Source organism: Bufo gargarizans, chromosome 3, assembly GCF_014858855.1.
Source record: "Bufo gargarizans isolate SCDJY-AF-19 chromosome 3, ASM1485885v1, whole genome shotgun sequence".
Lineage (NCBI taxonomy): Eukaryota > Metazoa > Chordata > Amphibia > Anura > Bufonidae > Bufo > Bufo gargarizans.
Window position 1 is genome coordinate 480,678,068 of NC_058082.1, and position 72,089 is coordinate 480,750,156.

Below are 72,089 nucleotides of genomic sequence, written 5' to 3' on the forward strand. Positions count from 1 at the left end.
CTTTTTCTGTGGTTTTTCCACTGTGGATTTGACCCTTTGCAATGCAGAATCCACTCCGTGTGGCCGCACCCTTACAATGGACACTGCTGGTGAATTTACACTTCAGACGTTTTCTTTGGCAGGTGATGACATTTGCTAAAATCTCATCCACTTTGCTAATGCTGTAATACGCTATGAATTTTGCGCACACAATTATGATGTGGAAAATACACAACAGATCTGCCACGTGTAAATATACCGTAAGTTTTACCCTTCTCCACTACACTCTCCATTTTTGTTAAAAGTGGGTGGGGATTGGGTAGGAAGCCGTGACATAAGCTGTCCAACACATTTAGGGCTTATGCACACGAGCATAAGCGTTCAGGGCTCGTATTGCGGTACGTAAACGACTGGTCCACAATAAACAGACACAGGCTGTGTGCACTCCGTGGTGCAGATGAGGACCTATTGACTTGAATGGATCCACAATCTGCAACATAAAACTGAAGATAGGACTTCTATATTTTGCGGAGCGGAGGCACGGATCGGAAGCCCACGGAAGGACTAAGAACCACTTCCTCACCACAAAAAAATATAACATTTTATATTTTTTGGAGGTGCAGAATGTATCTTGCAGATCGCGGACCCATTTAATTCAATGGTTCTGCATCTGCAAATGGTGTGCACTTGGCCGGTACCCGTGGGGTCCGCAGCACGCACATGGGGCACACATGAGCTCTTCCTTTTACCTTTGCAGTTTTCTGCCTCAAGTAATACTTGAAACCTACGTCAGCTCCTAGCTTAATAATTGTGGAGCATCTGACACCATCATGAGCTAGCGTTTTCTGCTAGCAAGTTTTCCTGTTTTTTTTTTCTGCATTTTTTAGAACATGCAGTACAAGCATTTGTGACATTCTTACAAATTTTTGGGTTAGCGGTATTTTTTTCAAAATGCAGCATGCACTGAATGTGGTATTTTCATGTGTTTTGTCAGGTTTCTCTATAGGAATTAAAAAAATGCATGAAAATAACAAAAAAATGAAAAAACACATGAAATCAGTATACTTTTTTATAAACCAAAATAAGACATTGAGGCCTGTACGGCATTTACTACAGGGACGTCCAATTACAATAAAGACAAGCACACAGATATAGGGGGTAAAGGTCTAATTTTATTTACATATAAAGGGGAATTGATTTTAGAATTTTATATGTGTATATGTAAATTATTTATCTCTTATTAAAACCTATTTATGGGCCGTGTTGATCCTGAGGAAGGCAAAAAAAACTGTCCTCATAACAGGGGGCAAAATTCCTTCCTGACCCCAAATCTGGCAATCAGAATAAATCCCAGGACCAAAGGCTGATACTGGACCTGTGTGAGATGGGTATAAATTATACTAATTTTTATGGACTTCTAATCTCATATTAAGGTTTTGTGTTTTTTTTTTATATATTATAGATTTATATGGGAAATTCCTTCCCGACCCCAAATATGGCGATCAGAATAAATCCCAGGAGCAAAGCCAATAACTATGTGTTTACTATGTGTTGGTGTCTATACCTAGCATGTAGTGTGTAGTGTGCCTATACCTAGCATGTAATGTGCCTATACCTAGCATGTAGTGTGCCTATACCTAGCATGTAATGTGTCTATACCTAGCATGTAATGTGCCTATACCTAGCATGTAATGTGCCTATACCTAGCATGTAATGTGCCTATACCTAGCATGTAATGTGCCTATACCTAGCATGTAGTGTGCCTATACCCTGCATGTAGAGTGCCTATACCTAGCATGTAGTGTTCCTATACCTAGCATGTAGTGTCAGTGATATGTGTGTGGTGTGTGTAGTACTTACCCGGCCTGTGCTGAGGGGAGTTCAGGGATAATAGCCGCTCAGCAGCCCCAGGACTACAACATGCGGCTCTTGTCCCTGAACTCACCAGATGGAAACAAAGCACGGGCCGCTCCTGGGGTCATAGAGGATTTTAAGGCTGTAGCGGTGTCAGATGACAGCCTGGGATTGGAGGATGCCAGCTCAAGGGCCTGGGGCTGCAGCAAGATGACAATGGAGAGGCATGATAGTGTTATGGAGAGAGATGATGTTCTAGGGCAGCCAAGGAGACATCATCAGCAGAGATATGAGGCATGGGTCAGGACTCGGGAGGCATAGAGTTCTGGGCATTCGGCACAAGCTGTTTCTGCAAGACATAAGAGGAAGATATCTCAAGTACATCTGTCTACTGAAGCTTCTGTTATCTTAGAGGAATGGTCTTTATAATGAAGCATCCAGCTTTGTAACATCAGATATAATGTCCTGATATAATAATGGGAGTTATGTGTGAATAGTAGTCGCTCACCAGATGGTCGTGGATTCCTTCACAGCCCAGATCTTCTCATCCACCTAAGAAGAAGCAGAGACATAGTAATTGGCACAGACAGAAAGCCAGTGATGATGACCATACTGGATGAGTCATCCCCAAAGGAGGAGGAACTTACCGGGCCCAGCTTGGTGACATATAGCTAAATTGGGCCACGGGGTGAAGGGCTTTTTTATCCTTTGGCCAATGCAGATGTTGTTTCTCCAGAACTGGCTGAAATGGTGGCCGTGCCCTCCTCTCCTTCAGTTCCTGCCAGCCGATGGTGGAAAACAATGGATGCTGTCTGATATTTCCTCGCACACCCAGGCGCTTCTTATGATTCTTGCACAGCAGTTATCTGGTGAGATGTTGCACGCCATCATCAAGCCAAGTTGGAATATCTGGCTCTTTGGTGGTAATGGCTATGCGAGCCATTTTCCGGAAGGGGCCATGGTAAAATGGGTGGAGTCCTGATGCCATCCTGGACACCACAATCCCCAGGCTCCACCAGTCAACTGCTGTGCCTTATCTTTTTCTAAGAAGTATCTCAGGGGCCATGTAATGGAAGGTTCCTGTCACTCAACGGATCTTATTGGAGGCAGTGACACCATCCTGGGCCAGCCCGAGGTCGATGATACGGATGTGGCCATCTGCATCCAACAAGAAATTGAGCGGCTTTAGATCTCTGCAATGAAATAATACAAGAGAATGACAAATCTGAAGGACCAGGGAGAATAGCTGGGTGTATGATTTCTAGCTTATAAAAGAGATAGAAGGGGGAAAGATCTGCTCACCGGTGGACGATGTTGTGTCCATGGAGGAACTGGAGGCCACATACCATCTCTGCTGTGTAGAATCTGAGGGGGAGAACAGCGATTAGTCAATGTCATCAAATCAGACTTTTTCACTTCTGTAATACTATGTTATGATAGATTTTGGGTAGAGGCGCTGTGTATGGTGGTCTGCAGGGGCGCACATAAATCTCATAGGGCCCTAAAGCAAAACTTAGAAATGGGTACCACCCAGTTTCCCAGTAGACATGCAAAAAACCTCTGCAAGGCAACAAGAAAAGCAAAGCAGAAGAACTTTTAATTAAAACTAAAAATTGGAGTAAAAAAGGTTGGCATAAATACATTGATAAACCTCCCCATACAGCTCCATGTCTGCTGTTTTCTTCATACAGTGTATTATAAAGCTGTAAGCCTGAAGCCACCACTAGGTGGAGCTTAGTGCATGGGCCTTTATACAGTTACCAATGACTGCAGTGCAAGCTGCAAATATCGCTTTGCACTTAACTCCCCCTAGTGGCTGCTACATGAAAATGCAGTGTTTTGCATGTTGGGAAAAGAAGAAAGAGTTAGGGTCCCGGTCCCCATCCTCCTTCTGGTCCCCATAATAGTCATGTGGACTGACTTCAAAGAAGGTACCTAACTGCAGCCTTCTGACCTCCAACCTCAGAGAATCTAATATATAAAGCTGAGTGTATGTGTATTTATGTCTGCTAAAGGAATCAGCACCGTCGCATTTACAATCACAAAATGTGACACATAGGAACATCAGGTGTCCGAGAAGGTTTTAGACCAGGTCTCAGTTCTCTAGGACGTAAAGAAAATTTGGGGATTAGTCAGCACATCCAGTGCGCAGGTGCTCGTTGCCATGGCTGAAAGCACAAAGGCAAAAAAAATTATACAATGCAACAGCACTCTGCAAACCAAATAAAGTACAATAATGCCAAAATAATAGAAAGTATTCTGGTGCAAATGCTACGCTAATAAATTTTAGATGCTTGGCAAATCATTTAGTACAAAATTATTTGGGCCCGTCTGCCAAACCTCAAGGTGATCTCAGTAAGACGGGAACCGAACACTAAATAACACATTACCTGGTGCCATACTGGCCTCCATTACATTCAGGGAATGCAGGTTCCACATGCATGCCGAGACCACGTTATATTATGCCTCTTATGGTGCCAAAATGGCCTCCATTATATTCTGGGGATGCAGGCTCCTCATGCATGCCAAACCCAAACTATATAATACCTCTTTGGAACCTGCATTCCCTGAATGTAATAGGATTAGTGCTGGATCTGGCCCCAAGTGTTCTGAAAAAACGGATCCGGTTTTGCGGTCTGCGCATGCGCAGCCCTTTAAAAATGTGAAAAAGACAAATACCGGATCCGTTTTTTCGGGATGACAACCGGAAAGACGGATCCGGTATTGCAATGCATTTGTGAGACGGATCTGCATCCGGATCCATCTACAAATGGTATCTGTTTGCATACAGATTTCCAGATCCAACAACGCAAGTGTGAAAGTACCCTAAGGCCCCTTGCAGACGAGCGTGTCCGGATTAGGTCCGGATGCGTCCCGGTGCATTGCGGCAAACCCGCGCGAGTAGGTACCAAATTGCAGTCAGTTTTGACTGCGATTGCGTTCCAATGTTCAGCAATGTGTTTTGCACGCGCGTGAATAAAAAAACTACTGTGGTACCCAGACCCTAACTTCTTCACAGAAGTTCAGGTTTGGGTTCAAGGTTGTGTAGATTGTATTATTTCACCTTATAACATGGTTATAAGGGAAAATAAAAGCATTCTGAATACAGAATGCATAGTACAATAGGGCTGGAGGGGTTAAAGAAAAATTTAAAAAAATTTAACTCACCTTAATCTACTTGTTCGTGCAGCCGGCATCTCTTCTGTCTTCATCTGTGAGCAATAGGACCTTTGATGACGTCACTGCGTTCATCAAAGGTCCTATTGCTCACAGATGAAGACAGAAGAGATACCGGCTGCGCAAACAAGTGGATTAAGGTAAGTTAAATTATAATTATTATTTTTTTAACCCCTATTGTACTATGCATTCTGTATTCAGAATGTTATTTTCCCTTATAACCATGTTATAAGGGAAAATAATAATGATCGGGTCCCCATCCCGATCGTCACCTAGCAACCGTGCGTGAAAATCGCACTGCATCCGCACTTGCTTGCGGATGCTTGCGATTTTCACGCAACCCCATTCATTTCTATGGGGCCTGCGTTACGTGAAAAACGCACAAGTGATGCGTGAAAATCACCGCTCATGTGCATAGCCCCATAGAAATGAATGGGTCCAGATTCAGTGCAAGTGGAATGCGTTCACCTCACGGATCGCACCCGTGCGGAATACTCACCCGTGTGAAAGGGGCCTAAGAGTAGTCGTATGGAAATTGTAGTCAGTGGGGGAGGGGAGATATAATTAATTGAACCCGCTGCTAATAGGTGAGATAATACAGATATGAGGGGTAAATTTACATTTTTATTTCTGTTGTTCTCCATTATAGGAGCAGAACAATTGATGGAAACCAGTGCCACCTGAAGGAGCCCATTGGCTGTAATGGGATCTAGTTTCCATTAGAAAACCTATGATCACAAACAGTGCAGTATGTGACGGTATTTTCTCTAATATTTTTGGCAGAATCAGCAACAGAGACTCCGATACAGGTGTTAACTCAGTCTAGGATAGACACATATGGTTGTGCGGCCACAGCGGGCTCTAAAACAGCACATCCATTATCAATGTAGACCAACTAAACAGTGCGGACCTGATTAGTGTAATTAGACCCCACTGTGGCGCATACAGGTATGTGGAACTCCACTGCAGAGCGGCCACGGAGCAACCACGACATAAGCACATCGTGTAGTCATACCCTACGTGAAGGGTATCTTTATATTCAGCTGAGTGAGGCCTAAATGGCATTGTGCCTGGTTTATCACTCAATTCATCATGGTTACACACTTTCTTTAACCCCCTTCCCGACATCCACAGTAATAGTATGGTGGACGACGGATCTTTAAAGATGGCGCCTGCTCCAAAGTGGAGCGAGCGCTATAGCTACCGTGTGCCTGCTGTTTCACATGCAGACCGCTACCCTAGTAATACCCATTACAAGCTACAGTAATAATGATAACGACTATCACTAGAGGAATATCTAATGCATTTCTGACAGATGGAATACATTTCCTTCTCTCCATAAAGACATTGGGCCAGATTTATCATTAGCTCAAGTCAGAATAACGGAGTGAAAAAGTCGCAAATTTTTGCGCAATCACTAAAACTGCGCAAAAATTTGCGACTTTTTTCTTCTCTGCACTATGCTCGCCAGTTTTCTGAAAGTGGGCGTGTTTTCTTATGTAAATTAATCTCTAGACAGATTTACTATTGAGACTATTTAAAAAGTCGCAAAAAAGTTGCAAACAATTGCGCAATTTTACTCCAGTGAGGACCATGCTTATCTTATGAGACTTTTTAATAGAACATGCGACTTTTTCGTAAAGACGTGCGACTTTTTCGTAAAGATGTGCGACTTTTGTAAAGCTGCTTACTGACGGATAAACTGCTACCGTCAAACCACATTTATTACAGTCTTAAAGGGATTCTGTCACCTCCCCTCAGCCAAAAAACGATTTTAAAGCAGCCATGCAGCACAGCTTACCTGGATTAGGCTGTGCTCTTTTATCTTGAAATCCGTCCAGCAGTTACTGCAAAAAACGACTTTGATCGATAAGTAAATGTGTCCTGAAGGTGCCCAGAGGGGCGTTTTGTTCTTCTTAGAGAGCCCAGTACCGCCCCTCTTACAGTGCCCAGCCCGCCTTCCTTGCACTGTCTAACCGCCCCCAGCCTGCCACAGCCTCTCCTCCCTCTCCTCCCCCTCCCTCACGCCGAACGAAGTCTCGCACAGGCGCAGTACCCACTGAGGGCTGCGCCTGTGCGATCATCAGGAGACTGAGGGCGGCAGCTTCATCTTCGTCACTGGGCATGCGCCGAGCCCAGTGACGTCCGATGTTAGCTCTTTCCCTCAGTCAGCCTGGTAGGAAGCGCAGAGGATTGCCGATCGGCTGCTGCACCCTGCGCTTTCTCCAGTCTGCCTGCCACAGTGAAGACGGCCAGCGATTTCTTTCCCCACCCTCCCTTCAGGAAAGAAATAAGTATTTGTTGGGGCGAATTAGGTATTATTATATTAAGTAAAGCTTTACTGAATTTATACATTTTCACTGAGCAAAAACAAATACTTATTTCTTTCCTGAAGGGAGGGTGGGGAAAGAAATCGCTGGCCGTCTTCACTGTGGCAGGCAGACTGGAGAAAGCGCAGGGTGCAGCAGCCGATCGGCAATCCTCTGCGCTTCCTACCAGGCTGACTGAGGGAAAGAGATAACATCGGACGTCACTGGGCTCGGCGCATGCCCAGTGACGAAGATGAAGCTGCCGCCCTCAGTCTCCTGATGATCGCACAGGCGCAGCCCTCAGTGGGTACTGCGCCTGTGCAAGACTTCGTTCGGCGTGAGGGAGGGGGAGGAGAGGGAGGAGAGGCTGTGGCAGGCTGGGGGCGGTTAGACAGTGCAAGGAAGGCGGGCTGGCCACTGAAAGAGGGGCGGTACTGGGCTCACTAAGAAGAAAAAAACGCCCCTCTGGGCACCTTCAGGACACATTTACTTATCGATCAAAGTCGTTTTTTGCAGTAACTGCTGGACGGATTTCAAGATAAAAGAGCACAGCTTAATCCAGGTAAGCTGTGCTGCATGGCTGCTTTTAAATCGTTTTTTGGCTTAGGGGAGGTGACAGAATCCCTTTAAAGGGCTGATCATAAATCTGACTTGGCTAAAACTGACTTTAGCCATATGTGAAAGTGGAGTGAGCTGTCAAAATCATGATAAATCTGGCCCATTTTCTCTCACTGATGCCATATACTGTATGATCGTTTTCAAATAGTTTTGCACAACAAACCAATATGACAAACCAGGGCAAACTGGGCTCCTGCATAGGGCTGCAGGGTATGGGGGCAGCAGTGAAATAGGTGGAGGGGGTGTATTTTCCCTGGCTTTGTGATAATTTGCTTCTACATGAGAGCTCATTCACAATGGCTTTAAACAGAAAGTCCAGCATCCAATAAAAGACTTTAGGGGTCATTTATCAAAGTGGTGTAAAGTAGACCTGTCTTAGTTGCCCATAGCAACCAATCAGATTCCACCTTTCTTTTGGACAGCTCTATTGGAAAATGAAAGGTGGAATCTGATTGGTTTACACCACTTTGATAAATGACCCTCTTTATTTTTGCATGTTATAAAAGCCAAAAAGACACACACAACGCCCATGCAGCTGGTATCTAACAACCCCAGATATAGGTGACCCTCTAGTAGCCATATACAGTAGGGATATATGACTCAGCAGTGACATTTCTTCCCCATCAAACTCGTGATGTTACCACAGAGTATGGACCACGTGTAACTAATCACTTCCTGTCGGTGTAAAAGCGTCCATTTTGCTGTAGTCTAGCTCAGTGGTCCCCAACCTTTTTTGCACCAAGGACCGGTTTCATGCAAGACAATGGGGACCGGGGGGAGGGGGTGGATGCTGAGGGGATCTTGTCGGTACTGACTGATTCACGCGCATAACAAAACACAAGGTGCATAATAAAATATATAACACTATGTATGAGGCGGCTGGGACCAAGGTGACATTATACTGTATGGGGCCACAAGGTGACATTATATTGCATGGGGTGGGCCAAATGGTGACATTATACTGCATGGGCAACAATCCCCCCTTCATACAATATCTATTCAATGTCTGCATGGCATAAATAGCTGAGGGCTTGCTGGGCTTTGTTGTGCACTTAAGGCCATCGGTTGCTTCTTTAACTAACTTATTGTATGATGCAAACACAAAGCATCACCTACCTAGTGACAACCCCATGACAGCAGCTAGGGACCGCACAGCACACAGGGTCTGCGCTAAGCCCCGCCCCCAATCCATTTATAGCCAGCCAATCAGCATTTGTCTAACCACTAACCAATCAGTGGGCCTGTTATAGCTGCTCTCACATCAGGTGTACATGAAAGAAGCACTGGGAATGGCTGGGAGCAGCTACCTGAGGGATTCTCATACTGATATGGAGATTGCCGGATTCTGCATTTCTCCTTGTCTGTATTACCGCGGCCCGGCAAAAAATCATCTAGGGCCCGATCCTGGGCCGCGGACCGGTGTTTGGATACTAGCTCACTTCTTAGCAATACTGATTTGTCACATTTCAAGATCACGCCACCATGACTCCTTGGTAGTTGTACAGACCACTGTCCTTACCAGTGATAGGAAATAGCCAACTCCTACAGCAGCTATTTTGCATCACTGGGAAGGATCTTTCGGCCCCCTAGTGGTCAGGTCTGGACAGAGGTAGTATTTAGCCAGTTCACAGTGATTTGGCTAAATTCCACCCTTCAGAAGGGCCTGGCCAGGGCCGTTTCTAGGGGCGGGCGGCCGCCCGGGGCCGCGCCGAGTCCTCTCACTCTTCAGACAGTGCGGGCGGCACTTACTGACGTCACGAGCCTGCTCCTCCCACTAGGCGGCGCAGGCGCGTAACATACAGTGAGTGAGTGAGCGCCGCACTGCCTGCCTGTTACCGCCCGCCCTGAGCCCCTGAGCAGTGCTGATGCCTGCTGTGAGGCGAGTGATGGGGGGGGGAGGGGGGGGGCATTAATTACAATGGGGGGCGGGGGCCACTGTGGGAGACATGAAAATGGGGGCCACTGTCACTGTGGGGGACATTAAGTTTAGTAAGGATCACTATGGACATTATTTAGAATGGAGGCTGCTGTGGGTGTAATTATAACTGTATAATGAATGATAGGCCTAGTCCTGAGCTGAGTTATATTACCCTGCCCATGCCCTGTATAATAATGTACCCATCCCTGATACCCCTTAGTTATATAACTAAGGGGTATCAGGGTACATTATTATACAGGGCAGGGTAATATAACTCAGGACTAGGCCTATCAGACATTATACAGTTATAATGACATCCACAGCAGCCTCCATTCTAAATAATGTCCATAGTGATCCTTATTAAAAATAATGTCCCCCCACAGGCAGGCTCTGCGGGCGGCGGCGCTCACTCACTGTACGTCACGCGCCGCACTGCCTGCTACTGCCCGCCCGGAGCAGTGCTGAGAATGAAGCCTGCTGTGAGTGCGAGCCTGAGTCTGTGGGACAGTGCGTCACTGTGACCGTCTGTGCAATGTGGTTCCACATTTTTTACAATGGGGAGACACTTATTTCATCGAGCAGTTGTGAGGGGGGGAGTTTTTTTGACACTCGCCCTGAGAGAAATTTTACCTAGAAACTGCACTGGGCCTGGCCCTTACTAGTGATGGGAAATAGACCATTCTAAAGAAAGCTGTCTGTTTCCCATCATGTGTAGGGACCATTTTTAGTTATCTGTTCATCAGGTCCTGAACTATAATGGTATTAGCCCATCGCCTATAAGGACTTGCTAGTTATCTAAGTTGCTAAACCTTTTGTGTCCTGGGGTCAGTTACATTTAGTTTTGAGCAATAAAAAGTAGAAAATTGGATTTTTATGCTGTTTGTTACTGCCAAATCTCATGTATATTTTGATGAATAAAAAGTTGCACCATGTACGGAATAAAATCAAAATTCCCATTTGCCAAGAGTTTATTGTGACTTTTTCCCACCTAAGTATACATTCATATTGCAGGACATTCAAGGTAACCTGTGATTTCACCGTCATCGTTAAAGGAAAGCACAACATAGACATAATGGAGGTGCGAATTGGTGATGGGATCTAGCTGACCATTTTCCATAACTCAGATGGGCCTTTTCCATTTCTTAAATACCAAGAAGGTTTTATATTGGTAAGGTCCTTTTCAGTGATGGACTCTAGACAAATCACATAGAAATGACTACTTCCCATACCCCAGAAGGATCTTTTTCATCGGTTACATACTGAGGTTTTAGGCTAGGTCTACACAACGACATTTGTCACGCGAGATAGGGCGCAACATTTGACGTGCGACATTTTGTTGCACCAATGTCGCACGTCAATTTTTATAATGGCAGTCTATGGTGTCGAATCTCGAATGGATTTTCTGCGACTGTTGTGTCGCAGTCGCATGTTGCAGTGCGACACCATAGACTGCCATTATAAAAATTGTCGCGCGACATTAGTGCAACAAAATGTCGCGCGACAAATGTCGTTGTGTAGACCTAGCCTTATACTCAATTTATATTGATGACCTATACTCTGGATAGATTATCAATCAGATTGGGGGGAGAGGAGGGGTGTCTGACATCCAGGACCCCCGCCGATCAGCTGTTGCAACTCTTACTAGGTCATTTACTAGGTCACCGTACATTGGTCACATGGCCTATTTGCAGCTCAGCCCGATTTAAATGAATGGGGCTGAACAGCAATAATAATAATCCTTATTTATATAGCACCAACATTTTCCGCAACGCCTTACAATTCAGGGGTTCATGTACAAACAGTCCTAAATAACATAGCAACAGACAAGTTGATTACTACAACAAGAGGAATGAGGGCCCTGCTCGCAACAGCATACAAACTATGAGGGGATAGGCGTGACACAAAAGGTAGAAGTGCTTGTTATGTACGATAGTCCAGCCATCTTGGGAGAATAGGGGAGCAGATATAAAGCCACATGAGCCGGTCAGCAGCCAATATACGAAGTGCTTCTGGGTGCACTGGGTGGCTCAGCTTCAGGGATAAATGGGCTATGGGAGGTTAGATTATGGGAGGTGATAGGCCACCCTGAAAAGATGTGTTTTTAGCAAACGCTTAAAACTGTGCATGTTGTGATTAAGCCTGATTTCTTGGGGTAGGGCATTCCAGAGAACCGGTGCAGCTCGGGAGAAATCTTGGAGCCGGGAGAGAGCGGTTCGGATTTTTGTGGAAGTCAGTCATAAGTCATTGGCTGAACGGAGAGCACGGGTAGGGTGGTAGACAGAGATGAGGGAAGAGATGTAGGGTGGTACAGCACTGTGGAGGGCTTTGTGGGTGACGACGAGCAGTTTGAATTGGATTCTATAGTGTATGGGTAGCCAGTGCAATGACTGACACAGGGCATCAGAGTAGCGGTTGGACAGATAGGTGACCCTGGCTGCTGCATTAGGAATAGATTGGAAAGGGGAGAGTCTGGTGAGGCCAATTGATAATGAGTTGCATTAATCAAGGCGGGAGTGGATCAGGGCAACAATGAGAGTTTTTGTTGTTTCCATAGTGAGAAAGGGGCAGATACTAGAGATGTTTTTGAGGTGCAGGGGGCATGAGCAGGAGAGAGATTGAATATAAGGGGTGAAAGAAAGATCAGTGTCAAAAGTCACTCCGAGACAGCGGGCGTGCTGCCCAGGTTTAGATACCGTATTTTTCGCCGTATAAGACGCACCGGCGTATAAGACGCACCTAGGTTTTTGGGGAGGAAAATAAGAAAAAAAATATTTTTAACCAAAAGGTGTGCTGTGGGTTTGGAACTAGGTGGTCTGTGGATGGCACTATTACTGGGGATCTGTGGATGACGGACACTGTTATGGGGGGATCTGTGGATGACGGACACTGTTATGGGGGGATCTGTGGATGACGGACACTGTTATGGGGGGATCTGTGGATGACGGACACTGTTATGGGGGGATCTGTGGATGACGGACACTGTTATGGGGGGGATCTGTGGATGACTGACACTGTTATGGGGGGATCTGTAGATGACGGACACTTATGGGGGGGGATCTGTGGATGACGGACACTGTTATGGGGGGAACTGTGGATGACGGACACTGTTATGAGGGAACTGTGGATGACAGACACTGTTATGGGGGGATCTGTGGCTGGCACTGTTACAGGGGGGGGGATCTGTGGATGGCACTGTGAGACATGTGTCATCCACAGACCCTCCCAGCCCATAACTGTGCCATCCACAGATCCCCCGCCGCTCCAGTATACTAATATAATATGTCTTATTCAGTTAATAGTTATTAAATATGCCTCTTTATTCCTAAAAGTACCTTAAATCCTAAGCGCTTCAGTACAATGCCGGCAGGCCGGGCAGCCGGCGCGGCGCGTCACTCACTGACGTCACTTGCCTGCGCCGCCTGCTTCATTCATAAAGTAGGCGGTGCAGGCACGTGACATCAGGGAGTTACGCTGCCGCCCGCCCGGCCTGCATTGTACGGATGCGCTTAGGATTTAAGGTACCATTAGGCATAAAGGGGCATATTTAGTAACCATTAATTGAATATGACATTTTATTAGTACACCGGAGCGGCGGGGCGGGCCTTTAGTACAGTGACTGCACCGCCCCGCCGCTATTGCCGGCCCCAGCTCCTCCTCCCAGTCCCTCCCCGAGTCCCCGCTCGCTTTACATCGCATCCAGCGATGTAAAACTGACTGCATTCGCCGTATAAGACGCAGGGGCATTTCTCCCCCATTTTGGGGGAAGAAAAAGTGCGTCTTATACGGCGAAAAATACGGTAGGTTAGTAGATGGAGAGAACACAGGAAGTTCCGTTTCTGAAAGATTACGTTTCAGATAGAGAGAGGACATAATGTTAGAGACGGCAGAGAGACAGTCGCTGGTGTTCTTTAATACAGCAGGTGTGATGTCAGGGGATGAAGTGTATAGTTGTGTGTCTTCAGCATAGAGATGATACTGGAAACCAAATCGGCTGATGGTCTGTCCAATTGGTGCTATGTACAGGGAGAGGTCCTAGGACTGAACCCTGAGGAACTCCAACAGGGAGAGGTAAGGAAGTGGAGCCAGAAAATGATACACTGAAAGAGCGACCAGAGAGATACGAACAACACCAGGAAAGGGCGGTGTCCTTTAGGCCGATGGATTGGAGCATAGCGAGCAGGAGATAGTGGTCTACAGTGTCAAAAGCTGCAGAGAGGTCAAGGAGAATGAGCAGAGAGTAGTTACCGTTGCATTTTGCGGTCAGGAGGTCATTTGTCACTTTGGTGAGGGCAGTTTCTGTCGAATGCAGGGGGCGGAAACCAGATTGTAGTGGATCGAGGAGTGATCAGAAAGATAGCGGGTAAGGCGAGAGTAGACCAGATGCTCTAGGAGTTTAGAGATAAAGGGAAGATTGGAGACTGGTCTGTAGTTAGTTGTGCAGGATGGGTCGAGAGATGTTTTTTTTTTTTTATTAATGGAGTAATAACAGAGTGTTTGAAAGAGAAGGGGAAGATACCAAAAGAGAGAGAGAGGTTGAAGAATTTTGTTAGGTGAGTGGTGACATCCAGAGAGAGAGACTGGAGAAGGTGTGAGGGAATGGGATCAGAGGCGCAAGTGGTAGGATGAGAAGAAGAGAGGAGCCTGGAGACGACTTCTTCCGTGACTGGGTCAAATGTGGACAGTGAGCTAGAGGAGATGCGGGGGGGGGGGGGGGGGGGGGAATAGCACTTAGTGGCTGGGAGCTGATTTCATGACAGATATGTTCTATTTTCTCTGTGAAGTAGGTGGCTAAGTCTTCAGCAGAGAGGTCTGTGGTGGGTGCCTGAACTTTAGGACTGAGGAGGGATTGGAAAGTGTCAAGTGTGTTACCGTCTTTGTGTGTCTGAGAGTTAGAGAGTTGAGAAAGGCCAAGAGAGGAGGTTGGGGAGAGAAGCTGGGAAGCAGATGGGGAGGTTTATGGGGATGTTGAAGTCTCCCAAGATAAGGGTTGGTATTTCTGAGGACAGGAAGTGTGGCAGCCAGGCAGCAAAGTGGCGGGCTCGGCTGGTGTGGTGTTCGTGCTGTGTTCTGTCAGGCGCTAATCTTGTGTCTGGTTCAGAGTTTGAGTTGGTTGGTAGAAATGGCGTACGCATGCCTCCCAAGTGTCCCTCTTTTGAAGGGACAGTTCCTCTTTTTGACCCAAGTCCCTCTTTGATCCTAAATGTCCCTCTTTTTGACCTGTGGAATTAATGCCCAAATGTTATGTGCATTAATAAATTTACTAAAGTCTCCTTAAACTCTCTGGTTTCTACCTGTATATTAGACCAGAACTTCATTATTTGGTGCAATTTGGACCTTAAAGATTTTTTTTAATCTCAGACAATGGGGGCATATCGCTAGGACGGAGCCCTCCGTTCATTTCTATGGGGCCGCCGAAAAAAGCTGTGCACTGGCTCGGTTATTGCCGTCTGCCCCATAGAAATGAATGGGAGCATGGGCTGCGCATGTGCGGCACGCTCCCATTCACTTCTATGGGAGAGGCGGGGATTAGCGATTGGGCCGGAGTGGTGCCCCTATTGTCTGATAGGTGCAGATATGCCCCTATTGTCTGATAGGTGCGGGTCCCACTGCTGGGACCCGCACCTATATCGAGAACGGAGCGGGGAGCACTGTGGCTGGAGGACCTCAGATTTCCTGGGGTCCGTCCACCACCAATCGCTAATCCCCGCCTCTCCCATAGAAGTGAATGGGAGCGTGCCGCGCATGCGCAGCCCATGCTCCCATTCATTTCTATGGGGCAGACGGCAATAGCCGAGCCAGTGCACAGCTTTTTTCGGCGGCCCCATAGAAATGAATGGAGGGCTCCGTCCTAGCGATATGCCCCCATTGTCTGAGATTAAAAAAAATCTTTAAGGTCCAAATTGCACCAAATAATGAAGTTCTGGTCTAATATACAGGTAGAAACCAGAGAGTTTAAGGAGACTTTAGTAAATTTAATAATGCACATAACATTTGGGCATTAATTCCACAGGTCAAAAAGAGGGACATTTAGGATCAAAGAGGGACTTGGGTCAAAAAGAGGAACTGTCCCTTCAAAAGAGGGACACTTGGGAGGCATGCGTACGCCATTTCTACCAACCAACTCAAACTCTGAACCAGACACCAGATTAGCGCCTGACAGAACACAGCACGAACACCACACCAGCAGCCGAGCCCGAGCCCGAGCCCGAGCCCGCCATAGCTGCTGCTGCTGCTCCTGCGTCCGAGTCACGTGCCAAGAGAACGTCACGTCAGAAGGTCCTTACCACAGCAGGAGTTTGGACACTGGCCATCGTGGCTAAAGAAGACTACATATCCCGTGATGCACTGCAGCAACGTGACACGTTCTCTCGCGAGGTTTCAGCTTCCCAGCCCGTGCTAAAATTGCCTGTGAAACCCCTCGCCTTTCCTTTTCCCCAAGATGGCTCCTAAGGCGAAGAAGGAAGGTGAGAGCTGCGGGCCTTGTCTGCATGTTATGCGGGGCTGACGTGCTGGTACCCGGCTGCTGAGCCTAGTGAAGTGCGGCTGCCGCAGGCAGGGACCGTAGTGTGGAGATATAACCGGATAGAGGCCAGGGCTGACCTCTGCGTGGTTTCCCCCGGGTGAGGCCTGGCGCATGTGCTGCACATGGGAGCGCCCAGCAGATCCCCTGAGCTCTAGTCCCGGGGACGAGGCCTGGTACATGTGATGTCTTATAGCGATCAAAGTATGAGCACTGTGATTCCAGCTCTATGTACTGATGTACCGGCCTGTGCCACATGTACCCGGGGCCCGGCCTGCCACTCCCTGGGGGCCACATCACTGGCAGGACGTGTTTATACTGGGGGGTCACCATATATCATATAAGTATAGTGGGGTGTCACTAGTGGTGTATGTATATACTCTGTATACTGGGAGCTTGCTGGTATGTATAGTGGGGTGTCACTAGTAGTTTATGTGTATACTGGGAGCTTGCTGGTATGTATAGTGGGGTGTCACTAGTAGTGTATACTGGGATGTCAGTGGTGTAGCTATCACTAGTCGGTGTATATCCCCTGGGTATATTAGGGCCTCACTAGTAGTGTATATATTAGTGTTGAGCGAACTTGTGTTTTAAGTTCGGGTATTGAAGAATCGCGTTATGGATTCTAAATTCCACTGTGGTCCGTGGTGGCAGAATCCATAACGGAGTCTTCGATGATGCCGAACTTAAAACACAAGTTCGCTGTGTCCCTCTTTTTGGCTACTTTCTCACTCTCTTTATTAATTCCGGTATTCAGATCCGGCAGAGGATGTCAATACCAGAATTAAATGACTTTGCTCATCAGGATGCGTCCGTTCTGTTAGGATGTGGTTGTGTGACATCAAAACGGCTCCGTCACTTCGTCCATTGAGAATTGGTGGCTTTTTTTTTAGGCTCCTAAAAAAACAGAGTCTGTCACCATCGTTTTCAGTGCTGGATCAGTTTGACTGGACACAAAACCACAGCGTGCAGCGGTTTCGTGTCTGGTCACAAAACACAATTCTGCTGGAACGGAAGATGTCCTGATGCCTCCTGAATGGATCTCTTTCCTTTCGGGGCGCATGAGGACTAAACAGAAACGTCCATCTTCTGCTGGATCTCAATACCGGAAAATGATGCAAGTGTGAAAGCAGCCGTACAGAGGGTGGTTAGCACCAGTAGTGTATGTATGTCACCTGGGCTATCCCTATTATGTGTAGTTATCACTAGTAGCATGTGAATCGCTGAGTATAGTAAAGGTAGCACTTGTAGTGTATATGTATCCCTCTTGGTGTCACAACCCCTCATATACCCACCCAGTTTGGCTGAGGATGCATGTGATCTTATTGGGGAATGAGAGATGCTGCCAGATGCTTCTTACCGGCTTATTTTCTTGAAGAACTAAAGGTTTGGTCGGGCATAGCTCACTATTACTGGGCATCCTTGTAGGTATGACTGCTCATAACGCAGCATGCTGCCAGTGTACTGCCGGTGCATGGGTTACCGGTATCATACCTTCTAATTTAGACTAGGACATTTTACATGTTAAAGGGATTTTCTTGGATTTTGATACTGATGACCTATCCTCAGGATATAGGTCATCAGTATCTGATGGGGGGTCCAACAGCTGATAAGCTGTTTGAGAAGGCACCATAGCCTCTGAGCGCCACGGCCTTCTCACAGCTTACCAAGCACAGCGCCGTACATTGTATAGCAGAGGTCCATGGTATTGTGTTCAGCCTCATAGAAGTGAATGGGGCTGAGCTGCTATACCAAGCGCAGCCAATATATGGTTCTGTGGTTGGTGAACTACGAGAGTGCGCCGGGGGTCCTGGTTGTCGGACCCCCACCGATCAGATAGTGACCTATCCTGAGGATGGGTCATTAGTATCAAGATTCCAAAAATTCCCTTTAAATATTATAACTTATTTATTGGTTTCATTAACCGGACAGAATCTGTTTTTACTGATCAGCTGTCCCTGCCAAGACTGAAGCAAAGTCGAAGGCTCTCAAGGCCAAGAAGGCTGTACTGAAAGGAGTACACAGTCACAAGAAGAAGAAAATCAGGACCTCCCCTACATTCAGGAGGCCCAAGACCCTGAGACTTAGGAGGCAACCCAAGTACCCCAGGAAGAGTGCTCCTACAAGGAACAAGTATGTGGTCTTATGAGCTGAATGCAAGTGGGTTGTCCAATCTGGTGTCAGACACCTCACGTAACACATGGGGGCACAGCAACCAGTACCACCTCATCCTCCCTGGGTTTACTGGACTGCATGCATATCATTATTTTCACACGTCTCCCGCATGGGACATTGACTCTTTTAAATGCAGTAGTGGCACAAATGATGTATCTTATAGCGATCAAAGCCTGAATGTCTGTGATTGCACTTATTTCTGCTGATGTGCCACTAGTGTCTTACAAGCCCAGTCGTGTATTTACATGGGTGGTCATGAGGATTGCTGCTATTTCTCAAGTTGATACTGAATGTCATTTATGGTACCTGGTTTTCTGCATAACGGTAATGTGGCCCATATCACAACAGTTGTGTAATGTGGTTCTTGCAGGGGTATTCCAGGATTTTACTATTGATGGCCTGTCCTCAGGATAGGCCATCAATATCGGATTAGAGAGGTTGAGATCTGCACACCGTGACCAAGATGGGTGCTCATAGAGGACAGGGGTCAATCCAACAATTTGAAAGATTCTATTGCACACCTAATGTTTCTTTTAAGTTGTGATATAAATTTTCAGTTTATTTTGTAGATTTAATTCACATCCACAAATTCCACATATACATCTTTATCAGGCCATATAATGTCCCAACGTTTCGGTTCAAGAAAAGACCTTTGTCAAGGGATCTGTGACCAGGAGTGGAGGGGCATGTTCTGGACAGGACCGCGTAGAATACTTACCACAAATTAAAAGCATCATTAATGGGGTTGTCCGGGATTTGGAGCTGAACCTGGACATACCCAGGCAGCCCCCCATGACTTGAGCATTGGAGCAGTCCATGCTCAGATGTGCTCCCTTGCCCTGCGCTGGATCGCTGGGCTTTTATTTACTATAACACAAGCCTCCGCCCAGCGGTGAGCACAGTGATGGCAGGCTAAGGCAGCGCTGAAGCCGGCCCATCAGTGCTGGTGATGTCACTGGGCTCACTGCTGGGTGGAAGCATCGGAGCATGAACTGCTCCGATGCTCAAGTCACGGGGGCTGCCTCGGTGAAATTCTGGGTATTAACAGACTTGGGTGTGCCATAGAATTTATCTATCAGATTGTCAGGGGGTGGTGACATTCTGCCCCCATGCTGAGCAGCTCCGGCCCAGAACTTCACAGCTCCATCCATAGAGTAGTTGCCAGAGCAGGTACTCCCATTGAAGTGAATGGGAGCAGTGTTGCAGCTCTGTCCACTGCACAATGGATGAAGCTGTGCAGTTCCAGAGCTCCACTGAAACAGCTGAACTGATGGGGTGTTGCCCCGTGTGAGGGGCTTATTTTGCAGGGTGATCTGTAGTTTTGACTTGCACAATTTTTGGAGTGTTTAACATTTTGATCACGTTTCAAAATTTTGGGGGATGGTGAATTGATGAGAACTGCAAACCGTGGATTTGTTCGTTTTTTTTTTTTTCTTTCTGTTATGCCACTCACAGTACAGGATACATATATTTAATTTTTAAAAGTTCAGAGGTGCAAATTATTTTTTTCTATGTAATAAGGGGTAAGGGGGCAATTTTAATTTATTATAGTTAAGTTATTTTTTTTTTTTACTTGAAGCCCCCCCAGCAGAATTGAATGTTAGATCTTCAGATTGCTTTGCCCTTACACTGCAGTGATTTAGTATTGCAGTATGACAGATTCGCTGCCACCATGAGAACCACAGCTGTAATAGCCTGAAACTTTTCAGAGACCCAGGATATTAACCCAAACGAACATCTTCCCTGATTTCTGTGCGGTGAAGTCATTTGGGCCATGGAAGTGCTGCTCCTGCAGAAAGCCGTGTCAGATGCCGTGGCCACAATTGCCCATGGCATCTGAGGTATTAAATGTTTGCGATCAGTGTTATAGCTGATTGCAGAGATTAGCCCGGAGTGTCTGCTGTGTGAAACGGCAGGCACCTGGTGGTTATGGTGCCCACTCAGCCCCTGGGACGGGGCATGTCATCAAGGGGTTAAGGCAAACCACTCTTCATGTTTAGCTGTAAAACTGCAGAATATAACCACATCACAACTGGTGGTAGAGCACAGTTTACCAGCACAACATGGTCTAATACTTGGTTCATATAGAGGTACTATCTGCCAGTCTAATACCGCCTTAAAGGGGTTATCCAAGACTATTAAATGTCACCCATATGCCCGGGCCCCTCACACTGAATCTACTTACCTGGCTCGCCGCTGCTGCTTCTCCCCGTGTGTGGATGAAAACATCCGGGGGAGGGGTTGCCGCTGCAGCCAATGGCAGGTGGTGACGTGGACTAGCCTCCCTAGGGTCACCCGTGATGCTAGGAAGGCTTGTCCCTGCCTGCAATTGGCTGACTTGAGATCTTAGATCCTCCAAGGGTCTGTTCACTCATGGTGGTTTTGACCCATTAGTAAAGTTCTGCAAAGTTAAAATTTGGATTTGTATGTAACTGGCAAAGAGGGAAAGACAAGGTGCTGGGTTTTTATTTCTGCGTTTGAGAGTAAATCTGCCTGGCATACACAATTATACGGCCCTACTTTGGCCAGGGGCTCCTCATGAGAATAAATTTGTTATTGAATAGTTCTCAATGTTCTTCTCTTTTAGGCTTGACCATTATGCCATCATTAAGTTCCCTCTGACCACAGAGTCTGCCATGAAGAAGATTGAAGACAATAACACTCTAGTTTTTATTGTTGATGTCAAAGCCAACAAGCACCAGATCAAGCAGGCCGTGAAGAAACTGTACGACATTGATGTGTCCAAAGTGAACACGCTCATCAGGTGAGCGAGCAAAACTATGAACATGCAGTCTGCTGGTAAATATGCACATGATGGAAATCTTATTCTGGCTGATGTCACCTTGATGTTTCCAAAGGAACCACTGATGCATGAGTAAAGAAGTGAAAGCATGTATGTGTATGACTAGCCTATCTCTAATGTAAAATTTTAAACATTTTTCAGGCCTGATGGTGAGAAGAAGGCATATGTCCGTCTTGCTCCAGACTACGATGCCCTTGATGTTGCCAACAAGGTAAATTTCCTGTTCATGTGTGCTGCTGGTTTAGGCCTCATTCACAGTTGTATTTCAGCTTTGTCACAGAACACTGATAAAACTCTATGCACCCATACTGTACCTCCAATGCCACCGCCTGATGGTTATACCCACTGAGAAATTCCAACCTACTTGTATGGGAGAGGAGGGTGCCTTGTGTAGCGCCGATGTTAATACCTGATCAGTGAGGGTCCAACACCTGAAATCCACACCAATCAGTTGTTTGTTGTAGGGACCGTGCCAGCGTAATTCAGCTTATCTCCTGTTCACTTCAATAGATGAGCTGCAGTAACCCAGTATAACCACTACACTGAGGGGAGCTGTGCTTCCTGTTCCATTCATACTGCTAGAGCCTGTAGGGAACAGCTGATTGGTGTGGGTTTTGGAAGTCAGATCTTCACTGCTAGAATATTAATGACTAGGGATGAGCAAACCCGAACCTTACAGGTTCGACGTTCAGTTGGTGTAGGAATAAGGGTTGTCACCATATGGCTCCATTCACATGTCTGCAATTTCGTTCCGCAAGATTAGGCATTTTCTATTAAGTGCCAGTGGTGTGCGGTCCGCAAAATGCGGCCTGCTCATCGCCGATATCAGTGTTTTGTTGATCTGCAAAACACACACGGACATGTGAATAGACCCTAACAGTGTGATACCACGTGAAAAAAATTAAACTCCAAAAAAGCTGTGTGCATACCGCATTTTATGGAATGTCCCGCCCATAATCGAACAGTCCGATCTAATTTATTTTTGGGGGACAACGTGACAATTTTTTTTTTTAAACTTTTTATTTAATTAGCCCCCTAAGGGGCTAGACCCTGGGATCTTTTAATCCCTTGTCATAGTCACCCTAATAGAGATCTATTAGGTTGAATAGGATCTTACACCCCTGTGCTTTCTGCACACAGGAGCAGGGAGATTACCATGGCAGCCAGGGCTTCAGTAGTGTCCTGGCTGCCATGGTAACCGATCAGAGCCCTGTGATTACACTACTGTGGCTCCAACCAGAAGCTACAACAGCCACCAATGGGGAGGAGGGGACCCTGTGGCCACTGCCACCAGTGACTTTAATACTGGGGGGGTGCAGAATCACATAGCTGGCACCTGCCTCCTGTATTTGTATTAAACGTTGGGTATCTTCATTGGCACAGTGGCCACAGCCCCTCTCATTGGTGGCACAGGGGGAGAGCGAGACTGTCTCCTTCTCCCCTGTGCTGCTGAGGAGAACATGGAGCACGCTGAGAGCAGCATGCACCATATTCTGATACTAGGCTGCGCAGTAGCACAGCCTAGTATTGGTAAAAGACAAATCCGGAATCAAATCAATACCAGTATGAAAGTATCAATAATTCTATACCTGGTGCAACCTTAGGAATTCAGTTTCGGATTCTGCTATAATAGAATATAAAATGGAAGTTTAAGAGGCATTCTGTTTTCAGTAGTCATTGTAGAAGTCCATGGCCAAGCATAACAGATCTGTCTGGTTTTCGTTATGCAGGACTGTTTTCTGGCCTACATAATAGAAACGCTTATCCCTAATAATGACCTGACCTGTGGATAGGTCATCAGTTTCAGGAGCTTGGAAAACCCCTTTAAGGACCCAGTAGAGCCATACATATTACAAGGTCACTCTATTGCTGTTGGAACCATGTAACATGTTACTTACAAGTTCTTCCATGAGTAATGGATTGCTAACATATATTTCTCACAAATGTTTGGCAAAACCTGATATTCTCCAGTAATGCTAACTTGGTGCATATGATGAAAACTTACCCTGTCTGAATACATTGATGTGTTCAAAGGAACCACTGATGCACCATTGACCCAGTGACAAGAAAGTAAATGTTGGCACCATCTTTGCTATGTAACTTTTCTTGTACACATCAGAATTGAATTGATCAGGCACCTTTATGATCAAGATTGTGTGAAATGTGTTCTAATTTTTAATTTTTTTTTTTACAGATTGGCATCATCTAAACGCAACGCCAGATGTTCTGTACAGTAATAAATCCAATAAAAAAAAAAACATTTTGTTTTTCTGTGTCTTTGTGAATGATCTGTAGAATGTACAAGCGGCAAGCTCCTTTTCTGGTGAACGTGTGAAACGCGTGATTTCCAGTCTGTCACGTGTTGTGTATCCATTGAGAGAACTTGATTCATAAAGGGGTTATCCAACATCGCATCAGAGTGGATGAACCTCTGGTGCTTACTGTTCCACTGCTGGCTCTTTATCTCCTTGGTGTGCTGATATCCACATCCTGTTGATGAGGGGCATGTGGCCACTGCAGCCAATAGCTGGCCTTAGCGATGGCCTGCTCCCCTACACATAACAGAAGTGGAGCAGGTAACCGCAGTGGCCAGGTATTGACTACAGTGGTCATGTGTTCCTCTTAAACAGGCTAATCTCAGAAAACCAGGGAGGTGATGAGCCAGCTGTGGAGCGTTGGGGACCTGGTAAATATGATCACCACCACCCTGTGTTGACCACTTCGTGAGGTAAGATGTAATGTAATCATTAGACTGCGTGCTGCAAAATTTAAGCCACAGATGGCAGTTTTTTTTTTTTTGGGCCTCTTTAGAGGTCTTGAATAGAGATGAGCTTCGGATGCTACATTTGTTACAATACTGTTCGGAGATTAGTCTCTGTGCAATACTAGAATGTATGGGCTGTTGAATAACGTTAGTAGTTGATCATTACAGTGGAAAACAACTTCAAAACTTTAAACCAAACTTAGCTTTGGTTCCGCGTGGTACCTTGGAACCGAAGCAGAGTTTGGTTCCAAGGTTTTCCACTGTAATGATCAAAGTTATTCAACTTCAGCTCACTGTCTCCTATAAATTTTAATACTGTACAGAGACTAATGTAGCGTCTGAAGTTGCTTCGCTCGTCTCTAGTCTTGAAACATGCTTTCTGAGTTGCTTGTACCATAGACGCCAATAAAATACTTTTGCTGCCTGTCAAGCTCTGCCACTGGCACACCTTAGCAGGCAGATTAGTATAACAGGCCTGGGAGCCTTCACAATGCACCATGCTATCATAGCAAGGGATCCAAGCCTCATGACTTTCCCATGGGGCTCTGACTGGAGGACAGGCTGTCCACTCCCTTTGACTGCTTAGATCATTATGCCCAACCTGCGCCCCTTTAGCTGTTGCAAAACTACAACTCCCAGCTTGCCTGGACAACCTACAGCTATCACGTCATGCTGGGAGTTGTAGTTTTGTAACAGATGGAGTGCCACAGGTTGAGCTTATTTGAAGCAGTTGTTACTTATTGTGGCAACTAAGGAGTTAAATGACGGAGATTGGACTCATCTCTGATCCTGTGACCAGCTGTCGGCTGCATTATACAGCCAGCACCTGCATTGTATGGAGTGGGCTCCATACATCACAATGATACAGTATATGTTTGCCATTAAGTGGTTAAAATGGAACAGTCACAGGGGGGCATGGCTAGCGGCACATGAAGGCAGACATGTGAACCCTGAGCATTCAGCCTTACATGGGCTCCAAAGTGGTTAAGTGCCCCAATTATTTGGCCGCCTGGTGACCGACCGACAACCGGAGGACTTTGAAATGGATAGAATCCACAGGGCGCTACGCCCAGCACCGAAACCGCAAGACCCTCCGAGAGATGTTATCTGTCGACTTAGTAAATTTGCTGTTAAGGAGGACATTTTGTCTGCGGCCCGCAACAATAGAACTGTCGAGATAGAGGGAGCCACAGTGTCCTTATTTCATGATTTGTCGCCGATGACCCTCAGGAAACGGAGGCACCTAAAACCCTTTTTGGACATTCTTGTTCAGAAAAAGTTGACCTATCGATGGCTCCATCCGTTTGGCCTATTGATTAATACGCCGCTGCGCAAACAAGTTATAAGGAGCCATGCCGATTTTGTGAGAGTTTGTGAAGTTCTGGACATACAAGGATTGGACATCCCCGACTGGTGCCCGGCGCAGATTATGTCGAACTTACCTGACCTGCCGGTACAGGATTCATGGCAAGCCGTCGTGCCGAAGAAGCAGCGTCCCCAGAGATCCAGAAGACTTCCCACCTGAAGGAAAACATAATAGTCATGGACTTTGCGTAAACTACGAACGAGTAATATGATGTTCCTCTTCATTAGTAGTACTGTCCAATACTCACCCTGCGATAAGTGCTTTTCCTTTCTCTTTTTCTTTTTCTTCTTCTGTTTCTAGATCCTCTTCTCATATTTCTGGTAGCACCTCTATTAACTATACATCAGGGATTTGTGGTGGTGATACGCCACCTAGTGGGTATATTAATTAATGACCATTAATTTTATTATTACAAGTGTTTCTGGTATACTGTTGTATGGGGGACCAGTTTCTCTGAGATCACTGACGTAGTAGTGTCGAATAGATGTCCCTCCGTGCGGAGTTCCCTCCTTCTAAACTGCATTTATTCTTTACAACCATTTTTTGTTAGATGATTTTACGATTTTCTGATCTATTTGCCAATAACTCCTCTTCTTTCCATTTCCCTCTTTTCTCCCGACTCCCCTCTTTCTCTTTTTCTATGTTTCTTATGTCCAAGATTGCCTCTATAATATTCTCAAAAGTTGACGCAGCCCAACAGCATTGAGCTCAGAGGGTCTACTGGTCATATTTGGTAGACCCTCCTCCTTTGGTTTATACATGTTAAATCTCTGGAGTCTGTCCACTCTATTTCCGTGGATATACATCCTGAGAAGGTGTTCATTTATTGTCTATTTTGTTTCCCTTGTAGTTTGTTACTCTTCCCACCCCTTTTTTCCTGGTCTTTCCCCTGTACCTCCAAGAAAGAAGCAGCCTACTTTGTTGGGACAGGTCCTTCACTTAGCTGGATTGGTAAGTCTTATTCCTTATGACTGAATTACAGGTATGCTCATTTAATGTAAGAGGCCTGAACGTTCCCAGTAAAAGAACTCAAATATGCCACTATCTGCACAAATTGAAAGTACATATAGCGCTATTGCAAGAGACACATTATCGTAAACAACATGTGCCGAGATTATCACACATGCTGTTTAACCAGTGGTTCCATGGTCCATCTATGTCGTCTGCGTCTAGAGGGGTCAGCATCGCAATACATAAAAGCATACCCTTTATTTGTCAAGATTCTTTAGTAGACGATGATGGTAGATACATCTTTATAAAGGGTTTGATTGGGTCCCATGCATTTACGTTTGGGAATGTCTATGCTCCTAACTCAGCTCAGGCAGACTGGTTGGTGGAGACTATTGCAAACTTTAGCAACTATGCAGATGGTACTGTTTTTCTGGGGGGCGACTTTAATGTTGCGTTATCTCCTACCTTGGACTCCTCCTCTGGTCTGTCTGCGCTTACTAGGTTGTCTCTGAACAGGATTAAGTCAGCGATTTCTTCACTAGGATTGGTAGATGCCTGGAGAATGATGCACGCTGTAGAGAAAGATTACACCTATTATTCAGCTGCTCATAAGTCCTACCAGCGTTTAGATTATATATTCCTCGATATAAGATCATTGCAGTATTGTGTCACGTCCACAATTGGAAGTATTCTTTTATCTGATCATGCACCTGTTTTCCTTACTTACAAACTGACGGACCTTCCTAAGGGAGAGTTTAGATGGAGACTGAATGAAACGCTGTTGAATAGTCACACTATTCCCAAAATGGTGGAGAAGTTGGAAGAATACTTTCAATTGAATGACAAGGAAGATATCTCCCCAGTAATCCTTTGGGATGCCCACAAGTCAGTGATACGGGGTCAACTAATAGCACTGGGTTCTCATGTCAAAAAGCAGAAACAGTGTAAGATTGAGGAACTCACAGCAGAGATTGCCAAACTGGAAAAACAACATAAATCGCACTTAAAGGGGGACGTCTTGGCACACCTGGACACCTTGCGTTCAGAGCTAAAGAATATACTGAATACCAAAACGGCCAAATTATTTTTATCCACTCAGAGTAAATACTACGCTCATGGCAACAAAGCGTCAAAATTACTACTATCTCAAGTGAAGAAAAAGAAAGTGAAGTCTTTCATATCTCATATCAAAACTACGACTGCACAGATGGTTAGTAAAACGGACCTGATTGCTGAACAATTTTGTAAGTTTTACAGTAAACTTTACAATCTGCGGGAGGATCAGTCTCCTACACAACGTTCGGACAGAAGTCGTTTGATAGACGATTGGTTAAATAACATACAACTACCGTCTCTCAATGTAGAGCAAGCCGCTGGCTTGAATGCTAGTTTTACTCTGGAAGAATTACAAAAAGCACTTAAAGAATCCCCCCTCCATAAGAGCCCTGGACCGGATGGCTTGCCAGTGAGCTATTATGTAAATTTTAAGGATACTCTGCTACCATATCTGTTGAGAGTCTGCAACGCGGTGAGAGACGGGGCTGACTTTACAAGAGATATGTTATCAGCCCAAGTGACTATTATACCCAAACCTGAAAAGGACCACTCGTTATGTGCAAGTTATAGGCCAATCTCTTTACTCAACAATGATTTAAAATTGTACGCCAAACTACTAGCTAATAGGATGAAAAGGTTTTTACCAGAACTTATATCCCCCGAACAGGTAGGATTCATACCCACTAGGGAAGGAAGGAGCAATGTTATTCGGATTGTTCACCTTATGCAATGGGCGAAAACGCAAAACATCCCCTTAGCGATTCTTAGTATGGACGCGGAAAAGGCATTCGATAGGGTGGACTGGTTGTTTATGACCAAAGCCTTGACGAAATTTGGCATACCGGATTCCTTTATAGCAGCTGTCATGGCAATGTATAACTCGCCCACTGCGAGGATCCTGGTTAATGGTACGCTATCTCCTGTGTTTAGAATATCCAATGGTACGAGACAAGGTTGCCCTCTCTCTCCATTGTTGTTTGTGCTGGTCATTGAGACTCTTCTGCAATCTTTTCGACAACATGAGGAGATAGCTGGACTATCAGTGGGATCATTGGTCCATCAGACGGCGGCCTTTGCTGATGACGTACTGCTGTTGGTATCCAACCCTATAATTGCCTTTCCAGCCATCATGTCGACACTTAAAACTTTTTCTGACTTGTCAAATTTTTCAGTAAACCTGGCCAAGTCAGTGGTACTATATATGTCGGTAGCGCCCGGAGATTTGGAGGTTCTTAAGTCGACCACACCATTTGTATGGATAACAACTCATATTACTTTTTTAGGGATAAAACTCACGCCGGATTTCTCCAGGTTATATCACGAAAACTTGGTACCCCTCCCGAAACGTTTAGAAGACATTATTAGATCATGGGATGTTCCATATGTTTCCTGGTTCGGGCGCAGGACGCTAATCAAAACTATTCTTTTGCCTACTATCTTGTATTATATTCAGACTCTCCCGATACCTATCCCCAAATCATTTTTCAAAAAAATACAAGATATTATGTTGAGATTCCTTTGGGGTGGAGGAAGGGCACGCTTACCTTTTAAACAGATTACACGACACCCTATCCACGGTGGTTTGGGTATTCCAGATGTGTATCACTATCACAAGGCGGTGTTGTGCCTTAGGTGTTTAGAGTGGCTAAGGCCTCTTTCAGATCGGTTGGATCTGATGGTGGAACAAGCCATGTCGTCTGTCCCATTGAGAGCATTCTTATTTATGGATGGTCCCCAAGCTCCCAAAAATATTAGAACCCAAAGTTCAATTACTAAATACGTACTGAACGTGTGGGTGAAGTCTCACTGGAGATCTGCTTTGATGCCTAATTTCCTGATACTGATGCAAATTAGAGACGTCTTTTTTCAAGCATCCGCGGATTTTCTGCACACTCTTCCAGACAGTGTGAAGCGAGGGGTATCTCCGTTGTTGGCCATTTGCCCGGATAATGATATCCCTTCAGCATTCGATCTTTATAAACACCCGCTGATGAAAGATTGTTCCCCGTTTCATATCAACTATTGTATTAGATATTTAAAACAGTATCTAACGCGTCTACCTACGGTAACAGTCCACTCCTCATTCGAGAAGTTAGTTACGCAGATTAAAGATCCCACAGGGAAATTATCTAAACTATATGAGATTTTAATGTCCGCGTCTAAAATAGATAGCCCAACCTTTCTTCAACAATGGGAGTTAGACTTACAAATCAAATTTTCAACTGCTGAGAGGAAACTCGCTTTGCTCTCCCCGACTAGGGTGTCCAGGTGTGTCAAGGTACAAGAAAACAGTTATAAAGTCCTAACTAGGTGGTATTTTACACCCCACAGACTCCATCGTATGTTTCCTACTACTACAAGCCCGTTGTGTTGGAGGTGTAATAGGGAGGTGGGTACTCATGCACACATCTGGTGGTCTTGTGACCAAATAGCGCCCTTTTGGGAAGCAGTTTGTGGAGTATTATCAAAAATGAGTGGGACACTTGTCCCTGTGAATCCAAAACTTTGCCTGTTCGGTTTGTACAATGATATAAAGGGTCCAAAGAATATAAGAATTTTGTGTACGGCTCTGCTGGCCTCTGCTAGACTTCTTATTGCGACATGCTGGAAACAACAGGAAATGCCTCCAATCCAGAAATGGTTTGTCAAATGTGATCAGATATGTAGACTTGAGCAAATAGTACACTGGGACCTTGGATCCCCACTCAAATATGAGGCTATTTGGAACCCCTGGAGAACATATAGGCGCTTTACTCTACAGTGAGTGCCTTGGATTGGGCATCACTAGATATACTTGAATGTCTAGCCCTTGCATGAAGGTGAGCAGTCCAGAATTCATGTGGATAAGACTTACGAGGTACGAGTTTATACCATCTGACTGTCCTTAATATGACAAGGTCCCAAAGTTATTGGGAATTTCTCAGGTATCAACTACTGGTTCTACCTTTCACCCCCCCCCCTCCCCCCGCTACTTTTTCCCTTATTCTACCCCACCCTGCTTACCTGTGTTTGTCCACTACTGCTTGTTATGTATGTGGATGTTATCCGAATGTTCGGTATTTCCGTGCTTATACTTGGATATGTTACTGGAATGTAGTATATGTCCATTATGTTTATTATCTCTGATACGCATTACGACATATGGTATCCGTGTCTCAGTTTTATGTCATGTACATCCGAGTGTCAATGAGTGTGTTCTTATTGATGATAAAACAATAAAAAAAGTTTTAAAACAACAAAGTGGTTAAGTGCCCCAGACTGTGTACCATCTGTACAGGCACCGAGAACAATGCTGAAGCCTGATGGAGCTTGCCAGCTTTTTTCCTACTGCAGATGCGATCCAAGATGGTGCCTCCTGCGCTTCGGACATAGTACCTGCGTCCTATCCTTGGCAGCTCTTCATCCAGTTTCTCCACACTCGAGGTACCTCCTCCCCTACCTCACAGTCCTCAGTGCTTCTGGCAATCCCTGCCCAACATTGCTGTAATAGCACTTCAGGGAAAGGGCAGAGTACGCCAGGAGAAGCTGCCATTAAGGGCTGTTTCACACGATCAGATGCCGTGTGTGTCATCCGCTGCATGAAAGACAGTCAAGCACTGCATTGGACAACAGAGACACAGGGCATTAACATGATTGATAATGCTCCGTGCCTCTGACCGTTTTAATCCAAAATCGGTGCCAACTTTTCCTCACTGATTTTGTAGTAAAAAGATCAGAGGGGCACAGAGCATTATCAATAATGTTAATGCTCTGCTGTCTGTAACGGGGCTTGGCTGTGTTTCACGCAGCTGATTACCCGCACGGCATCTGCACGTGTGAAACAGCCCTGAGGGAGACCTTATGGGTCTAATGCAGGATCTCTTGTGGGTACTTCAGGAGACGCTCCTATTACAGAAGCCACAGTGAGGATATTAACTGCCTAACGCAGGGATGCATCCTGCGGGCGGTCGGTTTGTTCCTCGTAGACGCATCAGAGCGTCATCTCGCAAGATTTCCTGTGAACGCACGCTCACAGGATCTCAAGGTAAACGAGTTGATCTACAGCCTGCGATCATTCGCTGGCAGGCTGTAGATGCGTTTTTTTTTTTAACCCCCAAAAGATATTAGACGCTGTTTTGTTAACAGCATCTAATATACCTGGTCCTCTGGTGGTCCCTTTGCTTGGATTGACCACCAGAGGACACAGGCAGCTCTGTAAGTAGCACCAATCACCACTACAAGCCCATTTATTAACCCCTGATCACCCAATGTAGACTCATTGAAACATAGAATGTGTCGGCAGATAACCATTTGGCCCATCTAGTCTGCCCAATATATCTGAATCCTATGAATAGTCCCTGGCCCTATCTTATATGAAGGATAGCCTTATGCCTATCCCATGCATGCTTAAACTCCTTCACTGTATTTGCAGCTACCACTTCTGCAGGAAGGCTATTCCATGCATCCACTACTCTCTCAGTAAAGTAATACTTCCTTATATTACTTTTAAACCTTTGCCCCTCTAATTTAAAACTGTGTCTTCTTGTGGTAGTTTTTCTTCTTTTAAATATGCTCTCCTCCTTTACCGAGTTGATTCCCTTTATGTATTTAAAAGTTTCTATCATATCCCCTCTGTCTCTTCTTTCTTCCAAGCTATACATATTAAGGTCCTTTAACCTTTCCTGGTAAGTTTTATCCTGCAATCCACGTACTAGTTTAGTAGCTCTTCTCTGAACTCTCTCTAGAGTATCTATATCCTTCTGGAGATGTGAGCAGTACTGGAGGCCATAATACTCCAAATGAGGTCATACCAGTGTTCTGTACAGCGGCATAAGCACTTCACTCTTTCTACTGCTTATACCTCTCCCTATACATCCAAGCATTCTGCTGGCATTTCGTGCTGCTCTATTACATTGTCTTCCCACCTTTTAAGTCTTCTGAAATAATTACTCCTAAATCCCTTTCCTCAGATACTGAGGTCAGGACTGTGTCAAATATTCTATATTCTGCCCTTGGGTTTTTACGCCCCAGGTGCATTATCTTGCACTTATCCACATTAAATTTCAGTTGCCAGAGTTCTGACCATTCTAGTTTTCCTAAATCCTTTTCCATTTGGCGTTTCCCTCCAGGAACATCAACCCTGTTACATATCTTTGTGTCATCAGCAAAAAGACACACCTTACCATCGAGGCCTTTTGCAATATCACTTATGAAGATATTAAACAAAATTGGTCCCAGTACAGATCCCTGTGGAACCCCACTGGTAACATGACCTTGTTTTGAATGTTCTCCATTGACTACAACCCTCTGTTGTCTGTCACTCAGCCACTGCCTAATCCACTCAACAATATGGGAGTCCATGCTCAATGACTGCAGTTTATTGATAAGTCTTCTATGTGGGACAGTGTCAAAAGCCTTACTAAAATCTAGATATGTGATGTCTACTGCACCTCCACCGTCTATTATTTTAGTCACCCAGTCAAAAAAATCTATAAGATTTGTTTGACATGATCTCCCTGAGGTAAACCCATGTTTTTCATCTTGCAATCCATGGGATTTTAGATGTTCCACAATCCTATCCTTTAATAGGGTTTCCATTAATTTGCCTACTATTGATGTCAGACTCACTGGTCTATAGTTGCTCGATTCCTCTCTACTACCTTTCTTGTGAATGGGCACGACATTCCCCCTGATCACCCCCCTGTAAGGCTCCATTCAGACGTCCGTATGTGGTTTGCGGATCTGCAAAACACTGACACCGGCAATGTGCTTTCCGCATTTTACCAGAACTATATAGAAAATGCCTTTTCTTGTCCACAATTGCAGACAAGAATAGGACATGTTCTATAGGCTCTACAAGAAACGCAGTGTTCGCCCGATCAGGCCTGATCTTGTGCGCACACTTGCGTTCAGTCCGCCCCACCGCAGTGACAGATTTATTTATTTTTTCTGATCACTGCAAAAACGCCGTAAAATTGCTGCGGCGCTATAAAGATCACTTTTGAGGGGCATGGCGAGTTCATATTTTATTTTTTGCAGAAATTGATATTTATTTGTTTTTTCTTAGTCTCATATTCCACTAACTTGTGACAAAAAAAAAAAATCTCACATGAACTCACCATAATCCTCGCGGAATCCAAATGCGTAAACCTTTTTAGACCTTTTATATTCCAGACTTCTCACGCTTTAGGGCCCCTAGAATGCCAGGGCAGTATAAATACCCCACATGTGACCACATTTTGGAAAGAAGACACCCCAAGGTATTTTGTGAGGGGGATGGCTAGTTCATGTAAAATTTTATTTTTTGTCACAAGTTAGTGGAATATGAGACTTTGTAAGAGAAAAAAATTAAAATCATTTTCTGCTAACTTGTGCCAAAAAATATTCTAGGAACTCGCCATGACCCTCACAGAATACCTTGGGGTGTCTTTCCAAAATGGGGTTGCTTTTAAGGTATTTATACTGCCCTGGTATTTTAGGGGCCCTAAAGCCTGAGAAGTAGTTTGGAATCCAAATGCGTAAAAAATGCCCTGTGAAATCCTAAAAGTACTCATTGGAATTTTAGCCCCTTTGTGCACCTAGGCTGCAAAAAAGTGTCACACGTAGTATCGCCGTACTCAGGAGAAGTAGGGCAAGGTGTTTTGGGCTGTATTTTTACATATACCCATGCTGGGTGAGAGAAATATCTCATTGACAACTTTGTATAAAGAAATTGAAAAAGTTGTCATTTACAGAGATATTTCTCACACAGTATGGGTATATGTAAAAATACAGCCCAAAACACATTGCCCTACTTCTCCTGAGTACGGCGATACCACATGTGTGACACTTTTTTGCAGCCTAGGTGCACAAAGGGGCCCAAATTCCAATGAGTACTTTTAGGATTTCACAGGGCATTTTAACGCATTTGGATTCCAAACTACTTCTTACACTTTAGGGCCCCTAAAATGCAAGGGCAGTATAAATACCCCACATGTGACCCCATTTTGGAAAGAAGACACTCCAAGGTGTCCCCAATATACTTATTGCATTTTTTTTATCAAAGACATGTAGAACAATACATTTAGAGAAAAACTTATATAGAAATGTAGTTTTATTTGAAACATTTTACAATAAATTTAGAGAAAATTTTATATAGAAAATGAAAAATGTCATGTTTTGAAAAATTTTTGGTCAATTTCGATTGATATAAAAAAAAAAAGTCAATGTCAGCAGCAAATGAAATACCACCAAATGAAAGCTCTATTAGTGAGAAGAAAAGGAGGTAAAATTCATTTGGGGGGTAAGTTGTATGACCGAGCAATAAACTGTGAAAGTAGTGTAGTGCAGAATTGTAAAAAGTGGTCTGGTCATTAAGGGTGTTTAAGCTAGGGAGCTGAGTATATTAATATCTGATCTCCAAGCAGTCTTTCAAAAAAAAAACTGTAAACTGCATTTTACCAACTTCAACAAGAACTTTCATCTCTGGGTTCTAGAACCTCCCATGTGGAATCTAAAATGATCGAACTTACCTCTTCCCACAATGAAATCGTGGACATTACAAATTCTCACGATGAAGAAATAGCAGCTCTTAAGTTAAAATTTGCTGACATGGAGGATTGTTCACGTAGGAACGATCTTCGTTTCTGTGGCATACCTGAATGTCTGTGGCGAGGAACTAATATCCTTATGGACTTTTTTTTTTTATATCCTCATTGATAGTGCACATAGGCTTCCTAAGCCTAAAACATTGCCCGCTACGGGCCCCCCCTGAGACGCCATTGCGTGCATACATTTTTTTCATATCAAGGAACAGATTATGAGTGATCCCTTTCTACCTGATCACTTTAAAGAAATATCCATATATGCCGATTTGTCGGCAGCTACTTTGGCACGCCGCAGGGAATTCGCTTCCAGCACTGCGATAATGCGTGGGAAAGGAATCTCTTACAAGTGGGGCTTCCCTGTTAAGTTGCTCATTACTTACAATGGGACATAATCTCTCCAGATCAGCAGAATACACAGTCGCAATTGTCATCTCCTTGACATGTGGATGGGGAGTGGACAATGGTTGTGCATCGAAAGACTTTGATACAGATGGGTGAGATGTATTACATCTAAAGTTGAGGAGTGCCTCGCTGTTTTTTTTTGTCGCTATTGCACTTGTCTCTACTAGGGACTTATATGTTGCTTTTGTTTTCTTGTGTTAAATTTTTTTCCATTATGGCACGAATAACACTTTCTAGGCTGACCCGAGCTCGCGGTTATGTCTTAGTATTACTATATGCTGCATTTTATGTGTTCTTTATTTGTCCTCACAGAGGTGTTTACCTCAGCTTTTTTCCGTTTTGTTACTATCACAATTTTTTTTTTTTCTGTGCGCTACACCTCCCTTCTTTTTCATTGGCATTTTATGACTCTACTGTAGTCCTATATTTGCTCCTCCTGTGCTGGTATTGCACAACTGTAGCTGTGTTATGTCCACCATCGTCCTCTATCCAATATTATGGTATTTAAGATTGTCTCCCTGAATACGAAGGGGCTTAATTCCCCTTACAAACGTTTACTATTGTGGAAAGATTCTAGACATTTAAAAGCAGACATGGTCTGTGTGCAAGAAACGCATTTATTACCTCAGGATATCTCTAGATTAAAGCACAAAAATTACCTATCTATTCCTCACCTGCGGTGTGACAGAAAAAAAGGGGTGTTTCTATTGCCGTCAGGGACTCCCTTCTTTCATATTGGAAAAAGTTATAGTGGATGATGGTGGCAGATATGTAGTTTTGATTGGTCTGATTAATAATGTTTATTATACATTGGTATCGCTCTACTCCTAATAAGCACTCCACTAATAATACCACCCCTCGTGTCCGCTGACGTCAACCACGTCGAGCTCACGAGACCTGGTATGATCACGGGGTTTACCAAAACGTGAAGTTACGCCCTCCAGAGGAGCACGTAAGGTCAGGCTGGTATAGTTTACACACACACCTCCTGTCCACGCGGGCACAGAGAGGCAACAAGCTGGAAGGGCCTTTTCACTGCCTCAGTGAAAACAGCCCACACTCAGCCCGGGTAACTGCCACCAGCTTCTCGTTTGATATAAGCCCGGTCCGCTAACGGGATTATATAGGGTCAGAAACCAACCCGCGGTAGCTTATAACTAGGCCAAAACACAGACGTGGGGATTCGTGATCGAGATACAAGATAGCACAAGATTCAATTATAGATTTAATCGTTATAAGAGCACACTAGATATAACACACTATACACAGACAATATATATACAGTGGTCTGAGGATACAGATTACAGGGTATATGGTTACAATAGGATTAAGCAGTGTGAAAGTAAGTTACCAAGTATAATGAAAGTTCCTTGGCGATGTCCTGAGCCGGAGGCCACACGAGGGGCTGTGATCTCCTGCTATTTCCTGGGTCCCTCTAAACACATGTGTAGAATGTGACCCCTCTTCAGAGAAAAGACGCCGCCTACTTGCTGGCACCAGGCTTTTAACCTGTAGCTGGTCCATCCCCTCCCTGCCTCAGGGAGGGGTCAACTCCCCCTCTTCTGGGCTGACGGTGAATGACCCACAAAACCCTTTAGGGGTCATAGCTCCAGACCAGAGGGTCACAGGGAGATGGTTCTGGGACTAATGGACCTGCCTGGGTTCCGGCTACAATTAGAGCCCAAACCTGGTACCGGTAGGTGGCTTCTATGGGGAGATATGGGTATCTCCCTACCCCGACTGGGTACGAGTAAACAAAGACCATGGGACCGTACCTCGTGGCCACCGGGACACAAATATGTATCCGGTTTGCGTCTGCGGTGGCCAGGTGATTCATAATTCCTTATGAGAGGTAGGTGCCAATATGTCTAGGAAATCTCATTGAACCAGGCAAAAGCAGATACCCCCTGCTGGGGGGGGGGGGGTTTCCTGCAAGATTCAGCTGGCTCCAAACTGGTGCATGGAGGTGTGAACTTTTCCTTGAAGCAGGGCCCTCCTGTGGAGTTCCTTACCTCTGCAATCTGTCAGCACATGGGGGGTGTAAACTTATTTTGCATGTACCCTGAGTCATGCCAAGAGATGCATAAAATTACAATCAGGGCTGGGGGGCTTTGAAGCAGGGAAATCCCTACCTCTGCTGTCTGTCAGCAAATGGGGGGTGTGAGGACATGGCTGACAGTAAATATTAATCCATATTCCTCACACCTCCCCCTTTTAGAGGGCGCCAGGGGGCAGCACATTCCTGTGCTCCCCCGTGCGCCCATCCGCCCCCTCTCCTTGTCGGGATAGCCCATCGGCGTTCCCGTGGTCACGGCCCCTTTTGTGGCGAATGGTCAAGTGATACTGCTGGAGAGCTAGGCTCCAGCGTAGCAGCCTCCCATTCGTCCCGGATACGGTGTTTAACCAACTGAGGGGGTTGTGGTCGGTCTCCACCGTGAAGCGGCGCCCGTATAAATACGGCTGCAACCGTTGCAGTGCCCAGACAATTGCCAGGCACTCCTTCTCCATTGTGGAGTACGCCACCTCCCTCGGCAGGAGCTTCCGACTCAGGTACAGAACAGGGTGTTCCTGGCCCGTAGTGTCAACCTGGCTGAGTACGGCACCGAGGCCGAAATCACTGGCGTCAGTCTGCACTATAAACGGCAGCGTGAAGTCGGCCGCCTGTAGTACAGGGAAGCTCGAGAGGGCGGCCTTCAGCGCTCGGAAGGCCGTCTCGCAGTCGTTCGTCCAATCGACTGCGGAGGGCAGCTTCTTCTTGGTGAGATCCGTCAAGGGCTTCGCCAGGCTACTATAGTGGGGAACGAACCTCCTATAGTACCCTGCGGTGCCCAGGAAGGACATCACCTGTTTCTTGGTCCTGGGGGTGGGCCAGGATGCGATAGCATCCACTTTCCCGGGCTCTGGCTTAAGGGTCCCCCCGCCTACCCGGTGCCCCAGGTAGTGGACCTCGCTCATGCCCAGCTGGCACTTTTCCGGCTTGATGGTCAAGCCTGCCTGGTGGATCCGCCCCAGCACCTGCGTCAGGTGCTGCAGGTGATCCTCCCAGGTGGGACTGAAGACGGCAATGTCATCCAGGTACGCGGCCGCGTACCTTTCGAGTCCCTTAAGCAGCGTGTTGACCATCCGCTGAAAAGTGGCAGGGGCATTCTTCATGCCGAACGGCATCACTGTGGATTCGTACAATCCAAAGGGGGTGATGAAGGCAGAGCGTTCCCGCGCCTCCGGGGTCAGGGGAATCTGCCAGTACCCCCGGCTCAGATCCATGATGGTCAGGTACTGGGCCCCGGCCAACTGATCGAGCAGGTCATCGATGCGTGGCATAGGGTACGCATCGGTGACCGAGACAGCGTTGAGTCCCCTGTAGTCCACGCAGAACCGGGTGGTCCGGTCCTTCTTTGGGACGAGGACCACAGGCGAGGCCCAAGCGCTGTTGGATGCCTGGATGACCCCCAGCTTCAGCATCTCGTCAATCTCCTGGCGCATGTGCTGCTGCACCTCCAAGGAAACCCGGTATGCTGAACGCCGGATTGGGGGGTGATCCCTAGTGTCCACGTGATGGACAGCCAACTCCGTCCTTCCGGGCTTGTTGCTGAACAATTCCCGGAAGGGGTGAAGGGTGGCCCACAGCTGGGACCGTTGGTCCGTCAAGAGCTGTTGGCCCACCTCCACATCCTCGATGGACCCACCCGCCTTCACCTGGGTGAGCATGTCCAGGAGGGTTTCCTCCTCCCCCTCCTCAGGGAGGTTGCAGACAGGGAGGGCACATTCCCCCCTCTCATGATGGGCCTTTATCATGTTCATGTGGAAGGCCTTCCGCCTTCCTCGGGCGTGGTCCAGGGTGACCAGGTACGTCACGGCATTGAGGCGCTGATGCACGAGGTACGGGCCTTCCCAGGCCGCCTGAAGCTTGTCCTGAGGTACGGGGACCAGTACCCATACCTTCTGACCCACCTGGTAGGTCCTCTCACAAGCGTTCTGGTCATACCATCGCTTCTGGTCGGCCTGGGCCCGCTCCATATTATCGTGCACCAGCTGCGACAAGGCCTGCATCTTGTTCCGGAAGCGCATGACATACTCGACGACCGACACTCCAGGGGTGACTACCTCTCCCTCCCAGGCCTCTTTCACCAGAGCCAGGGGCCCCCGCACACGTCGCCCGTACAGGAGCTCGAAGGGGGAGAACCCCGTGGAGGCCTGTGGGACCTCTCGGTAAGCAAACAGCAGATGTGGGAGGTACCGCTCCCAGTCACGCCCGTGGGAGTCGACCAACATCCTAAGCATCTGCTTTAAGGTGCCATTAAATCGTTCACACAGGCCGTTTGTCTGTGGGTGGTACGGGCTGGTCACCAGATGTTGCACCTGTGTTTGCCTACAGAGGGACTCCATCAATTGCGACATGAACTGGGTCCCCCGGTCGGTGAGCATTTCCTGGGGAAAGCCCACTCTGGAGAAAATCTCCAGCAAAGCAGTAGCCACCTTGTCGGCCCGAATGGATGACAAGGCTACCGCCTCCGGGTACCGGGTGGCATAGTCTACTACCGTCAATATGAAGCGTTTCCCGGAGCTGCTGGGAATGGACAGCGGTCCAATTAGATCCACAGCCACCCTCCTGAAAGGCTCTTCAATTATGGGCAGCGTTACCAGTGGGGCTTTGGGGCGTCGCCCCGCCTTCCCCACCCGCTGGCAGGTGTCACATGAACGGCAGTAGGCAACCACATCAGCCCCCATCTTTGGCCAGTAGAAATGCTGGGCTAATCTGGCCCTTGTCTTAGCGATCCCTAGGTGTCCAGCCATCGGAATCTCATGCGCAACCTGCAACAACTCCTTCCTGAACTGATAGGGTACCACTAGCTGTCGGTCCCTAGGCCACGCCTCCTGTGAGCCCGGCTGGACCGTGACCCGGTACAGCCGTCCTTGGTCCCAGACCATCCGCTCGAGGTCTGAGTCCGAGGGGGGCTGTTCCGCTTGCTCCTTGAGAGCGTTCAGGCTGGCGTCAGCCGCTAACGCTGCCTGAAACTCCTGACTGGATGTGGCCAGAATAGACGAGACTGCCACGTCCCCTGTCAGGTCCCTGGGACCTGTCTCCTGGCCTCCCTCTGACTCGGCAGCCACTTGGTCGGAAGGGGGAAAGCCATCAGACCCCTGAGGGGCCCCTAGGGCCCCAGCACTCCCACTGCGCGTGACAGCAGCTATGGCCGCTGCCACTGCTGGTAGTGCCTGCTTTCCCTCGGCTCCTGACCAAGTCGCCAGTCCAGACGGACTAACCTGGCCTTCTGACATCCCAGTGGGGGAGGAGCCCTGCACTGAGAGTTCACCTGGCAGTCCTACTTCTCCTGGGACAGCCCTGACCTCATTTGCATCCTCCCCCCCTGCAGCTGTCTGCCCCCTGCTTGTCCCCCCAGTCACCACACTGGAGGACAACAGGGTCCAGCAGGCTTGCTGGCTACACCCTGGGGCTTCAGCCCAGCTGACAGGAATTACCCCCTCCCCACTGAGGGGAGAGGCACACATTACATCCCCCACATCCCCATCAACATGCATAATAGGTACATTCACAGTATTATCAGGGGGGGACATTACATCACATTCTGGGGAATCGGACCTTGGGGTGTCAGCGGCCACGTACTTAGACACAAGCCGCCCCAGGTCCGTCCCCAGCAAAACACTGGCAGGGATATTCGCGGATACCCCCACCTCCCTTACTCCTCGACCGGCGCCCCAGTCCAGATAGACCTTGGCGACGGGCAGCGCCGGTTCCACTCCTCCAATCCCGGAGACAGTGAGGGATCTCCCGGGCAGTAAATCATGGGGTGTCACCAGTTCAGGCCGTACCAGTGTCATTTCAGCGCCGGTGTCTCTAAGTCCCATGGCCACGGCCTGGCCCACGGTGACCGGTTGAACATTGTCAAGGGACCTCCCACCACCCCCACCCACACACAACACCGTGGACGGTTTCCGGGTTGATGACTGGGACGGATCCCTCGGGCGCTGGGGACACATGGCTTTGAAGTGTCCTGGCTGCTTACACAGGTGACAAAGTCGGGGTTCCCCCACCGACGTGGAAAGTGCAGCAGGGGCCGGTGCCCACTTGGGCCTAGGGGCAGGGGTAGCAGGTGCAGCGTGCGTCTTACCCCCTCTCCAGCCGACAGGTTTCCGGGCCTCTGAAGTCCTGTTGTTGGTGTATTCATCGGCCAGGGCTGCTGTTGCGGAGGCCCCCTTTGGCTTCCGGTCACGGAGGTACTGCTGGAGATCCTCTGGGCAGTTCCACAAGAACTGTTCTGTGGCGATGAGCTCCTTCAGCTGCTGGACGGTGGAGAGCTCCAATCCTGTGGTCCATTGGTCGACCGCTCTCAGCAAGGCCCGCATGTGATCGGCCCAGCTCTGGGTAGAACCCCGGTGCAAATTCCTGAGCCTTTTCCGGTACGACTCAGGGGTTAAGTTATACTGCCTGACCAGAGCCTGTTTGATGTCCTCATAGCTCAGGATGGTCTCGCTGGGCAGGTACCCGAAGATTTCAAGGGCTTTTCCCCTGAGCCGTGGCGTGAGGAATCTGACCCACTGGTCCTCTGGCAGCTGGTATTGATGGCAGGCTGTCTCAAATGCCAACAAAAAGGTGTCCAGGTCCCCATCTTTGTCCAGTAGGGGAAAGTCCTCCGCCCGCAGTTTGGGAATCCGGACCTCTGGAGACTCACATTGGGCTGGGGATGGCTGCTGGAATTGGAGCTTTAGCTGGAGCATCTGTAGCTGGTGCTCACGCTCGGCCCGCTCGCGACGCTCTGCAGCCTCTGCTCGCTCGCGACGCTCTGCAGCCTCTGCTTGCTCGCGACGCTCTGCAGCCGCCAGTAGGAGCTCAGAGGCTGCCTGGTCTCCAGCCTGGAGACGGTCCATGGCAGCTTGTAGGAGAGCAGCTGAGCCAGCTTGGCTGGGGGGAGGGGCAGGTGGAGTGAGGCCCGCCGCGGACCTCACCTCTGGCGACTGGCTCCTTGGGGAGCTTTGGATTGTGCTCCCCCTCGCCTTCCACCTCCTCTCCGCCCCCATTAAAGCATCGGCCATCTCCTTCGATTTGCTCCTTGTGATACTGGCCGTCATTGCAACGGATGCTCACTGACACCACTGCAACCTGATGCACACACACCTTATTGTATCTGCACTCAGACGGTCTAGTGTTGAACTAATCTTAAGACTCCAGCAGCAAGAGCTACTGCTGGTCGTCTTTAGTGTCTGGAAGTATGGGTCTCACACTCACAAACACTAGTATCTCGATCCCACTTTGCTGCCACCAATATGTGATGAATACCACCCCTCGTGTCCGCTGACGTCAACCACGTCGAGCTCACGAGACCTGGTATGATCACGGGGTTTACCAAAACGTGAAGTTACGCCCTCCAGAGGAGCACGTAAGGTCAGGCTGGTATAGTTTACACACACACCTCCTGTCCACGCGGGCACAGAGAGGCAACAAGCTGGAAGGGCCTTTTCACTGCCGCAGTGAAAACAGCCCACACTCAGCCCGGGTAACTGCCACCAGTTTCTCGTTTGATATAAGCCCGGTCCGCTAACGGGATTATATAGGGTCAGAAACCAACCCGCGGTAGCTTATAACTAGGCCAAAACACAGGACGTGGGGATTCGTGATCGAGATACAAGATAGCACAAGATTAAATTATAGATTTAATCGCTATAAGAGCACACTAGATATAACACACTATACACAGACAATATATATACAGTGGTCTGAGGTTACAGATTACAGGGTATATGGTTACAATAGGATTAAGCAGTGTGAAAGTAAGTTACCAAGTATGATGAAAGTTCCTTGGCGATGTCCTGAGCCGGAGGCCACACGAGGGGCTGTGATCTCCTGCTATTTCCTGGGTCCCTCTAAACACATGTGTAGAATGTGACCCCTCTTCAGAGAAAAGACGCCGCCTACTTGCTGGCACCAGGCTTTTAACCTGTAGCTGGTCCATCCCCTCCCTGCCTCAGGGAGGGGTCAACTCCCCCTCTTCTGGGCTGACGGTGAATGACCCACAAAACCCTTTAGGGGTCATAGCTCCAGACCAGAGGGTCACAGGGAGATGGTTCTGGGACTAATGGACCTGCCTGGGTTCCGGCTACAATTAGAGCCCAAACCTGGTACCGGTAGGTGGCTTCTATGGGGAGATATGGGTATCTCCCTACCCCGACTGGGTACGAGTAAACAAAGACCATGGGACCGTACCTCGTGGCCACCGGGACACAAATATGTATCCGGTTTGCGTCTGCGGTGGCCAGGTGATTCATAATTCCTTATGAGAGGTAGGTGCCAATATGTCTAGGAAATCTCATTGAACCAGGCAAAAGCAGATACCCCCTGCTGGGGGGGGGGGTTTCCTGCAAGATTCAGCTGGCTCCAAACTGGTGCATGGAGGTGTGAACTTTTCCTTGAAGCAGGGCCCTCCTGTGGAGTTCCTTACCTCTGCAATCTGTCAGCACATGGGGGGTGTAAACTTATTTTGCATGTACCCTGAGTCATGCCAAGAGATGCATAAAATTACAATCAGGGCTGGGGGGCTTTGAAGCAGGGAAATCCCTACCTCTGCTGTCTGTCAGCAAATGGGGGGTGTGAGGACATGGCTGACAGTAAATATTAATCCATATTCCTCACACCTACTGAGCGTGATATTTTTATTTTTTTGTGCCCACAAGTTTTATACCCGTATTGACTACTTCTTAGTAGATAGGCAGTTGGCTCTCCCGCGTTGACTCTACGGCCATCCAAACTATCACTTGGTCTGACCATGCACCTATAGTGAATGTAGCGGAGCAATACAATTCATCACCTCACTCCATCTGGAGGCTTAACAATTATATCTAAGACTACTTTCACACTAGCAGCACGGACCCCCGGCAGGCTGTTCCGTCGAGTGAACAGCCTGTCGGATCCGTCCTGCCGCTAGTGAACGTGTGCCCCCAGACTGCTGCTCCGTCCCCATTGACTATAATGTGGAGGCAGCGCACGGCGATATTCTGGCGGAATAAAACTACGACATGTCCGACATTTATTCCAGCAGCCTCTTGCCGTGAGCTGCTCCGCCCCCATTATGTGATAGTAACCTTACAAAGCCCACGGTACTCTCCTCATACTACCCAATGTCTAAACAATTATTTTCAGGACAATAATATTAATCAGACTTTGAATAGTACTCTTTGGCGCGCTATGAAGGCAATGTTGAGTTGCCATTTTCTCAAACAAGCTTCTTATGATAAAAAAAAACTAGGACACAGACTTTGCTCCAACAGCAAACTCAATTAGCAGATCTCCATCGCCTAAACAAAGCCAACTACTCCCCTAGCAGGGCTGCTGAGATCGCATTGATCCGATCTCGCTTACACGAGCTTAAGGGTGGGTTCACATCAGCGTTATACATGGTTATAACGGAATCCGTAAAACAGAAACCTTTTAACCCCTTCCCGACCAGCGCTGTAATAGTATGGCGCTGCAGGACGTGACTTATCGACCGGCACCGTTCTATTAGTGCGCACTGATCGGACGGGTGCAGGAGCTGCGCCCGCCCGATCAGCAGCGGGGTCCGGCAGTCACTGATAGCTGGACCCCTGCTGTATGCGCCGGCATCGGTGAAGACACTGATGCCGGCGCATTAACCCTTGACGTGCCGCAGTCATCGCTGACCACGGCACGTGCGATGTCCGTGTGGGGATCGGAGCAGCCATTGGGTCCCTGTGCTGCTGTGATGGGGACCCGATGGTAGGGAAGGCAGCCCGATGCCTTCCTTAGGCATTGTGACTGCCTTCCGTGACAGCCTGTGAGATCCAGCCCCCTGAATCTCACAGGCAGGAAGCTGTAAACGTATTACTTTCAGTTATACACTTACAGCCAATGCTTTACAATACAGTATTGTAAAGGGGATCAGACCCCCAAAATTTGAAGTCCAAGAGTGGGACAAAAAATAAAGTTTTACAAAAAAATTAAAGTTTTAAGTAAAAGAAAAAAACATCCTTTTCCCAAAATAAAAAAAAGAGGGGAAAAAAAAGAGAAGTAGACATATTAGGTATCAACGCGTCCGTATCGACCAGCTCTATAAAAATATCACATGACCTAACCCTCAAGGTGAACACCGTAAAAAATTTTTTATAAAAACTGTGCTGAAAAAAACATTATTTTGTCACCTTACATCAGTAAAAGTGCAACACCAAGCGATCAAAAAGGCGTATGCCCCCCAAAATCATACCAATCTAACCGTCACCTCATCCCACAAAAAATGAGCCCCTTCCTAAGACAGTCGCCAAAAAAAGAAAAAAAACTATGGCTCTCAGACTATGGAGACTGATTTTTTTCGTTTCAAAAATGCTTTTATTGTGTGACATGTAAAAATGTTTTTCTTTTAAGTAGACATATTAGCTATTGCCGCATCCGTAGCAACCTGCTCCAAAAAATAAAATAAAAACAGTGTTAAAAAAGCGATTTTCTTTGTCCCTTTACATCCCAAAAAGTCATATGCACCCTAAAATAGTACCAATCAAACTGTCATCTCATGCCGCAAAAATTATAACCTACCTAAGACAATCACCCCAAAAATAAAAAATAAATATGGCTATGGAGACACTAAAACATGGTTTTTGTTTCAGAAATTATATTGTTGTATAAAACTTAAATAAAAAAAAGATACATATTGGGTATTGCCACGTCCGTAACAACCTGCTCTATAAAAATACCACAAGACCTAACCCCTCAGGTGAACACCGTAAAAAAATAAAAATAAAAACTGTGCTAACTTTGTCACCTCACATCACTAAAAGTGCAACACTAAGTCATCGAAAAGGCGTATGCCCCCGAAATAGTACCAATCTAACTTTCACCTCATCCCACAAAAAATGAGAACCTACCTAAGACAATTGCCCAAGAAATAAAAAAAAAACTATGGCTCTCAGAATATGCAGACACTAAAGCATGATTTTTTTTCAAAAATGTTTTATGTACTGAAACAAACAACAAAAAAGTATGTATTTGGTATTTTCGTGTCCGTAACAACCTTCTCTATAAAAATAGCACATGATCGAACCTGTCAGATGAACATTGTAAATAACATAAAATAAAAACTGTCCCAAAACAGCAATTTTTTGTTACCTTGCCTCCCAAAAAGTGTAATATAGAGCAGTGTTTCCCAACCAGCGTGCCTCCAGCCAAAGGCTGTCCAGGAATGCTGGGAGTTGTAGTTTTGCAACAGCTGGAGGCACACTGGTTGGGAAACACTGATATAGAGCAACCAAAAACCATATCTACCCTAAAATAGTACCAAAAAAACTGCCTTATCCTGTAGTTTCCAAAATGGGATCTTTTTTTTTTGCAGTTTCTACTCTAGGGGTACATCAGGGGGTCTTCAAATGTGACATGGCAGCTTAATATTATCCCAGTGAAATCTGCCTTCCAAAAACCATAGGGTGTTCCTTTCCTTCTGTGCCCTGAGTTTTGTTTGGCTGTTAACCCTTGCTTTGTTAGTGGATTTTTTTTATTAAAATTGAAAATCTGCCAAAAAAGTGAAATTCTGAAATTTAATCTCCATTTTCCAATAATTCTTGTGGAACACCTAAAGAGTTAGGCCCCTTTCACACGGGCGAGTATTCCGCGCGGGTACGATGCGTGAGTTGAACGCATTGCACCCGCACTGAATCCTGACCCATTCATTTCTATGGGGCTGTTCACATGAGCAGTGATTTTCACGCATCACTTATGGGTTGCGTGAAAATCGCAGCATGTTCTATATTCAGCGTTTTTCACGTAACGCAGGCCCCATAGAAATGAATGGGGTTGCGTGAAAATCGCAAGCATCCGCAAGCAAGTGCGGATGCGGTGCGATTTTCACGCATGGGTTCTAGGTGACAGTCTATTCACTGTATTATTTTCCCTTATAACATGGTTATAAGGGAAAATAATAGCATTCTGAATACAGAATGCTTAGTATAATAGTGCTGGAAGGGTTAAAAAAAATAAAAAAGTTAACTCACCTTCTCCTCTTGATCGCGTAGTTCCCGGTCTCTGCTTTACTAGCTGTGGGCTAAAGGACCTGTGGTGATGTCAGATCACATGCTCCATCACCATGGTGATGGACCATGTGATTGGAGCATGTGATCTGACGTCACCACAGGTCATTTAGCCCACAGCTAGTAAAGCAGAGACCGGGAACTGCGCGATCAAGAGGATAAGGTGAGTTAACTTTTTAATTTTTTTTAACCCTTCCAGCACTATTATGCTCTGCATTCTATATTCAGAATGCTATTATTTTCCCTTATAACCATGTTATAAGGGAAAATAATACAATCTTCAGAACATCGGGTTTGGGTACCAAACATGCGTGATTTTTCTCACGCGAGTGCAAAACGCATTACAATGTTTTGCACTCGCGCGGAAAAATCGCGCATTTTCCCGCAACGCATCCGCCTCTTATCCGGGCAAAAACATGACGCCCGTGTGAAAGAGACCTTGGGGTACTTTCACACTTGCGGCAGGACGGATCCGACAGGCTGTTCACCATGTCGGATCCGTCCGCCGGACTAAAAAGTCGGACATGCAGTACTTTTTAGTCCGGCGGCTTCCGCCATGCTGCGCTGGAGCTCCACCCCGTCCCCATTATAGTCAATAGGGACGAAGCGGCGGCGCGGCGAAATAGCCGCAGGACGGATCCGACAGGGTGAACAGCCTGTCGGATCCGTCCTGCCGCAAGTGTAAAAGTTAACCCTTAACAAAGTTTTTAAAATCAGTTTTGAATACCTTGAGGGGTGTAGTTTCTAAAATGGGGTCATTTTTAGGTGGTTTCTATTATGTAAGCCTCACAATTATGTAAGTTCACAATGAACTGGTCCTTAAAAAGTGGGTTTTGAAAAATTTCAAGATTTGCTTCTAAACTTCTAAGCCTTCTAACGTCCCCAAAAAATAAAATGCCATTCACAAAATGTTCGAAACATGAAGTAGACATATGGGGAACGTACAGTAATAACTATTTTTGGAGTTATTGCTATGTATTATAAAAGAAGAGAAATAGAAATTTGCTAATTTTTCCATTTTTTTGTCAATTTGGTATTTTTTTTTTTTTTTTTATGAATTTTTTTTACTTAATTTTACCACTGTCATGAAGTACAATATGTGACAAGAAAACAATCTCAGAATGGCCTGGATAAGTAAAATCTTTTTAAAGTTATTACCACATAAAGTGACACATGTTGGATTTGCAAAATATGGCCTGGGCAGGAAGGGAAGGGTTAAGAGGCATTCTGTTTTGATCCTTCATAATAGAAGTCTATGGGCAGCAGAATGGATCCATCCTGGTTTCCATTATGCAGGAGTCCAGTCCTGCATAACGGAAACAGGATGGATCTGTTATGGTGCCCGTAGACTTCTATTATGACGGAATGCAAAACGGAAGCCTTTAAAAAAGCATTCCGTTTTTCTTTCCGTCATAATAGAAGTCTATGGGAATCATAACGGATCCGTCTCTTTTCCATTATGCATAACGAAAAAAAAAGTCGACAGGACTTTGTTTTCCATCTTGCATACTGCGAACCAGACAGATCCGTTATGATTCCCATAGACTTATATTATGACGGATCAAAACGGAATGCCCCTTAAAGGCTTCCGTTTTGACTTCCGTCTTATGGATTCTGTTATAACCATGTTATAACGGAATCCATAATGCTGATGTGAACCCACCCTAAATCTTATCTGTATGTTTTAATACTAAGAAGACTCCAACTTCATCATTATTGTCAAGGCAATAAAGGTGGAGCTTTGTTAGCTCATCAAAATCCCCTTTTTGTTACGTTCTGATGGCTCACGGGTGCTGGATCCGCATGGTATCGCGGCGAGTTTGCCAGCTATTATGCATCACTGTACAATCTTTCATCTGACTCATCCACACCTCAACCAACCTTACCTATTATTCAGGCATTTTTAGACCATCTCAGTTTGCCGGTCTCCTCTGCATTTTCTCCGCAAGAGATTACTCTAGCGATTAAAACCCTGAAACTTGGTAAATCCCCAGGTCCTGATGGCCTTACCAATGAATTTTATAAAGCTCATGGTGATTTATTAGCACCATACCTAGCCTGAGTTTTCAATGAAGCATCCTCTTCTGGGACCTTCCCCAAAGAGATGTTGAACGCCCTGATTGTGACACTCCCGAAACCCCGGATACCCCGCCTAACTTTAGACCAATCTTACTTTTATTGTTGAATCTCTTTTTATTGTGAGAAAGGGCTACGCAAGTGATACATAGCCTTATAGACAAAATAAACAGAAATGCTCATTTCCATCTTCGAGCACAAGCATCGGTGATTTGGCAGTAACACAATACAGCATGTTGACACAAAAGAGGGACATAAACCACATGTTACAGGTCCAAAAATTTTGGAGGTAGATGGAACAGGAACTAGTGTCGGGTACCTAATTTACATAATAATGATAAGGCATGAATAAAGCACCAAAAATAGTGCCACTTGGTAAGAAAGAAAAAAAAAACACAAAAAAATCCACAAACAAAGACAAAGAAACAAACAAAAACATGACAAAGACAGACAAAAGACCGGGGGGGGGGATAAAAGGGAAGGGAGGTATCTTGGGAAAGGGGGGAGGGACACCAATCTTACTTTTAAACGCTAATTTAAATCTCTATGCAAATATTATTGCCACTAATTTATCTAACATCCTCCCAACATTGATAAACGCAGACCAGGTTGGATCTGCGAGACATCGTAACAGTAGACGGCACATGTCGCTTCTTAAACATTATGTCGGTAGTGGCTGAAGGTCAAACGCCTTCTCTGCTCCTTTTCCTGGATGCTGAAAAGGCATTCGACAGGATCCACTGGGGATATCTCAGGGCGGTTCTAGACAAATTCGGGCTTCCCCCAAGGCTTCCATCTTCCATCTTGGCCTTTATATACCTGTCCCTTAGCAAAGGTTTTCACCTCCGGGTCCCTTTCCTACTCTTTTGACATCACCAATGGCACCCGCCAAGGATGCCCCCTATCCCCTCTCCTATTTGCGTTACTAATGGAACCATTTTCTCAGCCCATCCGCATGTCACCATCTATCCGAGGTATTTCTGTAGGGGACGCAGAACGTTGAATAGGCCTTTTCGCTGATGACCTTATTATTTCAATTACTGATCCTGTAGTCTCCCTAAAATCTGTAGCGGATATTATTGATTGATTTAGCCAAGTCAGCTACTATAAGGTCAACTCTCATAAATCGCTTATGCTGAGCATGCATTTACCAGACGAACTCAAAAATCAATCTCAATGCAATTTACTTTAAATGGGCTACTGATAGTATCCCCTAACTGGGTATTACACTAACATTTCCCCTTACTAGTCAATTAGGCAACAATAGCTGCAGACGTGGCACGGCAAGATTTTGCCTCTTTAGTCCTTGGAGTGAGTGATTGTGCACATCCCCTCCAACTGACTAAATCATCATCCCTAACAGTGGATGGGAGACTGTGTTTTTAATACCTTAGTAGCATATTTGGTTCTTTGTCTATAACCAATCAAGTTGTGATTCACGTCCACATTCAGCGACGTATTTTTTAAATAAACATTACAATAAAAGTGAAGTTTTAACTTGTACCCGGGCCAAGATAGGTTCTATTGCCTATTTAGGCATTTGTAAATAAAGTTGTTAATTAACCTTGCCCAGGTCAGGTCCTGTATCTATAGATTACCTATTATAGAGCTACTATTCTTGGCCAACTAAAGAGCTGGTGGGTTAATGACACTACAAAACGATGGGTACAAATGGAAGCTAGTCTATTACACACTCCTTCTCTGCAGCACATACTCTGGCAGGGAATTCTCTCGAAGAATTCCCCACGTTCCCCCTCTGTGGTTAGTCAGGCGGGTTTATCATTATGGAACAAATGCCCAGTTATCTCAACTGTCCTTCCATTTAGAATCCTAGATGCCCCATTGTCGGCTTTTAAAGCCTGTTTACCATCTACAAATTTCTCACAATGGGAGTCTAAAGGCATCCTTTCTGTAGCCCATATGACACAAAGCAATAATCTGCTCTCCTTTTCGGAATTAAGGAATTGCTTTCATATACCCAAAGAAGATTTTTACAGCTCCGACACTTATTGTCTTCTATGAACACCAAGCAAGACATATTATCTACCACATATACAGCTTACTTTAAAAACCCTACATTACTTACAAAAGGTATCTCTATGGCATATCAGGAACTACAATCCACTACCACCCTAAAAAAAAGCTTCAGTTTCAAGTTAAGTGGGAAAGGGACTTTTACGACAGCACAATGGTCATTTGTGTTTTCCCTGAGCTCTAGCACTTCTCGATGTGTTAACCACCTAGAGACATCGAGGAAAATACTCTACAGGTGGTATTATACCCCCTATATATTGTCTATTATATACGCCACAGCATCCAGGCTCTGCTAACGATGCTCAGATCTGGTGGCATTGCCCCAACATACTCATATTCTGGCGACACATTAAATCTCTTGTGGAGTCTGTAGTGGGATACGAGATCCCTTGCGGATCAGGGGTGGCCTTATTATCACTGGGACTAGACAAACTAAAATTAGCAGACATAACAATTCTCTCTCATGTCTTAACTGTAACGAGAGTAGCGATAGCTAAAAGATGAAAAAGCAGGAAACTCCCATCAATCCCTGAAATTGTAGCTAAAGTACACTACAACTATGGTATGGAACTACTAATTGCTAAAAGATTGAACCAGCTATCTAGATATCTTGCAAGATGGAATAAATGGTTTACATTCGTAGCTATCAACTTTCCTTCTTTGCCGAAGCCACAACTATAACAAGGAGTCATGTTACTGATGTACAATTTTATTCTTTTTTGAGTGTGGTGTAGCACTTGTTCGGTGTTTTTTTATTTTTATTTTTTAATCTTTGTATAACCTACTGTATTCCAGTGTCATGCCTTATAAGACCCATTTGGGTTGTACTGCTACCTCTTAGACGTCCAATTGCTGTGTATTACATTGTACTGTTTTTGAAATATACTGCAATTCTCAATAAAATATATGTTAAATAAAATGGACCAGTCACCTCTCCTGTGTTTTAGTAACTGTTTACATTCTCATTGTAGTAACAATTCCACATCATCTTTTATTATGACTTGTTTTGCCATTCCTCTGATATTCCTACTAGAATTTTGCCAGCAGTCTGTAATAGTCTAACTGGGTGTGATATTATCCATAGTTCATTAATAAAACTTCTAAAATGAATAATAGGAGTGGCATAACATAAAGTCATAAGAAAAATAAAAGGTCTATAATTGTAATTACATGAAGAATGCAGCTAGTTACTAAAACAGACATGTCAGGATTGGTTACAGTGCCACACACTCAGTGTCCCCATATATAGAAACACTCTGTGTCCCCAGCATATAGTTCCACACAATCTCTGCCCCCTGTATATAGTGCCTCTCCTCTGCTTTGCCCCCTATATACAGTGCACACAAATTGTAAACATACTCACCAGTCCCACAATGTCTTCCAGTAATACAGGCCTCATTCATCAGACATTCAACAGACATCATTGCGCTCCCGGCATGCGATGGGTCAGCGATGCACTATTTTTTTGCGGTCTGCATGCACGCACAGAAAGCTCACAGAAGCGCTGCGTAGTGTTTCCGTTCCACACTGTATTTGGCGGATTTACTTGAATGGGTCCGCATCCGTAGAACAGAGGGCACACGGCCCGTGCCCGTATATTGCGGTCCGCAATATGGGCACGGACCACCTATGGGCGTGTGCATGAGCCCTAAGACAATTGCGAAATCCTGGTAAAACACAGACAGTGCTAGTACAAAACACCATCACAGAGGCCATAGTAACTAAAACATGACTTTTAGTAAAATAATTCCATGAAATTAAAGGGTAACTGTCATATTTTTTTAATTTGCTAGTTTATTAGAGCTAGGCATGTATACCTGAGTTAGTTTGTCAATGATTGTCAAAAGATCTGTAATTACCTTATAATAACAGCTTTCATTAATATCCTCTGTCGCTTTCCACTGCTCCCTTAAAAGACCGTTGCTAGGGTTTGTCTGTCTTCCTTTTAGTATAAACAGAAGACGGAGGGGCGGTCTTCCACACTGCATGCCTGCATTAGGCTTCAGAGTGAGGAGGCGTGTCTCTCAGTAATACAATCTGATTGGCCGCCAGGGAGCAGCTGGCTACAGCAAGTGTGTATGGGAAGTGAGGGAAAGCAGTTTTGGCCTCAGAGAACTGGCAGAGGAGCCATCTTAAGAAGGTCCTCATATTGTAAATGTTTAAACAGCCATAACTAAGGGAAAAACTCAAGGAAAACAGTGGTATGTGAAGAAACAAAAGATTATGCATAATGCTGATGCAGCAGTAACATATGCTAAAATAAGATTTTTTTATGAAAACATGACAGTTACTCTTTAAGGGAGCCAAATGGAACCAAGAATCTGGTTATACTAGAACCAGTTTGGGTACAAACAGTGGGTGAAAACAAAGACATGCAGTGGATACTTCAATAACATCTTCTGCTTAGGGAAATTTCCCAGTTGGCCAATGCCCAGGGGGCCGCACAAGCCTTCTTTATGGCCGCCAGCCAGGTACATGAAGATCTTATGCACCTGGCCAGCAGCTGCAGATGCAATCCTAAATTCAACTGTATTGCCATCCTCAGGATAATGATAAAGTTTCATACTGTGGCGCAGGTGGTAGTATTTTGTGCTGCTCGGTGGTACTTGGGTTTTGCAGAGGCAGAATTTTGTGCTGCACTGTGATATTTGGTTTTGCTGGGGAGGTATTTTGTGCTGAACTGTGGTATTGCAGGGCCCTGCCTATGTCATGCCCCACTCTGACGATGTGCAGAGGTCAGCCAGGATAGCAGCACCAGTTTAGTGATTGCTTTTGAGCCGTGCTGGATTCGCCTCTCTCAGGTGCACTGGGTGGGGTCTTTAGTTTAAATAGCACACTGCCCAGTGTCCTGAGCGGATTATACTGTTCATTCTGGTCTGGGAAGCTTGGAGAGAAGGTTGGCGGTCAGTTCCTGCTCTCAGAGATAAGTGTCATTGCTAGTTTGGTTGTTTGTGTCTTCTTGTCCATCCAGGTTCTATGCGAGCAGACTGCTCCTATCTCCCCACTTCACCATCTTAGGGAGTTCAGGGTTTTTGTTAGCCCAGGCTGGAGGACACTAGCACACCTACCTTCAAGGTCTGCTGTGGGCTGAGCAGTGCAGGGAAAGAGGTCAGGGATAAGCTAGGAGGTGACCCTTCCCCTGTCTCTCGTCCAGAGCCTGGTTGGTGTGTCATCTTTGGTACAAAGTCTACGTCTGCCGTGACAGCCTACTTCTGTTGTTCCTGTCTACTTGTTTTGCCCCTCCTTTTGTCAGTTTGGACCCACATACAACATAGGGCCACTTAAAGTTCCCAGTCTGCCCCTGGGAGATCCCCTGACCCTACACTGTACCCTAAATACCCTAACCCTAACTCTGCAACACTGGAACTACCCCTACCCACACCCTATACAATCCCTACATTGTCCTGACGCTTTTCCCCCCAGTGAGGTCCACTCCATCTTGACACCTATTTATCTAACATTATACTATATGTTGTTTATTTATATGAATTTCGAATCTACGGTCATTTTGCATCATTAGTTACTGTAGATATTTATGTAATATCTATTTTTATCACTTATTCATATTTACATTTTATATGTACGATTATGGTTTATATTTTAGCAGGTTGTCGATATTTACATGATATTTGTACATTTATTCTTATCCACTGAGCCCGGGTATTTATCTCGGATCTGATATTGATGACCTACATCAATATCTACAGACTGGTAAACCACCGTTAAATGTTCCCATATGGAAGGAGGCGGACAGATAATTTCATGTACACTAGGTTTTGTATGTGATTTCCCTTGAACACATAGACGTAGTGACACACTGTGCAGATTTATGAAACCATCTTAAAGAAGACATTTCTTAGTTCTTCACTGCAATTAATCAAAGCGCGGCTTTAATTTTTCAAGACCAGAAAATGAAGGCTGTGCTGTGATTGGTTTCTATGGTAAAGTAGAGAGCTTTTCATAAAAAACTGTTTCATAAATGTCTCCTGTTGACTGTAGAATGTAAGCAGTGTAATAATAGTGTCATTGTGATGCAATAGATGATGCATTGCTGCTACATAGAAGGAAAGGCAAGGGGCATCATTACTCAAGATGACACCGTAGACTGTGCTGGGGAAGGATGAAAATTAGAAAAGACAAAAGACAACTGGAGGTAGGAAACGAGGTTGAATATCTCATAAATCATATATTTCATATATCCAGGTATGTATGGCTATCTTCTGAAGGGAATCGAAGACTGGGCGACCCCCCTGATCAGATATTTATGAGATAGCCAATCAACATGACATAAATGTCTATATGGCTTCAGCAGTGACCTGTCTGCAAGCGTGTTACGTGCCGCTTGGGAACACATCACTGCTGAAGCCAGTTGCTGGCTGCAGAGGCACAGGTGACCAATTCCATACTCCAGCCAGAAGTAAACAAGTCAGAGACTGGAATGTGGATGAACGAGAGCCCGGGCGCGGGACCGGAGCAGTGGGGAGTAGGTATGACTCTTTCATATGGTCATACACACTACAGGTCAAAGCTAAAAAGGGGGATGGTTCCCAGAAAACGTCTTTAAGAATAAACCTAAATGTTTACCTCTCTTCGTGACCACCACCATATATGTATAGTGAAAATCGGGACTTTAAATATGACACTTTTTCAGAATATGGCAAAGCAAATAATTTTTTATTTTATTTTCAAAATATTTATTTTTTTCCATTTAAAAACACAAGAAAAAGAATAATACATAGAGCCATTTATGGCTTCAACATACCCCCTCATCCAGAGAGACCCGACCGTATGATTAATTGTCCTAAGTGTGGTCAAGGATATACTGATCTGTATCACGGGCTGAGGAAGCTATGGGTGCAGAGAGTGGACCTAACTCCTCAGCACTTTCTATTTCATTATAAGGAAGAGAGGGAGGGGAAGTGGCAGCTACCCCGCTTGTTCCACACGATAAGTATGGTGGTAAAGAGGAGTATATTATAAAGATGGCTACAATCAGATGTACCAACAATGCACCATGTACTGGAGCAGTTGAAAAAAAAGTGTTCCACATGGAAAGATCAGACATAAGGAGCTCCAAGGATAGGCACACACGAAGATTTTTTCAGAAATGGAAAACCTTTATCATTGCATACATGTCAGATGCGGAAATAGAATATATTATACGACCATTTTCTTTGACGGCGTGGTATCTGGTGAGACAGATGAAGGGGCGCTTGGGTAGACTGCTACTGCAACCCTCTAGCATGTGATAACAATAACAATGTAAAAGTGATGTAAGAGATAAACTACTGAAGTGTAACTATTACTTTTTTGAAATGTTGAGTTGTACCCCATTTGTATCAAACTTCTTTTAGGGGTCTGCGTACCCCAATGTTGTAATATTAAAGTGTCATAATACCCTATTGTTGTTATGCACAATTGAAAATAAAAGAAACATAAGAAAAACTATAAATTGTGGTATCACTGTGATCATGCCGACCCAGAGTATGACCATAACCACATAGGGAACCCCATAAAAACGAAACCCATAAAACTGTGCCAAAATTGAGTTATTTTTTTCCCAAATCCACCACATTTGGATTTTTTTTTCCAGCCTCCCACTACATCATATGCAATATTAAATGGTGCCATTAGAAAGTGCAACTTGTCCTGCAAAAAAGCCCACTCTTTGTTAGAAATGCCTATTTTTGTCTACAAAACGGACAGGATGTAGACCGAAAATAAGGTTGTGTGAATGGAGCCGAAACCCCTGTTTTTCTTTTGTTGATCTGAAGCTCTGTTCCCATTTTTCCTAATATGCAAATTAGGTGTTTGGTGCAATGAGGGGGCCACCCTTGCTCTTGTTGCACCCAAGCTCCACTCACTTTAGTAGGCACAAGCTAAAATATCAAACGCGGTTCATGAACAAGAGTGGCACGGTTTCCATGGGAAAGACACATACCCATTTTCTAATCTACTTTTAGAAGAAGCAGACTTTTCTGCCATGGATTTCAGCACATGCAGGTTTTGTATAAATTTTCACCATACGCATGATTTCCAAATCAACGGAATGCTCTACATTTGGCACTGATGTTTTCAGCTGTATGAGAATGGGGTTTAAAAAACCTTAAATAATCAATAAGGGAGTGAGAGGTCAGATCTGAGGTATGTCTGCCCTCTGGATTACCTGGAGTAAATACGTAAATCAGAAAGGATAATCCTAAAACATAACATTTAATCAATATGCAGATAAAACATCCTAAATATAGTGTGCGAAAACAAACATTGGAATACACGGTTAATAACCACTAATCAATAATGCCAATGATTATCCTAAATCTAAGTACAATAATTTAAAGTGCACGGCGGCACTGAGTAACCAGCGTGTCCTACCAGTACCCAGGGACAGTCATCAGATGCTACACCACACAGTGTGTTGATAGTTGCTCATCCTGTATGGATATCCGGATAAACATCAGGGAAAAACAAAGAAAAGGCTGGCAATAATACACATGTGTGCAGGATCCCTACACGGTCCCTATAGCTGTCTAGCCAGTCCGCCCTGATACTAAAGGTATGGTAGCAGCCTGACCACAGGGCACTCGTCCTTATAAGGACGACCCTGTCCGGAACCTGTCCCTCAATCTGGAGTTCTATATGTCCCTAAAAATGCATGAAAAAAATCCCTACACGCATGTTTCACTGCCAGGACATAGAGCAGTTCATCAGGGAAGATGAAAGAAAATCAAGCAGATCGATCCCTGGGATGCCCCACGTGCAGGCATATTTATCCATATACTGCATTACTTCCTCACCTCTCATCTATGAGGTAGCCCACGGAGGATCCGACTATCTCAGCGTACCTCAAGACTAGCTGACTGACCGTGTCATTTCTGGTCTGTAAGATTGATCATTTTATCCAGGGATCGATCTGCTTGATTTTCTTTCATCTCCCGTGATGAACTGCTCTATGTCCTGGCAGTGAAACATGCGTGTAGGGATTTTTTTCATGCCTTTTAAAGCTTCTTTCACGCTGGCGTTAGGATTGTCCAGCAGGCTGTTCCGGCAGGGGATCCAGTTTTTGTCCAGCCGCCTCTCGGCAGGTTTGCTGTGCTGCGGCCGCATCTCTGGCTCGTCCCCATTATAGTGAATGGGGCCGGAGCGGACGTCCGGCAGCACACATGTGTATACGTTAGTACGGATCTGGCAGGCACTTCCCCTGCCGGAACAACCTGCCGAACAGTCCTATCGCCAGTGTGAAAGAAGCCTAAGGGTCCATTCACACGTCCGTTGTTTCTTTCCTGATCTGTTCCGTTTTTTGCTGAACAGATCTGGACCCATTCATTTTCAATGGGTCCTGAAAAAAAAACTGACATTGTGCTGTCCGTTTTTTTTCAGGACCCATTGAAAATGAATGGGTCCAGATCTGGTCCAGATCTGTTCAGCAAAAAACGGAACAGATCAGGAAAGAAACAACAGACGTGTGAATGGACCCTAACAGTGTTGTGTCTTGGTAGGAATGCTTGCTTTTCATGAATCTACTTCCAAATGACTGAATTCACTTATTTTGTTTTTCCAGAGATGACCATTCTAACCTCTAACCATCTGTGGTAGCGATCAACACCTTCATGACAACCTTCAGTGCCAATCTTCAAGGAATCTTCTGTCCTGCATCCAGTACTAAACCGGTCACAAAATGCCCATCCCCTTCAATACCAAGAACGCTGAACTTAGCACCAGCAAAGACACCAAGCATAATTCTAGCAACGGATGCCATTCACATATGTCCTGCAAACCCAAATTTTCTCACCACCATTGCATGCATTTATGTTGTACACCTGGGGGATGTATGACAATACGTGAGACTATTCAAAACGTGAAAATCATTTGTTCTCCATCTCATTCCCACCATTGTTATTTAACTAATAAGCAATCTAATCCCTGTAGTAGTCATCCTACAACAAAATGCTCCAGGATCTATGTGTGCCCTTACGGAAGTACCAAAAAAAACCTAGTACCGGAGTCAACCATGGAGCACAACAAACCTCTGAAGCCTTCAAAGGAAACCTTCTCTGTCTCTAAGAGTGTAAAAAGTGATGGCGTAGTGGACAAGGACTCGTCTCCACAAAATAATCATGTGGACTTTCAGAAACCATACTGCAAGTGTGGCAGAAGGGCTCCGACAGATCTGACTTACCTTAAGGAACACTAAATGTCTGCAGATATACTAGCCATCTGATTCTGGGCAGCTCTTCATAGGACACCATGGAATTCTACATATAGCTTAATAAGGACATTGATAACGCTCAAATATCACCATTTCCAGCAGAACCAGAATCTGTCTCTAAGTGAAGAAGAAGTATTTCTGCAGCAGGTGTAAGACGTATTCGATGCTATTAAATGGTTTGCACACTTGGTGTGGTCTAACAGTTCTTCAATGCTAAGTACTTACATTATTTATTACGTTTGTGTGCAATCATTTGTAGTTGTCCATGCTAGGGCATGGTCGCAGTAAAGTACAAAAAATTTGCAACCAGCGAAACAATGATTGCTGTTTGTAACCTATTAAAAGTGAAGTTATAAATAAAAATGATATATAGAATAAATCAGGATCAAAGAAAGGAAATTTTTTTTTTTTTTTTTAAGCATTAAAAATCCATACTGCCCATGAGGCCATTGTTTTGTTTTCTCTCTCCTGTCCAACGCATGTGTATGTGAAAAAATAAATTTGTGAAAATGGACGTGGATTAGGCTCCATGCACACAAATGTTTCATGGCTATACACAACCTCCGAGTCATAAAACAGCACGCATAGCAGTCTCTGCAGCCATACTGTATGCCTCTAATTTCATTCAAGAGGCATTTAGAGTGCTTTTATTTTAAATTTCTTTTGAATTTATTATGACATGCTCCATTGGATGTTATTCGGAGGCACCATGCAGCAGAACATGAAGTAGCTACAACTCCATATTACAGAGCAGTAGGGATTCCATGTACCGCCATACAGCATAATGTTTCCCATTGTGTATTTACCTAGTAGCTTTGTTGTATTACCAGGCGAGCTAAGGGGGCTATTAAACATGACATTTTTAAAATGTTTTTGCCAAGTTAAGCCACAACTAAGGGGGCATTTTTTTTAATCTCATATTGGCATCAGATTAACCACAATTATTAATAAGAGATGTATGCCTCCTTAAAGGGATTATCCATTGACTAATGTAAAAAATGAAAAGCAGACATCCTATAGCACATGACCTCTTTATATCAAGCTGACAGCTCAGGGGGAGTGGCTTTCCTTCTGCAGCTCAAGAGAGGTGTCCATGCTCTCCCTCTCATAGATCAAGGGCAGGACAAATAAATAAGAAAAAACAAACAAACGGCAGGTGGCGCTATACAGATACATTTTTATTAAATAACACAGTGGCTATGCTAAATTTTTAAGTACATCCAAATAAAGAAGAATTGAGATCCAGGTGCTGGTTTGAAAACTGTAGAATATTTTTCATGTGCACCAAAATGGAAATCTAAATCAGCAAGAGTGTCTGCCAATAGATGTCACTGCTACAGACAAACAATACATCACTGGCTGCAGCATGGGTGAGGGCAGACTGGTCACAGACCCTACAGGGAAATTTCCCGGAGGGTCGATGCCCAGGGGGCCACCCGAGCCCGTCTGACCGCTGTCCAGGTACATAATGATTTAACCCCTTAAGGACCAGCCCTATTTCACCTTAAGGACTTGGCCATTTTTTGAAAATCTGACCAGTGTCACTTTAAGTGCTGATAACTTTAAAACGCTTTGACTTATCCAGGCCATTCTGAGATTGTTTTTTCGTCACATATTGTACTTCATGACAATGGTAAAATGAAGTATAAAAAAATTCATTTTTATTTCTAAAAAAATACCACATGATCTAACCTGTCAGATGAATGTTGTAAATAACAAAAAAAAACTGTGCCAAAACAGCTATTTCTTGTTACCTTGCCTCACAAAAAGTGTAATATAGAGCAACCAAAAATCATATGTATCCTAAACTAGTACCAACAAAACCTCCACCCTATCCCGTAGTTTCTAAAATGGGGTCACTTTTTTGGAGTTTCTACTCTAGGGGTGCATCAGGGGGGCTTCAAAAGGAAAGTTTTAATTTCTCTACTTCTATAATACATAGTAATACCTACAAAAATAGTTATTACTTTACATTCCCCATATGTCTACTTTATGTTTGAAAAAAAAATCACAGAAAAAACTAAGATAAAAACATCCTGCACGATATGATACAAATTTGCGGATGTCCCTGGCCATATTAGTGAAGAAAACCACAGAAATAAGATAATAATGCACTTATTAAAGCAGATGCAAGCACTATATATGTACTAAGTCCTCACTCTGATATGATAATGTCTGAGACACTTAGTCAATATATTTTGATCAAAACACATCTAAGCCGCCTACCGAACGCCAAGGTGGTCTCAGGTCAGGCGGTCCTACGCTAAACCTACCTAAGCCGTTGGGCTTCTATGTTCAGGAGCGCAGACGCCGCACATATGGTGTGCTGCTCCTAGTAACCTCCATGTGCATCAAGCAACCAATGGGAGGAGGAGCAATTCACAGCAACAGTTTTATTGGCACTATTTTGGGGTACATATGACTTTTTGATCACTTGCTATTGCACTTTTTGTGATATAAGGTGACATGGCGTTATATGGCTTGAGGACTTGATCAGAGAGATCAACTCCTCCCATATACCGATTGTAGTCGACGATACAATCAGGCTCGAGGACCGTTGCCACGGTACCTGGCACAGGGACAGGGGTGATGCCGTTACTGTGAATTGTGGACAGTACAAGGACATCCCTCATGTCCTTATATTTGACCAGCAGCAGGTTTCCACTGGTAAGGTAAGTTCTCACCCCTGGGGATAGGTACCTGGAGGGGGTGGGTAGGGAGGCCGCGTTGATATTTCCGCACGGTCCCACAAGCAGACGTGGATCTGCCGGCGAGGGACTGCAACAAGGGGATACTAGTATAAAAGTTATCCATGTACAGGTCATAACCCTTATCTAGCAGTGGGTGCATAAGGTCCCACACAAGTTTTCCGCTAACACCCAGAGTGGGGGGACATTCTGGGGGTTCAATACGCGAATCTCGCCCCTCGTACACACAAAACTTGTAAGTGTACCCTGAGGTACTCTCACAAAGTTTGTACAGCTTCACTCCATACCTTGCCCGCTTAGAGGGAACATACTGGCGGAAAATTAGTCTCCCCTTGAAAGCAATGAGAGACTCATCAACAGCGACTTCCCTTCCAGGTACATAGGCCTCCAAAAATTTGGCCCCGAAGTGATCGATGACCGGCCTGATTTTGTACAGTCGGTCATAGGCATGATCACCTACATAATGCAGGCATTTCCGAATGGCCTCAAAACGGGAATGTGTCATGGCCATACAGTAGAGTAGGGTCTGGTAGAGGACATCCCCACTCCAGTACTGCCTGACACTGTTTTTTTTGACTAGGCCCATGTGCAGCACGAGGCCCCAAAACGTCCTCATCTCGGCTGCACTGACCGGAGTCCAGCCACCGAACTTAGCCAAAAAGGAGCCCGGGTGTTGAGCAATGAACTGTTGAGCGAACAAGTTTGTTTGCTCCACCATCAGATTCACAAAGTGGTCACTGAAAAAAAACTAAAAAAGTCATATTCAGTGAAGCCCACTGTGGGAATCTGAATTCCTGATTGGCCAACAAAGTCAGGAATCACGGGCTTAAAATCCTCTTGGGTACACCAGACAAGTTCACCGGTAGGGGGCTCAGGTGGACTTATCTGATGGGCTGGAAAACTAGTACGAGTCCCAGGGTGGCTCATACTAGTGTGGGCCACAGGGTCCCTGGCATGGGGGTCCCCTTGCTACGCCTGGCAGCGTCTCCGCCGCCTTGGGGGCTCGTCATCATTACTAGATGATGAGGAGGACGCAGATGACAAGAGGAAAGTGGGGTCATCCTCATCCCCACTGGGGCTCTCAGAGTCGGAGGCAAGCAGGGCGTATGCCTCCTCGGCCGAGAATGTCTGGTGGGCCATAGGGGAGCGTGTGCGTGTGTGGAAAACTTTATTTAGTGTGCGTGTGTGTGTGGGGGCACAGGTGTTTGCATACATACCCTAAACCCAACAGAAAAAAAAAAAAAAACAAAGCCCAAAAAATTTGGAAAAATGAAAAAAAAAAAAAGATTCAAACTCGCTGATCAGTGGTGGGGTGGGCGATGCGCTAACAGTGGCTGGACGCTTGCGCCCCAAAAAATGTGTGTGGAGGGGGGCAGGCTGCAGCACCCCTGGGGGGTTTGGGGTCACACAGCTGAGTGTGCTGTGGACCCCAGACACCCAATCAGGGTAATGCAAAAATAAAACTTTTTTTTCTCCCCTAAACTTTTCCTGAGTATCCCTGCCTAATCTAAGCTGTCCCTAACCTGTCCCTAGGTACCTTTTTAGTGCCAGATGGCACTATGGTGGCTCAAGTGAGGGTGCTGGGCTCAGGAGCTGCTCTCTCTCTCACTCCAGGAAGCAGTGTGGAGGAGGAGAGCAGAGCTAGGGGAAGTTAACCCCCGCCTGCCTGTCCAGCCAATCGGAAGCGATCCCGAGAGGTGATGTCATCACCTCTCAGGATCTAAGGATGGTGATTGGTGGTGTATTATCACACCACTGATCACCATCCTATTCCGGGTTATCGGGTCACCAGAGACCCGAATAACCAGGAAACGCAGCAAACCGCAGGTCTGAATTGACCTGCGGTTTGCTGTGATTGCCGATACGAGGCGGTCACAGGACCCCCCTCGGCATTGTCACAGAGTGCCTGCTGAATGATTTCAGCAGGCACTCTGCTCCGATTAACTGCCCCCCCCCCCTCCGCGGGGCGGTGATCGGAAATACACAGGACATACCTGTATGCCCTGTGTCCCCAAGAGGTTAATGCTCTTAGCATTATTTGATGCACCTGGTACTTGTGCACCTGGCCAGCAGCCAGGTCTCCTTCTGAATTCAATTGTATCACTGTCCTCAGTATGGTGACAGGGCAGTATTTTATGCTGCACTGTGGTATTTGGTTTTGCTGGGGTGGTATTTTGTGCTGCACTGTGATATTGTTGGCTCCACCTACATCTGTTGTCTCTGCCTACTTGTGGTTTGTGTTGGCCCTGTCTAATTGTGTTGCACCACATTTACTTCAGTCAGGTATGTGATTTCAACATTGGCGTCTCTTCACTACGTAGCATGGTAAGCAATGGACACAAACAATTAAACCATTCATGACTTTTATTGAGCGCATTAAGTAAACCTCCACAGTGCAGGGAGAAAAAGTAAGTGAATCCTTGAATTCAAGGATATAGTGATGCAGGGAGAAGAACCTGCAGGGGTGATTACACTAGACCAGTGTTCCCCAACTACCGGTCCGAGGCCCAGGACCTGGCCCTGGATGATTGTTTGCCGAGCCGCGGCAATACAGACAAGGAGAAATGTAGGAGCCGGCAATCTCCCTACCAGTATGAGAATCCTTCAGGCAGCTGCTCCCAACCATTCCCAGTGCTTCTTTCATGTACACCTGATGTGAGAGCAGGTATAACAGGCCCACTGATTGGTTAGTGGTTAGACAAATGCCGATTGACTATAAATGGATTGGGGGTGGGGCTTAGCGCAGATGGAAGTTTAGTGTTTTCAAGTTAGTGTGGCTTGCTATACATTACTCGGGCGGATGACTACATGCAGTATAATGTCACCATTTGGCCTACCCCATGCAGTATAATGTCACCTTGCCCCCAGCTGCCTCGTACAGTACAGTGTCTTTGTGGCCCCCTACAATATTATGTCTCCTTGTGGCCCCATACAGTATAATGTCACCTTATAATGCGCACATAACACACAGCGGGCGGCCGTACAGCGGGAAGGAAGGAGAGTGTTCCTTCCAACTGTGATGCCGGCCAGCCACTATCACTAATGAGGAGAAAGTGGGCGGAGGAGGGGAGGGACTGTGGCCACTGTGCCACCAATGATAATTAACTAGAGGACCTTTCATGGGTCCGGACATTATTAACTAAGTAGCAAGACATGTAGAGCAGCGCCCAGAGATCTCCCTGCACTTACTATTATTCCTGGGCGCCGATCCGTTCGCCCGCTGTGCCCCCCGTTACCGTCTCCCGCACTCTATGCTAATTACTACTATCGGAACACCAGGGAGGAGACATCAGGTTCTCTCCCTGGGCGTTCCATCTCCCTGCCGTAGCGCTGTCCAATCACTGCGCAGAGCATCACAGCCAGGGAGAAAAAAAAAAACTCAGCCAACCAAAGAACCAAACTATTAACCCCAAAGAAAGAGAAGCACACATATAAAATATATGTAGTTTATCATAACATAATAGTAGTTTGTCATAACATAATCAAATAACACAAAATGTATAACATAAGGCACAAAGGTAGAGGAGGGGGGGGGGGGGAGACCTCATGTGGAGGGGTCATATACAACCTCCCTCACAAAAACCCAGCTGACAGGGAAAAGAGGTCACAGCCCTGGGTATAGAGCAGCATAGATAGTAAGAGCTGTAGGTTCACTCAAAGTAACATATAATGCTATATATGCTGCATACATATAGAGGGTAAATATAATCGCACATAGCAGACTAGCCCACCCAGGGTAGCTGAGATGGCCACCTGAAAAATACAGGTAGCCAATAGACTGTAAATACAAACAGGGCAAGTGTCACAACCAGACAGCTGAGAAGCTCTGACAGAGGCCTTTCAGAACCTCCTCCTTGAGTTCTCTTTGTTGTGCTGTTCAGTTCCTCATCTCGTTAGCCTCTCTCAGCTGTCATGGAGTTGGACTGATTGCATCCCTTTAAATTCCGCCCCATAATGCATTACTGGGCGACTTATACTACTTCCTGGAGTGTGTGTGCATGCTGATCTTGTTTTCCAGTCTGCTACAAAGTTAAGTGCTGAACATTTATCTGTTATTTTCTGTTTGCTGGATCCCAGGTGACCCTGACTCCCTCCGTGTCTGGTGTAGGGAGCCGGTGGTCATGTCCCCTCACGATTGTAGGGTGTTCAGGGGTTATATAGTCGAGGTACGTGGATATGCAACCTTCCACCTTTCGGATCTTTGCATAGGCTGAGCAGCCAGGGAAAGTCTCAGGTCTTGTGCAGGGGTCTCCCTTTTGGTTCCTTAGCTTTGGATCCACTCAGTCATATATGCATGTTGCTTTGTCTTGTTTCCTGTACACCGTCCGTGACATTATAAGCCGCCAAAACCGTCTCAAGCATGGATCCGGTTTCACTTTTGGCTGAACGCCTTCAGGGTCTTTCATTGGAGGTAGCTGATCTCCGTAAGACTTTTTCTCAGCTTCAAGTGACCTGTTCAGCTTGCGTTCATGGAGTTTGTTCTGAGCCTAAGATTTCGCTCCCGGATACGTTCTCCGGGGGTAGTGAGAATTTTGTGCGTTTTAGAGAGGCTTGCAAACTCCATTTACGCCTTCTTCCCCATTCCTCTGGTGATGAGGAACGGAGGGTGGGGATCATTATATCGCTGCTCAGGGGTAACGCTCAGTCCTGGGCCTTTTCGCTGCCGGAGGGGGCACGGCCTCTCCGTTCAGTGGATGAATTCTTTTTAGCCCTGGGTCAGATATATGATGATCCGGATCGTATTGCTCTGGCTGAGTCTAGACTACGTCTATTATGCCAGGGTAAACAATCCGCAGAAATATACTGCTCAGAATTTCGGAGATGGGCAGTTGATACTGGTTGGAATGATGCTGCACTCCGAAGTCAATTTTGCCATGGTCTTTCAGAGGGATTGAAAGATGCATTTGCCTTTCATGAGAGGCCTATTTCTTTGGACTCTGCTATGTCTCAGGCCATTCGTATTGACAGGCGTCTTAGAGAGAGAGGAGAGATGTCCCCTTCCTGTCATACTCAATCCCAGGACAGTGCAGCGGTCCCATTCTGTGCGCAGGGGTCTCAGTCATTGTCAGCCCCTTCTGAGCAGGAGCCCATGCAGCTGGGGTTGATTGCTTCTGACAATAGAAGATTCAGCTCGCATGGGAGGGTTTGTTTTTGTTGTGGAGGCATAAATCATTTGGCAAATATTTGTCCCTCTAGGAGATTCAGGCAGTTTTCTGGGAGTAATAAAGAAACAAACTATTCTTTTAAAATTGTTTTAACAAAACAAATCTTTTAAAAATGTTCCGTCTGTTACTATTGGCAGGGTTGAGGAGGAAATTTAAGGTTTTCCGTTTGCTTGTAGTTCCCGTTTTGTCCTGCCGGCTAGGGTGGCGCTAGAGAGCAAGAACATTTTTTGTGAGATTTTTGTGGATAGTGGAGCAGCGGTCAATCTCATTGATAATCAATTTGCGATAACTCATGGTTTCCAGGTGCGCACTTTGGGAAAGGATATTCCTGTTTTCGCTATTGATTCCGCTCCACTTTCTCAGAAATCATTAAAGGGCATAGTTCACAATATCCGTTTAATTGTGAGTGATGCTCATGTTGAGGATGTGTCATGTTTCGTCCTTAGCGGTTTGCCTACTCCTCTAGTGTTGGGGCTACCCTGGCTCACTAAACATAACCCCACCATTGATTGGCAAGCGAGGCAAATAAATGGTTGGAGTGACTTTTGCAGAGAGAATTGCCTCACGACATCTGTTTCTGAGGTTGCTACTAAGACTGTACCATCTTTTCTCTCTGAATTTTCGGATGTCTTCTCTGAGAGTGGAGTTCAGGATTTGCCCCCGCACAGGGAGTACGATTGCCCTATTAATCTCATCCCAGGCGCCAAACTGCCTAAATCTCGTTTATACAATCTTTCCCAACCTGAGAGGATCGCTATGCGTGCTTATATCTCTGAGAGTCTGAGAAAAGGACACATACGACCCTCGAAGTCACCTGTTGCCGCTGGTTTTTTCTGTGTTAAGAAAAAAGATGGTTCTTTAAGACCTTGTCTGGATTTCAGGGAGCTGAACAGTATCATTATTCGTGACCCTTATCCGCTTCCTCTGATCCCGGACCTGTTTAACCAGGTTGTTGGGGCTAAAGTCTTTTCCAAATTAGATCTAAGAGGGGCATACAACCTGGTCAGGGTCAGATAAGGAGACAAATGGAAGACGGCCTTCAATACCCCTGAGGGCCATTTTGAGAATTTGGTTATGCCTTTTGGTTTGATGAATGCCCCAGCCGTTTTTCAGCATTTCGTGAACAGCATTTTTTATAATTTGATGGGAAAATTTGTATTAGTGTATTTGGATGACATTTTGATTTTTTCTCCTGATTTCAAAACTCATAAGGAACATTTACGTCAAGTCTTGCTCATCCTGCGGGAGAATAAATTATATGCGAAACTGGAAAAATGTGTGTTTGCGGTTCCAGAAATTCAATTTCTGGGGTTCCTTCTCTCCGCTTCTGGTTTTCGCATGGACCCCGAGAAGGTCCGCGCTGTGCTTGAGTGGGAGCTTCCTGAGAATCAGAAGGCGCTGATGCGGTTTTTGGGCTTTGCCAATTATTACAGGAGGTTTATTTTGAATTATTCCTCTATTGTTAAACCACTTACTGATATGACCAGAAAGGGGGTAGATTTTTCTTCTTGGTCAGTAGAGGCGCATAAGGCTTTTTCTAATATCAAGGAGAGTTTTGCTTCCGCTCCCATCTTGGTGCAACCTGATATTTCTTTACCCTTCATAGTTGAGGTTGATGCTTCTGAGGTGGGTGTGGGGGCGGTCTTGTCTCAGGGTTCCTCTCCTGCCAAATGGCGACCGTGTGCCTTTTTCTAAAAAAAACTCTCCTCCGCAGAGAGAAATTACGATGTGGGAGATAGGGAATTGTTGGCCATCAAGTTGGCTTTTGAGGAATGGCGCCATTGGCTAGAGGGAGCCAGACACCCTATTACCGTATTTACTGACCATAAAAATCTGGCCTACTTGGAGTCAGCCAAGCGTCTGAACCCGAGACAGGCCAGATGGTCTTTGTTCTTTTCTAGGTTTAATTTTGTGGTCACGTTCCGCCTTGGAGTTAAGAATGTGAAGGCAGATGCCCTGTCACGTTGTTTTCCGGGAGGCGGGAATTTTGAAGACCCAGGTCCCATTTTGGCTGAAGGTGTGGTGGTCTCTGCTCTCTTTTCTGAATTGGAGGCAGAGGTGCAGGCAGCCCAGTCAGAGGCTCCTGATCTTTGTCCTCCTGGGAGGTTGTTTGTGCCTCTCGCTTTAAGACACAAGATTTTTAAGGAACACCATGATACGGTCCTTGCTGGGCACCCGGGGGCAAGAGCCACACTGGATCTCATCGCTCGGAGATTCTGGTGGCCTGCGCTTCGTAAGTCGGTTGAGGGTTTTGTGGCAGCCTGCGAGACTTGCGCTCGTGCCAAAGTCCCTCATTCACGGCCATCAGATCCTCTCCTTCCCTTACCCATTCCTTCACGTCCTTGGACACATCTGTCCATGGACTTTATAACGGACCTGCCTCGTTCCTCGGGGAAGACTGTGATTCTGGTGGTGGTGGACCGTTTTAGCAAAATGGTGCATTTCATCCCTTTTCCTGGTTTGCCCAATGCTAAGACGCTGGCGCAGGCATTTATTGATCACATTGTCAAATTGCACGGTATTCCTTCAGACATAGTCTCTGATAGGGGCACGCAGTTTGTTTCCAGATTCTGGAAGGCTTTCTGTTATCGCTTGGGGGTTCGGTTGTCATTCTCTTCTGCTTTCCACCCGCAGTCGAATGGCCAGACAGAGCACGTCAATCAGAATCTGGAGACATATCTGCGCTGTTTTGTGGCGGAGAATCAAGAGGATTGGTGTTCTTTTTTGTCCCTTGCTGAGTTTGCTTTAAATAACCGTCGTCAGGAGTCCTCTGATAAGTCACCATTTTTTGGTGCATATGGGTTTCATCCGCAGTTTGGGACTTTCTCGGGAGAGGGGTCTTCTGGTTTACCTGATGAGGACAGATTCTCCTCGTCTTTGTCATCTATTTGGCAAAAGACTCAGGATAATCTAAAGAGCATGAGTGAGAGATATAAGCGTGTGGCAGATAAGAGACGTGTGGCAGATAAGGAGGCGTGTCCCTTGCTGTAGTGCTGGCCAATCGCAGCGCACAGCGCATAGCCTGGCTATGAGCTGTGCGCTGCGATTGGCCAGCGCTGCAGCAAGGGACACGCCTCATACAAAAAATCAGTCAGAGGGAGCACAGACACCGGAGCCTATACTGGGTAAACGGAGCGGCGCCCAGACTTACTAGTAAGTGCAGGGGGACCCCTGGGCGCCGCTCTGCCCACTGATCTAGTTAGTTTTTAGTTTGTAGAGTAGTGAAAGGTCCTCTTTAAGGATCGTCTCTTTCTACAGCTCCGTGGAACGGCGATGGGGGCGACTTGCGCGCCCTCTTATGCCAATTTGTTCCTCGGACTGTAGGAAAGAGAGATAATCCAGAATCTCCCGGAATATGGCTCTGTGGTCTCGTGGTCGCGGTATATCGATGATGTCCTTTTCATCTGGCAGGGCACGGAGAGCCGGATTCTGTCCTTCCTCCAGCGACTTAATAACAACACCCTTAACATCAGACTTACATGGCACTACAGCCAGGATAGGATGGAATTCCTGGATATACTTATCTGTAGGGACAGGGACGGCCGGGTTTCCACGGATCTATATAGAAAACCCACTTCCACTGACACCTTGCTGCATGCCCAATCTGCACACTATCCACAGACAGTGAAGGCTATTCCGGTGGGGCAATTTGTGCGTCTCCGACGGGTTTGCTCCAGCGACCATAATTTTGAAATGCAATCTGGGGAGTTGTCTAGGAGGTTCCGCAACAGGGCCTACAATCAGGTTGACATTAAGAGGGGCTATACACGTGCCAAGTCTGCAAATAGGTACTCTCTTTTGACCAGCAATAGACCAAAGATTGACAATGTCAGCTGTCGATTTATCACTCCTTTTAACCACTTCAACCCCCCTAGCTGAAACCCCTTTAATGACCAGGCCACTTTTTACACTTCTGCACTATACTACTTTCACCGTTTATTGCTCGGTCATGCAACTTACCACCCAAATTAATTTTACCTCCTTTTTTTCTCACTAATAGAGCTTTCATTTGGTGGTATTTCATTGCTGCTGACATTTTTACTTTTTTTGTTATTAATCGAAATATAACGATTTTTTTGCAAAAAAATGACATTTTTCACTTTCAGTTGTAAAATTTTGCAAAAAAAACGACATCCATATATAAATTTTTCGCTAAATTTATTGTTCTACATGTCTTTGATTAAAAAAAATATGTTTGGGCAAAAAAAAAATGGTTTGGGTAAAAGTTATAGTGTTTACAAACTATGGTACAAAAATGTGAATTTCCGCTTTTTGAAGCAGCGCTGACTTTCCGAGCACTTGTCATGTTTCCTAAAGGTTCTACAATGCCCAGACAGTAGAAAACCCCCACAAATGACCCCATTTAGGGAAGTAGACACCCTAAGGTATTCGCTGATGGGC

The 72,089-nt window shown here is 45.7% G+C and overlaps 1 protein-coding gene, 1 long non-coding RNA gene and 4 other non-coding genes across 6 annotated transcripts; 5 read left to right on the forward strand and 1 right to left on the reverse strand.

Moving 5' to 3' along the window:
* Nucleotides 1-1,144: 1,144 nt before the first annotated feature.
* On the reverse strand, nucleotides 1,145-16,193 carry LOC122930416. The gene is made up of 5 exons (XR_006388127.1): nucleotides 16,140-16,193; nucleotides 3,136-3,198; nucleotides 2,481-3,026; nucleotides 2,342-2,385; nucleotides 1,145-2,182 (listed from the first exon to the last, which is right to left on the reverse strand). It is a non-coding gene; the product is annotated as an uncharacterized LOC122930416 (long non-coding RNA).
* On the forward strand, nucleotides 16,163-23,618 carry RPL23A (ribosomal protein L23a). Its single transcript, XM_044283797.1, has 5 exons — nucleotides 16,163-16,319; nucleotides 18,328-18,508; nucleotides 21,138-21,314; nucleotides 21,495-21,564; nucleotides 23,548-23,618. Exons 1-5 carry the CDS (start codon nucleotides 16,295-16,297, stop codon nucleotides 23,560-23,562), a joined length of 468 nt encoding a protein of 155 aa, XP_044139732.1. The 5' UTR covers nucleotides 16,163-16,294; the 3' UTR covers nucleotides 23,563-23,618.
* Nucleotides 16,551-16,619, forward strand: LOC122933527. The gene has a single exon (XR_006388480.1). It is a non-coding gene; the product is annotated as a small nucleolar RNA Z17 (small nucleolar RNA).
* LOC122933526 lies at nucleotides 18,691-18,762 on the forward strand. Its single transcript, XR_006388479.1, has one exon. It is a non-coding gene; the product is annotated as a small nucleolar RNA Z17 (small nucleolar RNA).
* Nucleotides 21,356-21,423, forward strand: LOC122933521. The gene has a single exon (XR_006388474.1). It is a non-coding gene; the product is annotated as a small nucleolar RNA SNORD42 (small nucleolar RNA).
* Nucleotides 23,338-23,402, forward strand: LOC122933520. Its single transcript, XR_006388473.1, has one exon. It is a non-coding gene; the product is annotated as a small nucleolar RNA SNORD42 (small nucleolar RNA).
* Nucleotides 23,619-72,089: the final 48,471 nt, after the last annotated feature.

What these genes read in the sequence shown, in the direction of transcription:
- RPL23A (XM_044283797.1), top strand. Translation starts at nt 16,295, where the DNA reads ATGGCTCCTAAGGCGAAGAAGGAAG. An exon ending in TCCTAAGGCGAAGAAGGAAG is followed by an intron (nt 16,320 to 18,327) that starts GTGAGAGCTGCG and finishes TTTACTGATCAG; the next exon opens with CTGTCCCTGCCAAGACTGAA. An exon ending in AAAGTGAACACGCTCATCAG is followed by an intron (nt 21,315 to 21,494) that starts GTGAGCGAGCAA and finishes AACATTTTTCAG; the next exon opens with GCCTGATGGTGAGAAGAAGG.